Raw genomic sequence first — 72,089 nt, 5'->3', positions numbered from 1 at the left:
TGCAGAATCTCTTGTGCCTCTGAGTATTACACATCTCCGTTAATACCTGAGTAGCCAGGCAACCCCTTTGTTCCTCCTTTTCCTTCGTCTGGATAAGGAAATGGAAAAGAGAATTCCCAATGTTTCCTGTTGTGAATGACTGAGGGGGCAATAATATTGTACACACACAAAATGCCAGAGGAACTCAGCAGATCGGGCAGCATCTATGGAAATGAATAAACAGTCTACATTTCAGGACGAGACCCCTTTTCAGGATTGCTTAGCCTGTAGCATATAGTACCAAAAAAAGAATAAATAAATGAGTTGTAAACTTCTTCAAGTTCACTTCCACATAGAAACCTTGAATTACTTCTCACATGCACTCAGTGGCCATTTTATTAGGTACACCTGCACACCAGCTTATAATACATAATCAACCAATCATGTGGCAGCAACTCAATGCACAAAAGTATGCAGACATGGTCAAGAGGTTCAGCTGTTGTTCGGACCAAACATCAGAATGAGAGAAAATATGATCTAAGTGACTTTGATAGCGAAATGGTTGTTGGTGCCAGTCAGGGTGGTTTGATAATCTCCGAAACTGCTGAACTCCTGGGATTTTAACACACAATAGTCTCTACAAAATATTGCAAAAAAAAAACCCAAAAAGCATCCAGTGAATGGCAGTTTTATGGACGAAAACGCCTTGTTAATGAGAGAGGTCAAAGGAGAATGGTCAGACTGGTTCAAGCTGACAGGAAGGTGACAGTAACTCAAATAACCATGTGTTGCAACAGTGGTGTGCAGAAGGACATCTCTGAACGCACAAAACTTCAAACCTTGACGTGGATGGGCTACAGCAGCAAAAGTCCACAGTCATACACTGAAAGGACACTTTAGTGGGTACAGGTGGTATCTAATAATGTGGCCACTGTGTGCATGCAGGCTGGGATTCTGTTGAAATACTATTATTTATAGGCTGAACTTCAATGCCTCTCTCGACACAAGATCTCAGGTTAAAGAAGGAAACAAAGCTGTTGCTATTGCATATTCAGCCATTGATTTATCTGATGCCACTTTATTAGAGATGAGACATCTCCTCATCCTGAGAATGAATGATTGAATTGTACATTATATTTATTTATTTTACTTATTTATTGAGAAGCAGGCCCTGAAGAAGGGTCTCGGCCCAAAATATCGACGGTTTACTCTTTTCCATACACGCTGCTTGGCCTGCTGAGTTCCTCCAGTATTTTGTGTGTGTTGCTTATTTATTTATTTAGTTATTTATTGGTTTATTGAGATACACCGTCAAGTAGGCCCTTCGGGGCCTTCGCACTGCGCCACCCAGCAACCTCTGATTTAACCCAAGCCGAATCACAGGACCATTTACAATGGTCAATTAACCCGAGAACCAGTTTGTCTTTGGACTGTGGGAGGAAACCGGAGCACTTGGAGGAAACTCATGTAGTCAGAGGGAAAATGTTCACACTCTTTACAAGCAGCAGTGGTCGCTGATACTGTAAAGTGTTGTTCTAACCACTATGCAACCGTTGCAGCTTTAAAAACACTGGTTAGCCGACATCTGGATAATTGCATTCACTTCTAGTATCCCCCTTCCAGGAAGGACATGGAGTCATTGGAGAGTCTCCAAAGTATGGAAGAGGGTTACCAGGACACTGGCTGGATTAGAGAGTGTGTAGTATAAAGGCAGACTGAGGAAATTGTGCGTTGCTTTATCTCTGGAGTGGCAGAGACGGAGCGGATACCTCATAAAATTTTATATGATTACAAGTAACGTAGAGGATACAGCTGGTACCTTTTTTGCTGGGATGGAACTGTCTAACACAAGAGGCCATTCAATTAGGGTGAGAGGGGGAATCTTCAAAGGAGATGCATGGAGCATCTTTTTTTTTAATACAGGAAGTAGTGGGGGCACAGAATGAGCCCGGAGCTGGTCTGAGGCTCCTGTACCTCCTTCCTGAAAGCAACAGCAAGAACAGAGCCCGGACTGGATGGTCTTGATGATGGATGCTGCTTTCCTACGACAGCACTCCTTGTTGATGTGCTCAGTGGTGGGGAGGGATTTATCCATGATATACTGGGCTGTATCGGCTACTTTTTGTGGGCTTTTCTGTACAAGGGCATTGATGTTTCCACACCAGACTGTGATGCAACCAGTCAGTATACTCTCCGCAGTACTTCCATAGAAGTTTGTCAAAGTTTTAGATGACATGAGGAATCTTGGAAAACTACACTGCCTTGTTTTCTTTATAATTGCATTAACGTACTGGACCCAGGACGGATCAACTGAAATGATAACACCAAGTAGCTTAAAGTTGTTGACCTTCTCTGCCTTTGATACTCTGATGAGGACCAGCTGATGAACCTCTAGTTTCCTCCCCCTGAAGTCAATAATCATCTCCTTGGTCTTACTGACATTCTGTGAGGAGATGTTATTGTGGCACCACTCAGCCGGCATTTCAATCTCACTTTTGTATGCTGACCTGTCACTATCTTTGATTTGGCCAATGACCATGGTTTCATCAGCAAACTTGAATATAGCATTGTAGTTGTATTAGCCTCACAGTCATAAGTAATAGACAATAGGTGCAGGAGTAGGTCATTCGGCCCTTCAAGCCAGCACCTCCATTCACTGTGATCATGGCTGATCATCCACAATCAGTATCCAGTTCCTGCCTTATCCCCATAACCTTTGATTCCACTATCTTTAAGAGCTCTATCTTGAAAGCATCCAGAAACTTGGCCTCCACTGCCTTCTGGGGCAGAGCATTCCACATATCCACCACTCTCTGGGTGAAAAAGCTTTTCCTCAGCTCTGTTCTAAATGGCCTACCCCTTATTCTTAAACTGTGGCCTCTGGTTCTGGACTCACCCATCAGCGGGAACATGCTTCCTGCCTCCAGCATGTCCAATCCCTTAATAATCTTACATGTTTCAATCAGATCCCCTCTCAGCCTTCTGAATTCCAGTGTATACAAACGCAGTCACTCCAATCTTTCAACATATGACATTCCCGCCATCCCAGGAATTAACCTCATGAACCTATGCTGCACTCCCTCAATAGCAAGAATGTCCTTCCTCAAATTTGGAGACCTAAACTGCACACAATACTCCAGGTGTGGTCTCACCAGGGCCCTGTACAACTGCAGAAGGACCTCTTTGCTCCTATACTCAATTCCCCTTGTTATGAAGGCCAGCATGCCATTAGCTTTCTTCACTGCCTGCTGTACCTGCATGCTTGTATAAAGGGAGTAGAGCAGGGGGCTAAGCACACAGCCTTGTGGTGCACCTGTGTTGATGGAGATTGTGGAGGAGATATTCCTGCCAATCTGAACTGACTGGGATCAGCAAGTGGGGGAATTGAGGGTCCAGTTTCACAAGGAGGTATTGAGGCCTAGGTCTTGAACCTTATTGATTAGTTTTGAGGGGGTGATACTACTGAATGCCGAGCTGCAGTCAATGAAGGTCACCCTGATGCATGCACCTTCTCTATCCAGATGTTCCAGGGTTGAGTGCAGAGCTAATGAAGTGGCATTTGCTGTTGACCTGTTGTGACAAATTAGAGTTGATCCAAGTTGCATCTCAGGCAGGAGTTGATATATCTCATCACCATCCCTTCAAAGCACTTCGCCACAGTACGTGTATGTGCTACTGGTCGATAATCATTGAAGCAGGTTACACGCCCTCCTTGGGAACTGGTATAACTGAAGCTTGCTCGAAGCAGGCAGGTGCCTCAGACAGCCAAAACGTGAGGTTAAAGATGTCAGTGAACAGGCCAGCCAGTTGATCAACACAGTTCTTCAGTACTCAGCCTGGTGTCCCGTCTGGACCAGATGCTTTCCGTGGGTTCACCTTCCTTAAGGCTGTTATAGACAGCGGGTGGTAATGGGGACAAGCTCCCACTACCTATTAAATGCTCCCAATGGTGTGTGCCTCTAATAGCCTCTGACAACCAAGTCCACCTCTTGGCCTTCACTTCTGGCCTAGCAACTAAGCCCGGTGGAACTGTTTCTACCGACAGGAATGGGGCAAAGGCAGGTTACTGCTGGCTTAAAATCAGTCACTTTGGGCAGATGGGGCTCAATAGTCATGGTTGGCAGCTCATCGAAGAGAAGGAAAACTCTGATCTCAAACCTCTGCTGCCTGTGGCTATACCCACTCATGGGGAAGGCTTCAAGAGTGAACCCCAAGGGAAACTTCGGAGTCAGCATCTCTAAGGCAGTCCTAGGTTGAGTTCAATGCTGACTGGCCACTCCTGAAACACTGCTGGTACCAAACTGTATCAGTCTCTGCCGTTCCTTTGGTTTCATCAGATGTGTAGAGAGGGGGAGCCTGAGACATGGGCAACAGATTGCTCTCCATATTGTACTGCTTTGGCTTTGCGTATCTAGGCAGTTAGGATGCAATATCCATGGTCGACCCTGACCAACGGAGGCCTCAGAGATCCTTCTGATCGCACGTCGACCTCAGAGACTGAACTCACAGGGTCACTGGGGGCTGTGGGTGTTTGTGGAGGTGCTTCCATTGCTTTTGTGGTTTGATTGTCAAGGTGAGCGTAAAAGGGATTGATCTCATCTTTGAGTGAAACCTTGTTGTCACATATTTTGCGTGTTTTTACTTTGTTGGAGGTGATGTCCTGCCACAAGTGTTGATCAACCTTCCAGTTTGGTCTGGAATTGTCACTTCGCATGTGAGAAGGCTTTCTGAAGGTCATACCTAGACCTTCTGCATTCTACTTGGTTGCCACACCTGAATGCCACTGACTTGGCCCTCAGCAGTTTATGGATCTCTTGGTTCACCCAAGGCTTCTGTTTAGGGAAGACTCTAAATAATATTGTGGGGACACATCCATCCACAACTGACTCTATAAAATCTGTGACAACTGTGGTGTATTTGGTCAGGTCCTCTAATAAGTCCATAAATGTGGCCCAGTTCACAGACTCAAAGCAATCCCACGGGCGCTCCTCTGCTTCCCAGGATCACCTCTTCATTGTCCTGATTTCTGGAGCCTTTCTCTTTAGCTTCTGCTTGTATGAAAGTAGGAGGAGGACAGCCAAGTGATCAGATTTCCCAAAATGCAGACTACGAGTAAAATGGTAGGCATTCCTTATGTCGTATAGCAGTGGTCGAGTGTGTTGGGACCCCTGGCACTGCAAATGATGTGTTGATGATAATTGTGCAGAGATTTCTTCACAACTTGATTGAAGTCTCTGACTATGATTTAAGAGGCATCGGGGTAGACAGCTTCTTGTTTTCTCATAGCAGCACTCAATAAATTGAGGGTATGGCTAACCTTGGCCTTTGGCAGTATGTAAACTGTGGTCACGATCATGAAGGAGAACTCTTTTAACTATCTTGGTAAATAGCATTGGTGGCACCTAATCATTAGATGGTGTAGGTCAGGAGAACAAGAGTGCGATGAGGCCGCTACGCCCAAGCACCACAAAGACTTCATCATGAAACACAGACCCCGCACCTTTTGCCCTCTTTGAATCAGCAGTGCAGTTTATCTGGCAGATCGAGAAGCCCTTGAGTCTGACCGCCATGTCTCTGTGAAACAGAGAACATGGCAATCACTCATTTCCCACTGATACAGCAATCTTGCCCTTTCGTCCTCAGTCTTGTTTTCCAGAGACTGTACATTTTCTAACAAGATACTGGGTAGAGGAAGCTTTACCTCTGATGTTTTAAGAGCCTTAGGTAGAGTCTTAGAGTTTGAATGTGCAGACAATGGAGAGTTATGGATATTGTGTAGGCAGAAGAGATTAGATTAGTGAGGCATTTAATTACTAGTTTTTAAAAAAGATTAGATTAGCTTTATTTGTCACACATACATCAAAGCATTGAAACATAGAGTGAATTGCATCATTTGCATGAACGATCAACACAGACCAAAGATTGTGGCGGGGAGTAGCCCATAAGTGTTTATATGCTTCCAGCGCCAACCTAGCATGTCCACAATCTTTACTAATCCTAACCTGTACGTCTTTGGCATGGTGGGGGGAAGCCAGAGCACTCAGAGGAAGCCCATGCGGTCCTGGGGAGAACGTACAAACTCCTTACAGACAGTGGCCGGAATTGAACCCTCATCGCTAATCGCTGGCGCTATGAAGCATTGCGCTAATCGCTATACCACCATGCTCCCCATGTTATCTTAATTAGTTTGGCACCAGGGCTTGTTCCTATGTTGTGTGCAATATCTGCTTTGCCCTAGACATAATTCCATCCCCGAGCATCATCATCTTGTCGTGGTGGAGGGGTTTGTGAGTTCCCGAGATCCCTAGACCAGTGCCGTCTGGAGTTTAGCCATCTGGCACTTAGCTCCTGGTAGGGTCACCCATGGCGGTAAGGTCAAAGAGGAGGTTCCAGCCAAAGAGCGACCCAATGGCGCAGCCGGTGGAAAATGACGCCACATTACAGTGGCAGTGAAGGCAGAGGACGGCTGCAGCTGTGAAGGGCCCCCAGACATCTTGCGTTCCACGCCACTGGACCCCAACCCCAGTCTGTCAAGAACTGTCTGGTGGCTGCCTGTGCATCAGCCTCCCAATCATCGCTTGTGAGATGACCAGTCCAACGCAGCTGAGAAGCTGTGATGAGCGATTCTACGCTGACTGTCCCAGCACGTTTGAGCACCTCCACATCTGGTACCCTCTCTTGCCACTTGATGTGTAATATTTGGCGTAAATGCCTGAGTTGTGTCTTGGTCAGTTTCTTGATGTGCTTCCGATACAATGTCATCGTTTCAGTTGAATAAAGCAGAGATGGTAAAACAGCTGTGTTATACACTTTGACTTTGGTTGCCAGTTTAATGTCGTGGCGAGACCAAAGTCGCTTCTGCAAAGCACCAAAGAATTTTGTAGCTGATTGAATTCTCCTCTAAACTTCCAGATCTGATGAGTTGGTGTCGGTCAACCTCCACACATTAAACAAAGTCATGCACAGGTATTCTCTGTTAGGGGGATCCACCCCAGCAGAATGTGTAGATATTGGATCAGCCTCTACACCAACTTGAGGACCCACCAATAGATAACCCCTCAGGAGATCATCATTGTCGACTCAAGTAGTCACACTACTAATACATAAGATCCAGCTCCATTTCAATGTGGATGACTCTTACATGCCCAATCAAATGAGTTACCAGGTTACACCCCATGAGTAAATCAGTAAGGTGCCCTTTACTTCAGTTACTATAGAGTTACAGAGTGCAGAGCTGTTTATATTAGGACTTTAAGGCAACTTATCTTTCAATAGTAACCATCCCGTAATATCTAAACTTTTCTCTTCCGTGAAGATTCAGGTTGTTTCCAGGTAGTTACACGTTATAGATTTACATATTGAATTGGAACAGTCATAATTAGAACAGTTTAAGAAACCTGGCCACACTGAAATGCCAAATCAACAATTTAAAAACCTACAGATTATATGTAATGTGAAATATCTAATAGAATATACACCTAACCATATAAGGAACTTCCTAGAAATGACTCATGGCTTGCTTCGATTGTGAGATAATTTTCACAGAACATTGTTCTGTAAACTATTTCCTTCCTGTGTTAAATCTGTATCATCAATAATGCGCCTTAATCAAATTAGACAGAAGAATAAAACATTGGATTACATAGCACTGTTTTCTAAGTGTCATGCTACTGAACGTCGGTCGAACAGAAGGTGAATCATTTACTCATATGTAAACTCTCATGTTTGCCAGAGTTTCCGGGTCAGCACATGCTGATCAGGAGAACTGGAATTTCTGCAGTGTTATGGGGACTTGGACCAAGTATTGTAGTCATTGGATGACCATTATTAGACAAACCGAGTTAAATTCCCGGACCTGATCTGGTGCAGTTCTGTGGGGTAGGGGAGGGTCTGTGATGTCTTTGTATATAGATGGGAAGAAGAAGACAGAGAAAACTGAAAGACATCCATATCTTAATTACGGTTATTAAACTCTTGAACGGAGCTCATATAATAAGATAGCTTCTTGGCCTCACAATTTACCATGTTATAATCTTGAACTTTTTTATTTGCCTGCGTAGCACTTTCACAGTAGATTTTATGCTTTATTCTGCTTTGTTATTGTTCTACCTCAATGCACTGTGTAATGTATTGATCTGTGTGAACAGTATGCAGGAAAAGCTATTCGCTGTATCTCAGTGCCTGTTACAATAATAAACCAATTCCAATTCCAATTCCTATTCCATAGGATCTTTATCTCTATCCTGATTGGCTGCATCATGGCGTAATGTTGAAACACCAATGCCCAGCGATGAAAAAGTCGAGAGAAAATGGCGGCTACAGCTCAGTGTCTCACAAGCAAAGCCCTCTTCACCATTGAGCACATTTCCGTGGAAGTAAATGAAACCACATCCAAGACAAGCTCTTCATTTTTCTTGGTAAATGGAACAATAGTAAACCAATCATGAGGACATTGTGTTAGCACCACGCTTCACAGTACCAGTGACCCAGGTTCAGTTCCTGCCCCTGCCTGTAAGGAATTTGTATGTTCTCCCCATGAATGTGAGGGTTTCCTACGGGTGCTCAGGTTTCTTCCCACAGTCCAAACACTGTGACAGTCGGTAGGCTGATTGGGCATCACAAATTGTCCCGTGATTAGGCTAGGATTAAAGTGGGGGATTGCTGTGTGGTGGAAGTGCCTGAGGGGCCACCAGGCTTCATCCTCATTGGTCTTTGTCCACAGCACTTGCCAGCACGCTATCTGTCCACGTTGCTGGTCCTTGAAAGAAAGCTCCCGTATTGTCCTTTGAATTCTGGCCACTGCAGTAAATAAATATGTAAACCTCCCCATCTTTATCCATCTCCCAAACTTCGTCTATTCCAAGCACCTTTCCCAGTATGTGTCAAGAGCACACCTTGTCACCAAGGGCAAATCTACAGAAGTCGTTCCCTGCCTGAGCGAGCGCAAAGACGAACATCGATGCCGTTGTTGTACACTCATGGCCTGTTCTGTGCAGCTTGCCAAACCGAGACAGAGGACTGCTGCCAACATTAGTATTGCTGCACACTTGGGCTGACTCCAATCAAAACAAAGAAAGGCTTTTTTTGCTCATTTTGGGGACGACTCAGGCAAGCTGCAGGCTCTTCTTGTCAATGAGCAACAGTCTTGTAAACTGCTTTTTCTGTGTGCTCATGTCACTGGCAGATGACTATGCTGTGCTGGCATTAGTTAGTGCAGATCTACATTCGAGCGCCTCACTGCCTATCATCTCATTAATTTTAACTGAAGCATTTAACGTCTGTTATACTTGATATTACATTAAAAATACATTTTTTAGTTTTTAAATTTTATTCAGAGATACAGCGCAGAACAAGCCTTTGTGACACTTTGAGTCTTGCTGCTCAGTAACCCATTGATTTAATGCCAGCCTAATCATGGGACAGTTTACAATGACCAATTAACCTATTAACTAGTACGTTTTTGGACTGTGGGAGGAAACTGGAGCACCCGGAGGAAACCCATGAACACATGGGATGGAATGTTACAAACTTGCTTACAGAATTGAACTCCAAACTCCGATGCTCCGAACTGTGGCACTACCATGGCACCCTATTATATAAAGGGATGGTGTCTTTGCCATTATTTATATCTTTAGGAACCGTAGCCTATAAAGCAGGAAAGTAGATAATAAACTGCCAATCTATCCTGCTATTCTTTCCTCATTTCAAATCCATAAATAGTTTTGTTTGAAATGGTGCAAACATGATATCCCACTTGAAAAAGAAAGCGCGCACACACACACACACACACACACACACACACACACACAGGAATTTTAAGTATCATACAAAAACTTTGTCAGCATAAAACTATCTTACTTAAAAATAAATCTAACTAAACACCTTATCCACTTTGTACACTACAGTATTTCCCAACTGTGTGAAATTCAAAAGGAGGAAATGTTATTTCCAACAAAAATAACAGCTTCCTCATTTTGAAACATAGACGCTTATGGGGTTTTATGCATGATGTTTTGAAGTGTGACATAAAAGTCCACCTAGAAGGTTGGAATGATGAGTACGATTAAATCCAGTCAGCACCTGCAAGAGAACTGGGGAGTTCCATGCAGATGAGCCATGTACATAAACTCAATGGCTGCTTTATTAGGTATGGGGGTACCTAATAAAGCGGTCACTAGTGTATTTCTGTGTATTTGTGGTCTTCTGCAACTATAGCCCATCCACTTCAAGGATCAACGTGTTGTGTGTTCAGAGATGCTCTTCTGCATACCACGCTTGTGGCACATAGTTATCTGAGTTACAGTTGCCTTCCTGTCAGCTTCAGCCAGTCTGGCCACTCTCCTCTGATCTCTCTGATTGACAAGGTGTTTTCACCCACAGAGCTGCAGCTCACTGGATGATTTTATTTTTTGCACCATTCTCCGTAAACTGTAGAGACTGTTGGGCATGAAAACCCCAGGAGATCAGCAGTTTCTGAGATACTCAAAACACCCCATCTGGCACCAATAATCTTTCCATGGTTGAAGTCACTTAGATCAGATTTCATCCCCATTCCGACGTTTGGCCTGGATAACAACTGAACCGACTGACCATGTCTGCATGCTTTGATGCATTGAGTTGCTGCCACATGATTGGCTGATTAGATGTCAGTATTAACAGGCAGGTGTGCAGGTAAATGTCAGAAATCGGTGGAGAAATGCATCCAAGATTAAAATAATTTTAATAAATAATGTACTGAGTCCACAATAGCATTGCTACACTGCATTTTTCAGCAATATTACTTGGAAATGGTGCATCATTATCAAACAATTACATTCATAGTGAAGGAAGCTTTTCCGTGCACTGCAGTCTCAAGCATTCCAGCGGTGGAGGAGAAATGTATACCTAGATATTCCAGAGCATCGCGAAGGGTGGGTTAGAATGGTGAAGATACTTTGAAACAGGAACCATCTTGGTTGCTGTTCAACTGCATCAAAATCCAATTCCTGCCCATTTCCAAGGTCTTGATTCCAAGTTATTGAGCATTTCATATTTTGTGATCAGAAATGCACTGATAATCCTCTCCTCCCAACGCTGAGTCCGGTGACTGCAGCACTGCTTTGTTTTTGTGGCCCGGTTGTGGTCAGGGGTGGGGTTGCCACTGCCTGTCTGTTGGAGGTGGTGGAGTTCCTCTATCATTTTCAGTGTTCCTCAAGGTTGATAATTGTCTAGCGTTCTTGTGGGGCCTTTGCTCCACGTCACAGGACTGCAAAAATTATTTCATTAAATACAAGAAGATTCCTCAGATGCTGGGAATCCAGAGTAACACGCGCACACACAGAGAAAATGCTGGAGGAAGTCAGCGTCAGGCAGCAACTCTGGAAAAGACAACAGTCGAGGTTTTTGGGCCGAGACCCTTCATCACGACTGGAAAGGAAGGGGGGAAGAAGCCAAATAAGAAGGAGGGGGGAGGGGAAGGAGTACAAGCTGGAAAGGTGATAGATGAAGCCAGGTGAGGGAAAAGGTAGGTGTGTTGGGGTGAAGGGGGATGAAGTGAGAAGCTGGGAGGTGATAGTTGGAAAAGTTATAAGGCTGGAAAATCTTTAAATAAAAATGATTTCAGCCTTTCCGAAGATGACTGGCACTTCATAATCTGTATAAACGTGGTATGAAAATGAAATATAGTTTTACACCATGCTCATCAAAGACTCTTGAAATGCTTTGCAATATGCAAGGTACAATACAAATCTAAGGACTTTTCAAAGGCAATCAATATCTGCAAAGACAGGTTAACATCACGGCTGCATTAACTTCCCTTTTCTCTTTACAGATCCAATGTAAATTTGCTCCAATTTACACTTCTATCCTTTCATAAATTGGTTCTGTCAGCTTTTTTTGTTACCTTTTACCTTTCTTTGCAAAGCTGAATGTTGACATTTTTATCGCTTTAGTGATTCATTGAAAATATGCACTCAGTGGCCACTTTATTAGGTACAGAAGTGGAAACCAGCATGGTCTTCTGCTGCTGTAGCCCATCCACTTCAAGGTTCAACAAGTCATGTAATCAGAGATGCTCTCCTGCACACCACTGTTGTAACGTGTGGTTATTTGAAATACTGTCACCTTCCTGTCAGCTGGAAACAGTCTTCTGGCCATTCTCCTCTGAAATTTCTCATTGACAAGGCGTTTTCACCCACAGAGCTGCCACTCACGGGATGTTTTCTATTTATCGTACCATTCTCAGTCAACTCTATAGACCGTTGTGCATGAAAACCCAGGAGATCAGCAGTTTCTGATATACTCCTATTTGGCACCAGCACTCATTCCACAATCAAAGTCATTCAGATCATATTTCTTTCCTGTTCTGACGTTTGGTCTGAACAACAACTGAACCTCTTGACCGTGTCTACGTGCTTTGATGCACTGAGTTGCTGCCACGTGATTGGCTGATTAGATATTTCTATTAACAAGCAAGTGTACAGATGTACCTAATAAAGTGGCCACTGAATGTATTTTAGTACAGTGTTAATATACAATATCCCAATCTATTAGATAATTTGGACAACTGCATTTTTAAGCCGTGATAAGTCAAAAATATGAGTACAGAATGAATAATCAGAATATTGTGAAAATCATGAATAAATTGGAAAGCCTCAAAAGGATGACTGAATGTGGATTGGGAACAAAAAAACAGACCTAATAATTAAATCAAAACCAATAATGCCAATTACTATGTCGAATCTACAGAGCAAGGTTAATCTTCACTGGAGAGTTAGCCATTCTCTATTGGATCAAATGAACCTCCTGATTCTCTGGAAATTAGTGACGTGTCTGGTTTCTAAAGTTAAACGTAAACCCTGTGGTATTTCATAAACACAAACACAAGAGGTACAGCAGATGCTGGGAATCTAAAGCAACGCACACAATGTGCTGGAAGAGCTCAGCAAGCACTTGTGGATGGGAATAAACAGTCAATGTTTCGGCTGAGACCCATCGTCAGTGCTGACGAAGGCTCCCTGCTCAAAATGTTGGCTGTTTATTCTGATTCATAATTGCAGCCTGGCCTGCTGAGCTCCTCCAGCATATTGTGTGCTTTGCTGATATTTCATAATAAGGATTCATGGAAAACCAAGTATTGCCTTCGTCCTTTTACATTATAGTTTTAAAAAATTACACCATCCTGCACAAAGGAAGTAGGCTGTCCAGCTAAAAACTGGATGGAGGGTACCCTGGCAGTGAGATATAATCATTTAAAACTCTTGTAACTGTATGCATTTCCAGTCATCTTTCCCCATTGAAAATTCTTACATCCTTTATTTAACTGTCACTCATTCTTTGGCACTCTCCTCTGATTTTGTGGATGGTTGCGAAGAAAAAGCCTTTCAGGATGTATTTTGTATACATTTCTCTGACATTAAATGTATGTTTGAAACCTTTGAATTGGTCTCGTGCTGCACGATCTCAATACTTACCAAGGTTAGAATGCAGGAACAAATTCTTTAATTCATTGGTGATTCCAGTTGTCATTTTCCCAAGCATTTGCTTCCAGATTCCACATTTGTATCACCCAGAGTTCTCCAAGACATTGGACTAAAATGGCTCCATTACAGAGCATGAATAGAACAGTACAGTAGAGTACAGACCCTTTGGATCACAATGTTGTGCCAACCCTTTAACCTACTCCAAGATCAATTCTGCTGATAACTTCAAAGTTCAAGAGATATTGCTATCAGAGTACCTATATGTCTCCATATACTATCACTGTCCTGAGATTCATTTTCTTGCAGGCATCCACAGTAAAACAAAGAAATACAATAAAATCAATGAAAATCTACATACAAACAGACTGATAAATAACCAATGTGCAAAAGAAGACAGACCATCCAAATATCAGATAAATAATAATAAATAAATAAATGATATTGAGAACATGAGTTGTACAGTCCTTGAAATGAGTCCACAGGTTGTGGAATCATTGTTGAGATCAGTGAAGATGTCCACACTGGTTTAGGAACCTGATGGTTGAAGGGTCATTACTGTTCCTGAACCTGTTGGTGTGAGAGCTAAGGCTTCTGTACCTCCTGCCAAATGGCATCAGTGATAAGGGAGCATGGACTGGATGGCCGGGGTGCAGGTAATTACCCTACGAGTCCTTATGATTTCTCTTGCTTTCACAATCGTCCTTTATGAGTTTTAACTTTTCTTTTCTTCCAACCTACCACATCCCTCCACCTCTCCATTGTTGTCAAAGGAGAACGGAATGCCAGTGATGTGCCTTAAGAAAGATAATCAAACGTGCCTTCAGCACACCTAGAATGCTATATTGTACCAACTTTGTTGAACAGGGAATCGAATGAGCTGCAAGTCAATAGTGAACTAGCTAATGTGGGATAAGCATCAGAAATAATTTTCATCAGCACGATGGGCACTCACAGATTGCCCTATCACTTTTGCTAGCTCCTCTTACTTCTGACAATAAGACCATAATAAGACTTTGGCACCTTGGCCTTAGAGGAACGTTGTTTTGTTTGCCTTTGTTCATGTATAGCCGAATGTCAATTAAACTCAAATTTAAACATGAGCAAAAACACGTAAGGCATAGGAGCAGAATTTGGCCATATGGCCCAGGAAGTCTGCTCCACTATTCCATCATGGATCACTTATTATCCCTCTCAACTCCAATTTCCTGCCTTCTCCCCACAACCTTCGATGACCTTAGTAATTAACAGCTTATCAACCTCTGCTTTAAATAAACCTGTAGACTTGGCCTGCACACTGTCGGAGGCAATAAATTTAGCAGATTCACCACCCTCTAGCTAAAGAAATTCTTTTCCTCCTCAGCTCTGTTCTAAAGGGACATTCTTCTATTTTGAGGCTGGCCCTAACCCCCCCCCCCCCCCGCCAACTACAGGAAACATCGTCTCTATCTAGTCCTTTCAATATTCAATAGGTTTCAACAAGATCCCCCCACCACTCATTCCTCTGAACTGTAGTGAGTACAGGCCCAGAGCCATCAAACGTTCCTCATATATTAACTCTTTCATTCCTGGGATCATTTTTGTGAACCTCCTGTGGACCCTCTCTAACACCAGCACTTCCTTTCTTAGATAAGGGGCCAAAAAACTGCTCACAATACTCCATAGTGCATCTGACCAATGCCTTATAATGCCTCAGCATTACATCATTGCTTTTACATTCCAGTCCTCTTGAAATGAATGCTAACATTACATTTGCCTTCCTTACCGCTGGCTCAATCTGCAACTAAACCTTTAGGGAATCCTGCATGGGAGCTCCCAAGTCCTGTTGCACCTCTGATTTCTGAGTTTTCTCCCCACTTCAGAAATAACCAAAAACTTTACTCATTCAACCAAAGTGCATGACAATACACTTCCCTATACTATTTTCCATCTGCCACTTTTCTGCCCATTCTCCTAATCTGTCTAAATCCTTCTGCAGACTCCCTGCTTCTGTAATAATGTTGGTGTGGAAAATCAGTTCCATGCTTTCCAGTTAGACATCTTCACATCTCTTTGGATGGTTTCCAATCTTATGGATGATTGCAGTTGGTGTTTGGCCTGTGGGTTTACTTGGCTTGCTCTTCGCATATCTCTGGACCTTTCATGCTTACTTGCAAAATCATTAAGTTCACCTAATCTTGCTTTCCATAGTCTCATGTTGCCAGTGTAGCTTTGTGTATCTGTGTGGCTGAGAAACCGAACAGACCTGGGAGGTCTGGTAAAAGCGTATCTTTTTATTCCAACTCACAAATGCAAGGGTTGCTGGAAATCTTGAGTAGCACACACAAAGTACTGGAGGAACTCAACAAGTTAGACAGTAGGTCCTGGTGAAGGGTCTCGGCCCAAAATGGCGACTCTTTTTCGTGGGTGCTGCCTGACCTGCTGAGTTCCTCCGGCATTTTGTGTATGTTGCTCAGCGTCTATGAAGCAGAATTTCCTGGTTGCCACCCACTTCAATTCACCTTCCCATTCCCATTCTGTTCTGGATGTCCATGATCTTCTCTACCGCCATGATATTTACTGGCTGCACTAAGGTTGGAGGAGCCTGAAACCCAGTAATTTCCCCCCCCACCCCTTCTCTCTTTGTCCATTCCCCATTCTGGCTCCCTTCTTACCCCTTCTCTTCTCCTCACCTTCACGTCACCTCTCTCTGGTGCACCTTCTCCTTCCCTTTCTTCCATTGTTCATTGTCTTCTCATATCAGATTCCCTCTTCAGTCCTTCACCTTCTCCACCTATCCCCTCCGTCACCTACCCACCTTCCCCCTCACCTATCACTTGCCAGCTTGCACACATTCCCCTCCCTCCAGCTTCTTCCCCTTTCCTTTCCGTTCCTGATGATGGCTCTCTGCCCAAAACATTGACTGTTTATCCACCTCCGTGGATGCTGTCTGACTTTTTAATTCCAAGAGTCTCAACAAACTGGTTGAGCAAGTCTTCCCAGACATTTGCTGCAAAGTAGATCACATGACTCTGTCCTTAATGAGTAAGCACAAATTTCAAAGTTCAAAGTAAATTCATTGTCAAAGTACATATACGTCACAATATACAACCTTGAGATTCATGTTCTTGCAGGCATACTCTATAAATCTATAATAAATAATAACCATAATTGAATCAATGAAAGACCACGCCGGTTTGGGCATTCAAGAGACAACAAACTGTGCAATTACAAAAAGAAAGAAATAACAACAAAAAAAATAAACAATGAGAACATGAAATGAAGAGTCCTTGAAGGTGAGTCCATAGGTTGTGGGAACCTTTCAATGATGGGGCAAGTGAAGTTGAGCAAAGTTTCAATAGGCACATTTAATATCAAAGAAATGTATACAATATACATCCTGAAATTCTTTTTCTTCACAAACATCCACGAAAACAGAGGAGTGCCCCAAAGAGTGAATGACAGTTAAATGTTAGAAACCCAAAGGCACCCCCAGCTGACCCTTCCCACGTACAAGCAGCAGCAAAGCAGCGACCCCCCTCCCCACCAGCAAAAAAAGCATTGGCACCCCCACCGAGCACTCAAGTGTGCAGCAAAGCATCAATAAAGAGACAGACTTGCGGTACCTCAAAGACAACGCTTTCACCCAGTAATTCGACGTTCCGCAGGCGCTCTCGCTCCCTAATAAGGGAAAAAGTGGTGTCCCGTCTCACAGTGAGAGGGGAGACATGACAAGACAACTCGCCGACAACTCGGGCGCTTTTTCCAAGCTCTGTGCCCAAAGAACTCGGGTCTCTGGGCACACAGTCAGCAGCCAGCTCGCTGCTTTTGATCTTCCGTCTCCCACGACACACCAGGCGGCGGCACCAACCTCAAGTCCACCTGTCTCCAGAGCCATGAAAATCCGGCACTCCGAAGGTGCGCTAGTCTTCCAGGCTGCGTCCTTGGCATATCGAAAAGCGGCCAGTCGTGAGAACCCGAGAGTGGGTCCCATTTCCACGAAGATTCGAAGTCAACGTGTAACTCTAGGTTAGGGTGTTCAAAAGAACTCTGGAAAGGAAAAGGGGAGATATTAAAGGTAGAACTCGAGCTGTTTCCGAAGATGCTAGCAAAGGAGTCACCGTTAGGTGCCATCAGCCTCCTAAGCTCCACCCAAGTTATCCCCTTTGGTTCAAGAGCCTGATGGTTGAGGGGTAATAACTGTTCCTGACCATGATGGTGTGAGTCCTGAGGCTCTGGTACCTTCTTGCTGAAGGCAGTGAGGGTCCCTAATGATGGCTGCTGCTTTCCTACTACCGTGTTTCAGGTGGATGTGCTCAATGGTGGGGAGGGCCTTACCTGTGATGGACTGGGCCGGTCACACTCCTTGTTGTAGGAATTTCCATTGAAGGCCATTGGTCTTTCCATACCAGGCTATGAAACAACCAGTAAATACACTCTCCACAACACATCTATGGAAGTTTGTCGAAGTTTTTGACGTCATGCCAAATCTTCACCAGAGGCGCCTTCATAACTGCACTTACATGCTGGGCCCAGAATAGGTCCTCTGAAATAACACTGAGGAATTTGATGACCCTCTCCACCTCTGGTCCTCTGATGAGATTGACCTCTGGTTTCCTCATCCTGAAGTCAATAATCAGCTCCTTGGTCTTGCTGACATTGAATAAAAGCTGCTGTTATGGTACCATTCATCCAGAATTTTAATGTCCCTCCTATATGCTAATTTGGCACCACCTTTGATTAGGCCTATGACAGTGGTGTCAGCAAACTTGCATATGGCGTTGGGGCTGTGCTTAGCCCCACAGTCGTAAGTGTAAAGCGAGTAGGGCAGGGGACGAAGCGGACAGTCTTGTGGCGCACCTGGGTTGATGGAGGTTGTGGAGAAGGTGTTGTTGCTGATCCAAACCGACTGGGGTCTGCAAATGAGGAAATTGGGGATCCAATTGCATAAGTAGCTTTTGCGGCCGAGGTCTTGAAGCTTATTGATTAGTTTTGAGGGGATGATGGTGTTGAATGTCGAGTTGCATTTGATAAAGAGCATCCTGATGTATGAATCCTTGCTGTCCAGATGTTCCAGGGTTAAGTGAAGAGGTGGCACCTGCTGAGGACTTGTTGTTTCAGCAGGCAAACTGAAGCGGATCTAAGTCATTTCTCAGGCAGGAGTTGATAGGTTTCATCACCAACCTCTCAAACCACTTCATCACCATAGATCTAATTGCTTCTGAACAACAGTCACTGAGGCAGGTTACCACGTTCTTCTTAGGCACCGGTGTAATTAAAGTCTGCATGAAGCAGTTGGGTACCTCAGACTGCTGAAGCGAGAGGTTAAGGATATCAGTGAACACTCCAGCCAGTTAATCAGCACAGGTCTTTAATGCTTGGCCAGGTACGCCATCTGCGCCAGATGGCTTCTGTGGGTTCATCCTACTGAAGGCTGCTCACATGTTGGCCTCAGAAATTGCAGGATCATCGGGGGCTCTTGGATTTTGTGATGGTTCCTCCATGTGAAAGTGAGCATAGAAGGCACTGAGCTCATCTAAAAGCGAACTCCCGTTGTCGCCTATGTCGCTTGATTTCACTTCATATGAGGTGATAGTATTCAGGGCCTGCTGCACCCGTCGAGCATCCTTTGTTGATTCAAGTTTAGTCTGGAATTGCCACTTTGCCTGTGAGATGGCTTTTTGGAGATGGCATCTGGACCTCTTGTAACTTTTATGATCGCCAGACTTGAATGTCTTTAATCTGGCCCTTTGCAGATTGTGGATCTCATGGCCCATGCAGAGTTTCTGGATGGGAAAAACTCTGAATTTATTGTGTGGGGACACACTTGTCTACAACTGTTTTAATAAAGTCTGTTACAACCATGGCGTATTCATTCAGATCCACAGACAAGTCCTTGAACATGGCCCAGTCCACCGACTCGTAACCTTAAAACTACAATCACACTTTGACACCTAGTATTAAATACATTGCTGAATAGATCTCACAAATTCTAAAAACCCTGTAGGCATTTTCCATGTAAATTCAAAGCGAATTATTTGGTAAGAGAAGGTAGCTTCCTCAGCAAGCTCATTGAGTTTTTAGAACAAAGGTGCCTTTTGCATATTAATATGGCAAGAAAGATGTGACAAGTTTAACCTTCATATCATGGAGGCAGAAAAGGTTATAGATACTGGAATCTGGAGGAACCAAATCTGCTGGAGGATCTCAACAATGGAGCAGTATCTTTGAGGAGAGACGGCCAGTTGATGTTTCGGGTTGAGATCGGAATGGAGAGTCCCTTTTCAGAGCTTTGACCCAAAATATCGACAATTTGTTGAAGAAGTAGTGGGTACAGCCTAGTCCATCACAGCAAAAGCCCTTCCCATCCCCGAGGGGCACTGCCACAAGAAAGCAGCAACCTTCATCGAGGACATCCACCATCAACACATGCTCTCTTTTCGCTACTGCCATTGGGAAGGGGCTACAGGAGCCTTGGGTCCCACACCAGCACATTCAGGAACAGTTATCACCCTTTAATTATTAAACTCTTAAACCAGCATGGATAACTTCACTCATCTCAACACTGAACTGATTCCAGAATCTATGGACTCACTTTCAAGGACCCTACAACTTATGTTCATTTATTTTTTTGTATTTGCACAGTTAGTCTTCTTTTGCATATTGGTTGTTTGTGTATAGTTTTTTTATTGATTCTGTTGTATTTCTTTGTTCTATTGTAAATGCCTCAAGAAAATTAATCTCAGGATATTGTAGTATATGGTGACATATGCATACTTTGATAATAAACTTTAATTTGAAATTTCAACTTTGAATTTTGATGCCTTTCCTCCCACAGATGTCTCCAAACCAGGGGTTCCCAAACCTATTTACATCATGGACCAATGCCATTATGAAAGGGGTCCTTGGATCCTAGGTTGGGAACCCCTGCTCCAGACCCACTGAGTTTTCCCAGAACCTGGTTTGTTGCTCCAGTTTTCTGTCATGATTCTTTTTTTATTGTTAGCCAGATCTTGACATTAAAGAACACCATTATTCTACTATAGATAGACTCTACTCTGTTCCTAAAGCAACTTGTAAAGGGCTGGAGGAACTCTGCAGCGCACCTGTGGAGGGAAATGGACTATCGATGTTTCAGGAATGGGATCCTCACCTGGACTGAAATCAACAGAGGAGTATTAAAAGGTGGAGGGACGAGGGAAGGGCCACAACAGCTCACGGGAGACAGGTGGATCCAGGTGAGGAAAATGAAGACTTGGCAGGTCAGGCAGCATCTACAGAGGGAAATGGACAGTCTACATTGTGAGTGTTGACCCTTCATTGAGACAAGAGAAACACACAACTTGCTGGAGGGGCTCGGCAGGTTAGGCAGCATCTGTGGAGGGGAATAAACAGTTGATGTTTTGGGCAGGGACCCTTCACCAGAACTGAAAAGGAAGGGGGAAGAAGTCAGGAAAAAAAATGTCTGGGTGGGAGAAAGAGTACAAGCATGATAAGTTTGCCATCAAAAACCGGATGTCAGTTCTCAGACCAGCTGCCGGAGTCCTGATAAAGGGCCTTGACCTGAAACATCTCTCTCTATTGATGCTGAGTTCCTCCAGCTCCTTTGTGCATTGCTCCAATAAACTCATCTTGGGAACTAATGCGTGTTTGAAAAGGTTTCCTGCTGAATAAGTTGATGGTGAAGAGGAAGTAAATGGTCTGACACTGCAGTGTCACAGGCAATCAAAGCGTTCAGAAAACAGAGGCTTGGAACTGCCTGCTAACCTCATTGCCAGCCAAGTACCAGATGTCAGCCATGCTTAAACTGCTGCCAGCCTTGGACTTACAAAAACCAGCAGTCAGCCACACAGCAGCAACCAAGCAGAAGCAAGAGGCTGAGAGGGGAAGTCTGGCTCCCTGGCTTGTCGGCACAGTAACCACAGGATCATCGTCGGGATCAAAAGCAAAGTAGGAGACACAGAATACTGTGCAGGACTGGCAGTGGCAGCTTGGAAGAATTAATAGTACGAAACTTATGGATGGTTCTTAAACCCAAGTTGGGTGATGGGATGGAGGTGTGTTTCTACCAATAGGAGGTGTAAGGCTCCCCTTCCCTCCGCTAGCCTGCAGGTCACCCTTGGGCAAGGTGTAGCACCTGCTTAGCCCCCCCCCCGATCAGGGTCACATGAAGCCATGGGAGCAGGTCGCAGAGCAGCTGGTACATCTCTCAAATCCTGGTGATGCGACGACTGACGCCAGGCAGACAATTTCTGAGGAGTATTGATAATGGCTGGGGTCATCCGTCTTGTAAAGACGCTGCCCAGAAGAAGGCAATGGCAAACCACTTTTGTAGAAAAATTTGCCAAGAGCTATCATGGTCACGGAAAGACCTTAATTATACAACATGGCACGTAATGATGATGATAAACCCAAGAAATTACCTCATTATTCCTTATATTGTGCACAAATTATTTAAAGTCATCGAGTCATGGAACACTATAGCACAGAAAAGGCCCTTCAGCTCATCTAGTCCATGCTGAACTACTAATCCTCCTAGTCCCATCGCCCTGCACCCGGACAACAGACCTTCACACCCCTCCTATCCATGTACCCATCCAACTTTCAGAAGAAGACCAGAAGACATGGGAGCAGAATCCGGCCCTTTGGCCCATCTCTGCCATTCCATCATGGCTGATTTATTATCAAATGGCTCATTTTGGAGACGCAGAGGAAGTCTCGGACCTGTTCTTCTCTCTCCACAGATGCTTCCTGACCTGCTGACTGTTTCCAGCAGGTTTCCTGTTTTGCATTATCTTACGTGAGAGCTGCCCTTATCGGGATTCCTTCATGAATCAGTCCAACAAGGACATTATTACATTTGTCATCGCCTATTCATTCTGGACAGGAGCGAAACAGCTGGCAGTGAGTCAGTGGCGAGATTGCCAGCTGAGGAACGACAGACCGCGGTGTGCTGGGTACTTAAACTGCATGTCTTCACCGACAGAATTTGACTTCCATCGCTCACAATTAGTCACAGAAGCTCCTTACTAATAGCCCATCCCTATGTGCATGTTCTTGGATAAAACAACCCTTTTATTCATCACCAGACCTATGACAGAATTCTAAAACGTGAGCAATCTTCAGTTGAACATCTCAGCAATATATTCCCCGGACCGCCCTCTTCTGAGTAATAGTGGAGTTATGTTTTTCCTCTATAACGTTAGTACATTTTGTTCATGCTTTTAAATCGGAACAGCCCACAACCAGCGCGGCTACATTACCGAAAGCGCCCTGTGTTCTTATATGCCTGTTTGTTTTTAGGGATGAACTTTGTATATTGTTTTTAATTTTTTTGGGATGAGTTTAGAAGGTCCGCAGCGGTCGAAGGCAAACTGGGGAATGACTTAACAATGTGGAAAATGTCCCTGAGTAAGCCAACACTGCCAGGAAAAGAAACGCCTATTCTCACTAAATCCTCCCTCCCCAAAGCGCCGACATGAAAATGACAGTAACTGTGAGTCACGCAGAACATTGTGTTATCAAACTCTTGAGGTTTTGCGCTGTTTTGAGATGGTCAACTAAGCGTGCATGCATTATTCCGTTTCCTTGTTTAAATATGCAATACAAATGAGGGTCAATCCAATAACATTTATTCGCGCATTTGCTACACTCTGAAGTTAGACATTGATTATTACGGTCGCCAAGTAAGGAGTGTTGACGTAAAATCATTTCCGCATTCAATTTAGCATAGAATACTTGGTATGTTTGAGGAACAGATTGAATACGTTAGTTTTTTTTCAGTAACCGGAATTACAAGACAGAAAATATTTACACAAATACTATAATAATTGGGATCAGTTTTCTTCGGGAAATGTTTAATCTGTGACGTCCTTGGTAAAGGCAAACATGGTACAAGAAGTGCGTTAGTAATGCCCCAGGTGTGATTGATATTCAGCAGAAACTGTTTGTTATGACACCAACTCACCACGCAATCGCGTAACTATGCTGTTTACCGAGAGTGCGAAGCACCCAGAGCGGCACCAAGCACCAGCCGGCAAAGCGCTAGTTCCCCCCACCCCCCCTGCTCCAATTATACAGGAGCCAAAAGTATCCGATTCTGCTTGGTGGAGTAGGGACCGTAGTCTCTAGAAGACATTTTTAGGTCGGCGGCGGCTCGAACGGTGATTCATTGACAGTCCTTCCTGCTGATGATGTCAGCGGGGTTTTAAGGCTCCGCCTTAGACTGATCTCTGTCGAGTAGACCCTGCATTTCAACCTCCCACCACACCCGGTTACCGGCGTCATATAACTACTCCTTAAATACCAACACCAGTCTTGAGTCGAAGGCTTAAAGCAGCAACTTCTGAAAGACAGTCTTCTGCCTGTCTGAGCTTAAAGGATTTTACAATTTGAACCTTAACTGAAGGAACTCACTTTCGAAGTGAAGACATTACTAAGAATAAAGGCGATTTAATTAAAACTGGTAAGCAATTAATTTGACAAGATGAACTGTCTTGTGGAACATTAATTAGGTTAATAGCGAAGGTTTCTACAAGATTACGAGAAATGAGAAAAGTTGTGCAGTACAAGAGTAAATGATTCTAATGCTATTGATACTGCAAGCACATTACACAGATAAGCTTTATATACGTGTGCGTATTATATACACACACGCTCGGTGTGTTAGAAAGAGAGAGAGCTGCTATGTATTATTGTTGAGCTTTAACAAGTAGTCCAATTGAGTGAATTTTATTCAATGACTAATGTTTTGACAGTACCCTATTTTCTGAATGGGCTTCAGTTTAATTATATTGCTACCTTTAACTCGGCGCTCTTTCGCTTGTTGGGATCAGTAGACAGATGCTATTTCCAGCGCGAAATTTAAGTAAAATTAAGAGGATTGTCATTTGATTAAATGCTCATATATAGTCAGTCGTGGTTAGGTTATGTGAAGCAGTACTACAATTTATCAGGAGGGAGCGCTGTTGCTCGTGTACGAGAGTTGGAGATCTTTGCTGTGGGAGATATTTCTGTTAGACCATCCCCCACAACCGGGTGTTACAATGATAATGCAAACGAAACCCGGCTTTCTTTATGTGCGAGTTAATAATCACAACACGTCAGTAAATACTAAAACATTTATGTTGCTTTAATCCAAACGAATAATTGGAATGTAATCACTGAAGTCTAACTGGGAGCATTCCTTTTTTTTAATAGTTAACTAGAGTTGTGAGATTGTATCTAAATGAAACACTTTCAAACTAAGTCAGCTAAAACATACCAGCTGCATATGAAGCAAAGCTATTGTTTGTTCGCAAAATATTGCGATCGGTTGCAAGTTTTGGAAGCATTCCTGAAATCGCACAACTAATAATTGAAGGACGAAAATGTTTTGCTTGCATTTGCAAACATTGTCAATCATTTCAAAAAAAAATTCGTGTTTCCTTTGTCGAAGCCTGCTTACTTTTGAGGATCTGGTGCAGACACGTTTGATTAATTCACTCGCACAAAGCGTTGGCTATTTGATGTCGAGGTTAAATATTTAAATAAAAACCCAAGATTTTCGGCAATCAATTCCGATTTCAGCCTCTCTCACCTGTGAGGGAGGTGGACATGTGAATAGTGCTAGTTCTTTAATGAAATGCTTTTGCAGAGTTCCAAAAAGGATTTAACAAACGTTTGCCCCTCGCAGAACATCGGGTTGACCCTTTGTTTCTCCTGATTCATTGCGTTTTTCAATTCAGGTACACGGCGTGTGGAGGGAGGGGGGCAGGGCGGGTAGGATTTGGGGAGGAACTCGGCTGTTGTCACGTGGCAGGCGTCGCAGTCTTTTTTGAATGGTTGAAACTGACGAGTGGACGTCCAGCTCTGAGTGAGACGTCACAATGGAGTGGCGGCTGATTGGTTTGTGGCGAGGAACAGGTGGATACTTTTGCGAAGGTTGAGGCGTCGCGGAAGCGCTGATTGGCTGACGCTGTGTTTTCTTTGTTGCAGACGTTCTATGAGGATTATTCTCCGGGGGATCGCGGCAGAACGAGCCAGAGTTAGGCTCGTAGGCAGTCAGCAGGGTTGAGAGAAGCACGGCTTCGAGCTCTGGGCAAACCACTTGTGTTTTTTTTTGTTAACCCTGTCTGCGAGATCATTCGAAGACAAAAGAAAACCTCACAAGGAGAAACCCAAATACATATACCGCACACTTTCGCCGGTAACTATTTCAGCAGAGAGCGCCGGGATTTGTTTCCATAATATTTAGGCTCCATAACATTGCATGATTCCTTTAAGTGTCTAAGGGACTTTCTTTTGTGACTCGAAGACCGATCAAAGGTAATCTAATGGACCATACAAGCACCAGGAGCTGCTCCCGAGCCCCAACTTGCGAGGCCCATCAAAACGAGCCTTCAATGCGTGTAGTCATCAATACGACGACCGGAGCCCAGTATGATCTTTCTGTACCAGTAGACGAAACGGTAGAAGGACTCAAACGGAGATTGTCACAGCGCTTGAAGGTTGCCAAGGAGCGTCTTGTCCTCTTGCACAAAGAAACGTACGTACATCCCTTTGTTCTGAGCGAGGCCACGAAACCCCAATCGGAGTTTCTGTGATAGGTTTCTACCGCAAGCAGTAGCCATTCAGAACTGAGTTTACTTTTCTAACAGTAAGCCATATAAACTTTATGTTCGGGTGTACTATCGAGCTCATTTGTCAAGCTTGTGTGCGATTAACTGTATTGATATGATTGAAGGGTCATTATATGGAGGTGCGTTCCCGGTTCGGGATTATAACCCGTGATTTTTAATGTTTGTTATAGGCGATTAAATTCGGGAAAGCTGCAGGACCACGGGATTACAGAAGGAAGCAAATTAACCCTTGTACCCACTGTAGAGGCTGGACTCATGGTAAGATCGACGCCTGACCTCGTGCATAGAATATCGATGCATTTTGTGTACGTTAGCACAGATCAGGGGAAAATGAACGCGGCTCTCGTTAATCCTGTTTTTCTCCTTCTCTCAAAGTCTCAAGCTTCACGGCCGGAGCAATCAGTAATGCAAGCTTTGGAAAGCTTAACAGAAACTCAGGTAAAAAAAATATTAAAGCCTTAAAGCACCGCGCATGCAACCCAGAGATGGGCGGTACGCGTGGCCCATTCATTGATATTTCGTAGATGTAATTCTGAATGTAATACTTTCCAATTGTTCTTGGTGCTGGTGCTGCATATTTTTTTTAAAAACCCAGATTGCGAAAAGCGACTTTATGCATCAAAGTCCACTTCAAATTTAATAATTATATAGGCATTAGTTAAAATAATGTGGGCTGAATATTATTTTGCGGGCTAGTTTATTATTTTGCACTGTTAAAGTAATGACGCTCAATTTGACCTGAATACTTCATATCTAATTTAAATGTGGGATTCGGCATTGCCGACCTTAAGTGTTTTGCAAATCTGGTTTCCAAAGCCTCCGCAGCCCAGACTCTGTCCCTTTGTATTATTCGTACTATGCGTGTTTTATGCAACATTTGGGAGTTCCTTGGCGACAGGCTTGGTGTTTAATCTACACAGAGAATATTGTTCAGAGCCAACTCCTCCCCCTAGTGACGACATTCAGACCTCCTACTGAAGCATGACCCCATACTGAAAAGCCTCTCCTTTTGAACGCGGTTTCCTGAACCGTGCAATTCACCTTTCACCCCCTAAATTCACGGGCTCCGTACATTTTTATCCTAATTACTGCAATTGTTCTCCTTGATCTCCTTTTTGTGAAGTTACAACCGGCCTTGCTAGGACTGCTTAAATAACTCGCTTAGCCTTGGTTACCATTGTGTGTGACATTGTTTTTCTTCGCTTCTGCTGGCTCTCGGTGGTTAACGAGCCTATAGGTTGCGCGGTGCCTTTCACCAAAGCGTGACGGAGTCTTTAAACTTGATCATATACAGCGGTAGTGGGCATAATGCGCCGCCAACCTTTTTAACTCCTTTTAGGACTTCCTGCTTCGCCCGAGTGCTGCCCAAGCGCTTTCTTTTGAAACCGTGCCTGGTTTAAATGGTCAGAGCTGAGGGGGTGTTTGTGACGGAGGCAAACGACAGACAGAAAGCGTCATAAACATTGCTGACGGCTGTCGTTGACCCTCCTGTTTCGCGGGGGTTGAGGAGGCCCATGCACTGGGAGCAGGTACATAATACAACTTTGGCTGAAGTTGTATTGACCTGTCAGCCAACGTTATTTAAAGCAAATGAAATGGCTGTAGACCAGCTTCTGTGTTGGGGGATGGTGGGGGGGCGGTAACAATTGAGATTTCTTGGCCTCGGTGCAAGTTTCTCAGCTGACAGAAACAGTGCCCTAGGAAGCAGTCCTTCATTAATAAGATACATGGGAGCTTCGGATTGCTGGATAGTTCTGGTTCTGTTGAACAATAGTCTTGTCGTAGGGGCTTCTAGAATGCTTTAGTGCTGGGGTTCACAATCTTTTTAAATGTTACGGACCAATACCATTAAGTAAGGAGTCTGTGGAACCCCTACTTTAGTAGGACGTAGCAACGGATTTGAGAGCTGTCTGTAGATCTGTAAACTGCTAGACTTTGAATGTAATATGTCAAATCAGATCGAGAGTTCCACAGAATTATTAGCACCCTTTAAAGTCTCTTGTAATATTTTATTTAGTGTTTAATGAGGGCCAACTGATTAACAATATACAAGATTAAGTAAGTTTATGTTTTAAAAAAAACTATTGAATGTTTCCAGTTATCTGTAACCAGATAAATGAATGTAGTCTCTAAAGGGTAGGTCTGCACTGGCTGAAGAGGCTGTGTTAAGCACAAAATCATTCTGAACCTGGCTATATTCATTCGAAAATACAATTTTAAATAGTTCCATTGATCATTCAGTCAATGAATCAGTTCCTCTTGAATGGTCTGGCATTGTAGATAAGCATATTTCCTGGACTTCCTGGGGAGTGTTATTTTTAAACCGGAAATCCTCTTCTCTACACAATCTGATGGGGGAAAAGGTGCAGAAAATGTCTCTTGTCATCAAACAGTAAAAAAAAACTATGACACATGGTTTTTAAGGTTTCTGGAGTGTGCTTTAAGACACAGGAACAGAATTAGGCCACTTGGCCCATTGAGTCTGCCATTCCTTGGCTGACTTATTAAACCTCTCAACCCCCTTCTCTTGACTTCTTGCCATAACCTTTGATGCCCTTGCTGATCGAGTATCTTTGAACCTCCGCTTTAAACATGCCCAATGACTTGGCCTCCGTCTGTGGCAATGAATTCCACAGATTCACCACCCTCTGGCTAAAGAAATTCCTGCTCATCTCTGTCATGCCTTTTGTTAGACTTGTATAAGGGCCCTATTATTCCACCTTGCTCACAATGAACATTTCGTAAAATTCCTGCGTCTGTAGTAGCTACACCACAACCAGCCAATCTAGATTTGCAGCATGTTCTGTATAATGGATTTGAGTCAAAGGAACATTAAATTCCATTTGAAATTCCTTTATCACAAGCTGACAATGATTCCTCCCCCTCCTCCTCCTCCTTCTCCCTCAGGGAAGAACAGACGCTGTGGAAATTCATAATCCGGAATAGCAGAGGCATTATAGTGACGTAGGCTGTAGCTGCATCATTCTTGATGAAAGAGAAGCACACGCACTGCACTGTTGTCAAACATATTAGTCTTATAAGGCAACGAATGCTTTTAAACTGAATAGGACCATGATTGCCAGAAAGCATTGGTTAATGTATTTTTTTAAAAACATTTCCGGACTTGAATACAGGATGACTTTTCTATATCACTGATATAGTTGGTTCCAAGCACTGGAATGGCCAAAGCATTTCCTTGATATGTCTGTCTTATGGCACAGGATGTTTTGCTGTGATCTGCAGTGCATCGCTCTTAATGAACATTGCTGAAAGCATCACACTTGACGGGCTAAATGGCCTAATTCTGCTCCTATATCTTATCTCTTGTACATCACCATGATGAAATAAAGAGTCTGACTGTCCTTAATCAAGGTGAAAGAGCCAGTTCAGTTACAAATGGAATTGAATTAGCTGAGTCAAAAAGTTAGGTGATCAGGTATACAGATCTGGTTACATTTCAAAATGTATGACGAGTGGGTTCATGGTTTTAAAGTACTTATTTATATCTGTGCTTCAGTATAAATGGTTTGACGTACAAAAGTACCCAATTACACATAATTATGTTCATCTATTTTTTCTTTTTTGCAAGTGCAGAGGGCCGGTTCGTTTAAGCTAGTCCTTGAAATGAGGCATGTGGCTGGGCTGGGGCAGCTGCATTGTGAGCAGATCTTCCTGCATGGCTGAATAGACCCCTTCCTGCTATCAGTGCAGTTGTTTACTTTTTCCACTTACTTCCCTTCCTGTAAAGGCAGTGTTCCCACTTTGACCGGAAGATCCCAAGAGGTGGTTTATTTTGAAAGCTGGTCAAGCAAGCCCACTGGCTGCCCTGCCTGCAGCTGCCTGGGCCTCAAAAGTCCAGTGTGCCAAGTAACAGCCCAAAGTGTTAACCTCAGGTTATAGGGGAGAAGTTTGTCTTGTACTCTTGTGAAAATGCACAAGCAGTAGAGCAGAACTATGGTGGTTAGTAAGTCTGATCTGTGCTTCCGATTCAGTGGCCACTTTTTTAAAAAAAAATGTGTAAGGCAACACCAGTAACACAAGTGAAGTGAGTAATACTTTAAAATCCATTTTATGCACTGTTCATGGAATTACTTTAAGAACATCATCCCTACTGGGGCACAGGCTACTGACAGCAGCTCACCAGAATCCTCTGCCCTGGGTCAGTCTCCTCAAGTCCTCCCCAGGTGTAGCCCATCTTCTCCTTCCTCTCCTACGGATGAGGTCTTTGGAGTTTCTGTTGGCATTTCTGTAGAACTGGGTGTTTTTTTAGCCCCATACCTGACCCTCTTCCTTTCACAGCTGGACTTAGGACTGTCCATGGCAAAGTTGTTCATGGAATTAGACTAAAGAATGATTTCTTATCCACCCTCTGTGGCCTTTTTTTAAATGTTTTTTTTGTCATTGGTCTTTTTGTGTACATGATGAAGGCTGTAGCAATGCAGAAAGAATGTTTTTTCAATTGAAACTTGTAGTTCTTAAAAACTTTTAAATATTTTTATTGAAACAACATTTTCTATTTTAGGACAATTTCATGTAGTGCAGATTGTCGATAAGAGGCCCTTCAGCCCCTCTAGATGGCACCCCTTCTCAATTTTTGATAATTTCTGCTCTGCATCTTGGTCCCACTTTAAACATCCTGAATGTATTTCCTTAAACCACTGTGGTCTGGTACTATTTGTTCAGAATTTGAAAGGCATGACACGGCCCCTTAGCATGGTATTTCCAATCTTTATAAATTGGATATGGTTGACTGCATCTTCCTCTTCAAATATGGCACATTGTGCATTGGATGGAACTAGCCCATCTCCTTCATTTCTACAGCCCTTCTAAGGTGATTTAAAACTCTCGGGCTCAGTTCCAGCATTTGGGCTCCAATCACGAGGTCTCTAACTCCATTTCTTCTTCTATTGTCCCTTCTTTGCTAATTGTTTTCTTTAAAGCCCCCCCGTCCTAATGTTTTCTTAAATGGCTCAATATCAAATTTAGCTTCATAATGCTAATGTGAAGTATTTTGAGACACTCTGCTCTATTTAAAGATTTAACATGCACGTAGCAACTCTGGTGTTTATTGGAGACACTATTTTGAACAGGTTAAGATTATTCCCTTTTAAGACAAAAACTTGATTTAAGGCATTATTGAGGATGGGATTAAACAGTTGTGAAATCAAAGGAACCTTTGTATGCACTAATTCATGGAATTAGACTTGAGAATGATTCCATTTCCACATGCTGTGGCCTTTTCAAAATAGCAGGTTTTTTTTGTCTTCACTCTTTGTGTGTCCGTGGTGAGGAGTTATTTTTAGCAGCTATCGTATGAATGAAAAATGAGTCTGTGCCTTTTTTTTTATTTGTATATATGTGGGCTGCTGTCTCTTCAGTTAATGACGACCAGGGAATAGAACACTCAAACTAAATCATGGCAATTAAAAATAGAGGCTGTGTTCTTTTTTAAATTGCTCACTGAAATGCAGAATTAAAATGCACATAGACACACTCCACATGAGCTAGACACGCACACACATACATCATGGGTGTCTGTGTATATGTATATATTCTGAACAGATGATTGTTAGGGAAACTAGCAACAAAATCTGAACTATTCATTAATAATTCTTTATATGATGCTTGAATACAAACATTATCTTAAATGAACTATTGAAGCCCCTGACCTGGTTTAAATAGTCAAACTGAAACAGCAGGAGCAAGGGCCTGCTGTGCCGGACCCCATTTTCACTTGATCCTCCGATTTAGAGAGTAGGTTTTCAGAAGGGCTACCTTTGTCTTACTGCTAATTAGTATGTATTGTAGAGCAGAGCTAAAATCTGAATGTCCTTTTGTTCTTTGGGTATTGGTGCTCTGCTGCTCATGTAAGCTATGTGCATTTTAATGCATGAGGGATGCTATAAATTTTAATTGAATAATTATCAAGTAAATTCCCCTCCCCAAAAAAATAAAATTCACTAAAAAAAAATTTTTGCAGAAGCCATTGAAGTGTTGGTATTGTATCCCTACAGCTTTTGTAGCAACTCTTTTTTAGATCTCTTCAAGGTATCTATATATGGCTGTGCAAGAGGTGCATGTGAAACCTCTTTTGTTTTTGTGCGGGGGCGAGGTCTACAATGCCTGATGGCTTTACATCTGAGGCGGACGGAGAATCTGCAGTCGTGACGTCTGAAAGTTTGATGCTGCGCTTTTTTTTAATGAGTGAAGTGGGTTCAGTCGTGACTGACTAGGTTGCAAGGGACCACCTTCGAGATACAATGAACTCTTGGCTGTGGTTTTTATACAAATGCGGTTGGAAAGAACGAGTGGGCTTGCTGAATGAATTCCAAGAAGGTCGTAGGAAATGAGAGCAGCTACCTGCTTCGTTAGAGTTAAAAGCCTCAGAAACATTGGCATTTTATTTATTTTAGTTTTCTAAGTCTTGCGTAAGTACCAAGATAGGTTTAGTTCTGTATTGTGGCACAGTAAGACCATAAGGGCCATAAATTGGGCCATTCAGTCCATCGAGTTGACTTCACCATTCCATCACGGCTGATTTATTATCCCTCTGCTGCTTTCTTCTCGTGATCTTTGCTACCTTGACTAATTCAGAACCTATCTACCTCTGCTTTAAAGTGTTAGTCTTTATTATGGCATAGTGTTACAATGTGCATGGCATCCAATTTTTGGCTCTCATTCAGCATGCTTTGGGGGGGTGGGGGGAGAGAAACTAATATGATTTGTAAATTGATAGTGTACTGAAGGAAGATAGGTTTAAGACTTGAGATGGCCTTGTGTGTTGGGGAGTTGCATACTGATGAATATTGCAGTACACGGCTGTAAATGGGTTTCTGTGAACTGTAGGGACCTCTATAAATGGATCTGTCAGCACTGAATTTTCTGAGTGTGCAGTTTAGCAAGCTTGTCATTTTGTGACTGCAAGTGTGTCTTTCAGCTTTTTTCAATTTGATCATCTTTTTGAAGCAATTTGCAGTTAAAGTCGATGAAATCTGGACTGCAGTATAGGTTCAACCAACAGAGAAAGTTGGCCAAGGCAGGAAAAAATCTGTTTCAAATGTGTAGTTGCTATTTTGGAATTGACTGTGATAAGTGCACTTTGCTGTTTCCTATATTTAAAAAAAACCTGCTATTCATTCATTCACTATCAGTACTAGAGTAGATGTTACTATGGGTGGAAACAATGTTCCTTACTTGCATATTATAGTGTGGAGCCAGGCAAAGGATTTACGGTAGCGATCCATTATTTAAACAAAAATTCTTCTGTTAGATTTTTTTTTCTAAACTTCCAGATATGTGCTTGAATCAGGAAAAGAAGCTTTAGTTCAGGCCTGCTACCAATTTTTTAAAAATTGATTGTAGTCCTTACTGACTTGTTAGATGATTACTGCAATTGCATATGGTGGATATGTGTGTGTGAGACTGCAAAGCTTCTTTAAAAAGGAAAGGTCCAGGAGGGTCAGAGTCTACATCTTAAGCTTCAAAGAGACTACAGTTAGTCCTTGGCAGCTGGTAGGTTGAAAAAGGCAAGATGGCTTTTCAGAGATGCAGGGGGGAGGTTGGGCTCTGTTTCTTATCAGCTTGCATTATGTGAGTCTGGGATTTGTATAGTTCTGGTACATAATCAATACATCCCAGCGGGCTTAAGTTTAGCACCAAGCTCAGAATTCTAAGTGGGCTTTTTACCCCTACTAGGAGTCGAGGGGTGGGGTATTGAGCGGATAAGGGGGGTGGGGCAGGGGAAAGGGTTGCAATTCCATAGAGCAGATGGTATTAGATTTATGATCTGCTTGTAGAGCGGGTTTGAGTGAGATGTAGGCCATTGAGTTTCGTCAAAGTTGGGTCACTTGGGTTCTGCAAACCTTCACAAACTTAGAAATAAAAATTGTATAATCTGACTAACGACGCACACATCGGTCAGTGCTTACTTTAGTAGTGAGGGGTTCAGTTTTACTGTGGTCCTAAAATAGTTGGAAAGCTGAGCTCTAATCCCAAGAGTAATATTCTACATTGATTTTTAAAATGCCTACAAATCTCCCAGGCTATTTCTAGATAGTATACATCTCCCAAAACCCTTTAAAGCAAGGAAATGAAGGGTATCCCTGTATCTGTCCTGAAAGGAATGAGTACATTTCATATCCCAGCACCATAGCAAGATCACATTAGTGGTGCTGCTCCCAAAGCATTTTTCATTTCTGGTTCTAGCGATCAGTGTAACACCTGTCAGTTTGGTTAATGTGATTTCTTTTCTCTCTGTCTCTGTCTCTCTCTTTCTGATAAACTCGGCACAGTTGTGTGATTGCACAGGGTCGTCAGTAGGTGGTGAGCCAGTTTAAACTGTCTGACTGAAGTGAAATTTCAACATTTTCTGATGACCTTTGGTCCTGTCATCATGCTTCCATTTGCTTTGTCTCTTTTGCTCATTAGGTGTCTGAAATTTGATCATATAATCTGTCGTGATGCGAGGCTAGCTTTTTGTAGGGGTTAATGATTTTGTAGGAGAGTGATGTGTGTTTTCCATATATTTAGGCTGAAGGCACTCTTTAAAATGTTCTCACCCCACCTCCTTGAGACGTCACTGCATAAACTTTTTCTTTGATCTTTTGGGTGGAGGAGGAGTTAAATTGTGTGGGATTGGGGGAGGGGGGGAAGATGAACTTCAAAATCTTAATATGAATAAACAAAAAACACGTTGTTTCGTACCTTTTGGTCTTTTAACTGCTCTGTGAAGATTTAAACCCAGTCCCACCTCTAAATCCTAAGCATTTTTGGACATTTAGCCAACCATTCTTTCAGTTCTCGGGGATAGTGATATTTGAAATGATCTTCCCTATTCTGCTGAACCCACATACAAGCAGATCTCTCCTATTATGAGGTGTTCACCAAAACCATTAAAATCCTAGCTTTCACTTTCATTTAGCTGTTTTGAAGTTCAAGACAGACTAGCACAGATGTTAAGTAGGATTTTGGATTCAATTTCACTGGCATCCCGTTGTGAGTTAATAAGAGTTCCTATTTTTTTAACATTTTATTTTCTTTGAAGGCCTTTAGATCCTCTTGTATTACTCCACACCTGGCCTTTTAACAACTTCAGACACACCTGAACTTCATTGGTGGATTTCAGAGTTAGAAGAGGATCAGTTTCCCTGTCTGGCCTCTTAGTGTTCAGTACATCAACAGTGATTTTTGTCTTGTCTGGTCTTATTCTCGTCTTTAAATATCCAAAATTGGTCATTGTCTTGAAAATAGTAAGGGTAGCAATTTCCAAAATTTCACCACCTCTATGGGTTAAAGGCTTCTTTCTCATGGTAGTCCTGAATGCCGAGTCCTTATTTGGTGACTTTGATTCCTGATTTCACACACTCTGACCTTGAGGACCGTCCTGAATTTGTCTTATTGCTCCCCATAAGAATTCTGTATGGTTCAATGAAGTTGCCTCTCTTTCTCATAAATCCTAGTAAATATAGACAGATTTTGCATAACCTTTCCTTGGGTGTGTATTCCCCACTCCGAGTCATTCAGTATATCCAGACAGTCTCACCAGGGATCCACGTAATTGTAAAGCCATTCATGAATTTAATACCACAGTTAAGTGCCAAAGTTGCATGCAGATTTGAATATTTTTATTTTTTGCATATCTTTGAAAAATCCCTTTTAATAAAAATGTGATTTTTTAAAAAAATTATATAAATATGTGCTTATTAGACAGTCTGGATATTTTAAAAATATCACCCAGTTGTCAACAGTTGTATAATTTAATACAAAGCCAAATGTTCAGCTCTATTTTAGTGGAACTGTTTAAAACAACAGTTATTTATTGGCCACAAACTAATTGTATTTTGAACTATTTTTCTGATGCTGGAAAACCAAAGGCCAAAAATAACAATTTAAAACAAAACCTAATTAATTGAGTTCAAGACTCAATTAGTTTGGGGATCAACAAACTAAATTTTGATTTACTTGTCAAATGTTGGATAGAACTTGCATTTCTCTTTTTGGAAGTTCATTGTGAACTCTGGCTTTGAGATGTAGGCGCATATTTTGATGGATTCACTGCAAAGGACCCGGGAGTACAAAAATATCTAACCCCAGGGTCAAGTTCCCATTGTTTAGAGTGTTGGGAGAAGAGAAATTACTCTTTTTACTGGAACTGCATAACCTTGAAACATGGGTGTAATTACTTTCTGATCCATTGCTTGCAATGCATGAAGATAGGATTTTGTTTGCTTAGAGATGGCTAGGGATATTTCTCTTTTTCCCCCCATTGGTAAGAGTTACTGCAGTATGTTTTAGTGACGTGGAACTGTGAGTATCAAAGTAGAATTGTCGGAGAAAGTCCATTGGAGTGGCTGTGAGCCCTGTGTTAAGTCCTGTATTAATTTGATTATAACTTTACAATCTAATGGATATGAGGAACAAAATAGGAAAAGCAAAATCTAGCAAAACCAGATGGAATGCCAAGATTAGAGCAGTAAGGTTTATTAGACTGTTCAGAGCCTGCCTTCTAAAACAGACATTAAATGTAAAATATAAACATGAGATTCTGCGGACGCTGGAAATCCAGAGCAACACACAAAGTGCAGTGCCTCTGCCGGCTTCTCCCACCTCCCACCTCCCATCTCCCCCCACTCCCTTGGTCTGAAATGTTGACTGTTCGCTCCTGCTGCCTGACTTGCTGAGTTCCTCCAGCGTTTTGTGTGTGTGTTGCTTTTAAATCTAAAATATCCTTTCATACAGCTTCATCCCTTCCAATAAACTTGGTATTTTCAGAATGAATACAGGCTTTCAATTGGCACAGGCTCCGTGCACAAAGGATGCTAGGAATGCACTTTGAAATTTTGCTCCCCCTCTGAAGGTTGGGTGTGTCTGCATTGGGCCTCATCTCCGTGGATGACTGACAAACATTGAAAGTTTACTATGTCCAAGCAGATTATATTTCTCTTATTTTTTTTTTGCCCATCTGTTTCCCCTAACAATCGGGTGACTGGTCTCAGAAGGTGGCGATGAGTGGCCATCAGACAGTGAAATTCCTTAGATTATCTGCCAGCTCCATAGACATTGTAATGACACTGGAGTTCAGCTGTTGGATGTGGTGCAGTTTATAGAAGGTTTGGTGTTGTGGAGGGTGAGGTACAGTCACATTGAGGAAGATTTGTATGCACAGAAATGGGGCAGCCTGTAGTGTAGTGGTTAGCACAAAGCTGCTGCCTGTAAAGGAGTTTGTATGTTCTCCCTGTGGCCATGTGGGTTTCCTCCAGGTGCTCTGGTTTCCTACCAGTTGATAGGTTAATTGGTCATTGTAAATTGTCCCGTGATTAGGCTTGGGTTAAAATGGGGGTTTGGGAGGGGTGGTGTTGCTGGGCAACACAGCTCGAAGGCCCTGTCTCACGCTGTATCTCAATAAATGAGAAAAGCCATTTGACATTATGTCTTGAGACTGGATCTTTATAAAGCTTCTTGGGTGCACAAACTGAACCAAAACTAGACTACTCAACCTCTTTTTCTGCTCTTTCTCCCCATTTCCACCTCCCCCCCCCCCCCCCCCCACCGGTCCACACTATGCATCTCTTGACTACTCATGATTATAATTCCAAGTCAGAAATGTAAATGTACTCAGGACCCTCTTGACCATGTCTGCATGCTTTTATGTACTGAGTTGCTTTTACACGATTGGCTGATCAGGTGTACCTAATCAAGTGCCCAATGTGTCGATGCCAATCCGCTGTAAATGAGCGGCGACACGACTGGATATGAAAGCTGAACATGCACGTTATCCGAATTGCTGTCAATTCAGCACTAAGCTGTTGCAAGCTGACTGCAGCCAGGCATTGGGTGATTTAAGTAGACATGCAGTGCAGATGTATAAAAGAGCTATGCATGCCTTTTGAGTCCCTGGAGTATGGGCTCTATAGGCTTAGGCGACAGCACGCAAGCGATTTTTTTTTTTCTCTTCCTTTTTTTGATATGAAAGTATACAGAATTAATTGCAGTCATGAATATTAGACTGGGCTGAAGAATGAAAGCCTTGGATGCAAATTTTTATGTCTGTTTCCCTGGAGCAGAAAACTAAATGAAGATTAGAAGGCACCCTTTGTTACCAGGCTGATGTTTGTAGAGATTTGGTCTCAGCAGTTCTGATTTTCTCAAAATGCATTACTCAGCTAATTGCTAATTTTTTTTAAAATATATATAACTTGTGCTGTTGGACTTTGGGGTTAACTGCTCTGTCTGGCTGGAGTGTGAGAGGAGGGAAGCACCAACTCTTGGTTGTTCAGTGATCCTTAAAAGAAAGCTGCTTTGACAGAGAGGGCATAAGGAAGGGAAGTGGGTCATATGGCAGTCTGAGCTGGCTTTGCTATTGAGTTGAGATCCCAGCTGATCTGATTGTGCTCTCTGCTCCATTTTCATGCCTGGCCCCTGTGACCCTTGCCCCCCCCCACCATAGATAAAAGATCATTCTGTCTTGGCCTTGAATAATCGATGACTCTGCTTTCGCCATTCTCTGGGGAGAGGATTGTGATTGGTGGGCATTTAAGTAATCCTACCTTGTGTGTTCTTAAAAGCAAACTCAAAACTATTTATTTAGAAATACAACATGGAACAGGCCCAATGAGCGACGTCGCCTAGCAACCCACCTATTTAACCCTAGTCTAATCGCAGGACAATTCACAGTGACCATTTAACTTAACGGTTACGTCTTTGCACTGTGGGAGGAAATTGAGGTACCCAGAGGAAACGAGCAGCGAGAACATACAAACTCCTTACAGGTGGTGCCAGAATCGAACTCTGGACTCCTGTGCCACAATAGTGTTGCGCTAACTGCTTCGCCACAGTGATGCCCAGTGTTCCCTGATGCTAGATCTCCCCCGGGGGGTGGGGGGAGTCCTCAACTAACATCCAGACACAGTGGGAGGGGTGCAGAGCTCAGGTGTAATGCCTTTGTTCTATGCTCCAAAATCAAGTGGTTGCCTTCAAAACAGAAAACTAATTTTAACGCCTCCAATTAAAAACTGTTGTTATTCATTTGATCACTGCAAGTAGCCCTTGTGTCAGCTGTAGACAAATCTGCATTCAGCAGTTGGAAAACTTTTCTGCAATGTGCATAGATTCTTACGTTGGTATGAAGAACCGGGAAGAAAAGCTCCCTGAATATTAAATGTGTAGAATCTGGAGTTTTGCATGATCTGCATCAGAAATTGGAAGTGGCAAAGAAGGCATGTACAAATTTAAAATTTAACCTGTAGTTTTTGACAGTTACCAAAATCAGATTGCAAAATAATTACTTTATTGCAATGAACCTTGAGCTCTATTGATTGCTTCCCAGCAAAGTAAAAGATTGCCACTCTAAAGTAGCCTTTACACTCCTTTGTAAATGTGGCAGTTGAATTCTTGTCCTGGTGACCCATCACTGATAGTATACTAGTACATTGTGGTGTAGCTGTCTTTTTTTTTGAGTGAATTTCCACATTTTTATTTTTCTACAATCTCCTCAGAGAATTTAGAAGACTACTTTTGTGTTTTTTGCTTAAAATACCAGCTCTACTTAGACTGGGTGGCTACTTTATCAGATATCTCTTGTACTTAATTAAGTAGCCACTGAGTGTATGTTCATGGTCTTTACCTAACTGAGGCCCATCCGCTTCAAGGTTTGACTTGTGTCAAAGAGATGCTCTTTTGCACACCACTGTTGTAACATGTGGCTATTTGAGTTAATATCACTTTCTGTCAGCTTGAACAAGTCCGGCCATTCTCCTCTGACCTCTCTCATTAACAAGGCTTTTTTAAAAAAAAATTCTACACCATTCTCTGTAAACTCTACAGGCTGTTGTGTGTGAAATCCTAGATCAGCAGTTTGAGAGACTTGAACCAACCCTGTCTGTCACCAATAATTGTTGCAAGGTCAAAGTCAGTTAGCTCACATTTCTTCCCCATTCTGATGTTTGGTCTAAACAACAACAGGACCTCTTGACCATGTCTGCATGCTTTTCTGCATTGAGCTGATGCCACATGATTGGCTGATTTAAATATTTGCATTAATGAGCATATGTAAAGTGACCGCTGAGTAAATAATTAGTTTAAACACATAATTTGACAAGCTTGTTCAAATCTGGTCTCCCAATAAGTTATCTGCAAACTTGACTAAAAGTCTACCTTTCCAAAGCAGTTTAATTTCCTCCCCAATAGGGTTAATCTGAGAGAATCAGAGCTTGAATGAAATAATGAATTTTGCATGAATTAGTGCAAGAAATTGAAGGTTCTGTTCAACTTGTTCCATTTCCTTTCAGGGAATTCACTTTACAACAAATGAATACTTCTGGAATATCATGGCCTTTTAATTAATGGAGTACTAAATTGGGGGTCAGTCTCCTTTCCCTTGCTTTAAGCATATCACCCCTACTGGGGCATAGACCACTGACAGCACCTCTATCCTGGACCAGTCTTTCAAATTGTCCCCAGGTGTAACCCATCTTGTGTCTTCTCAGCGAAGGTCCTTCCTCTCCCAGGAGTGAGGTCGTAAGAGCTTCAATTGGCATTTCTGTCGTGCTGTGTTTTTTTTATATAGGAAGAGGTTGGCAACTTCATGTGCATCCTCCTCCTTTCACATCTGGGGGCTTGGGACCATCCATGGTCTCCTTTGATGTGCAGTACGTTTTGTAATGACTGGAATATTCGTCGCAGTCACTGAGTGGTAAATGTATTGGCCAGGGTGCTTGGGGAAGTTCTGCTGTTCTTGAAGGACTTTGTTTCACAAGGTTAGAAGAAAGCAGATGCTGCTTATTTAAGCTGCTTCAAAAGTTCTAAGTCCTTTTGGTTTTTCCATTCCAGGTCAATGACTTTCTGTCTGGACGGTCACCTTTGACACTTGCCCTGCGGGTTGGAGATCACATGATGTTTGTTCAGCTCCAGTTGGCGGCTCAGCAGGCTGGCAGCCAGCTCCAGCACCGGCACGTGATAGCCAGCCGGGAGAGCAGCGGAGGGGCGGCCGCCCCCAGCTTTGCCAGTACTCAAGGACTTCATCGGCAAGCGGTGGGAGCCTCGGGCTGTAACCACATAGCGGCCTGCCAGCAAGCAATGGCTGCCAGCCCTGCCCCTGCGGCAGCGACCACCTGCTTCAGCACAGCTCGCCCGCCCTCGGTCACCGCCGGGTCGTTTAGGTCACACGGGGCCAGCGCGTCAACCGCCAGCCATAACATTGCTGCTTCGTCTTGTACTGAGGTAGGGTGAACCAAACTTGAGTTGATGCTAAAACTGTCTGAAATGGTCTTGCATTGTCTACAGCCAGGCGAATCGTAAACTTGGCTATCCTTTTGTTTTAGAATATTTGTGCATGATCCAAAATCATGACTAGACCATAGAATATAGGACCAGATTTAGGTCATTAAGCCAACTGAGTCTGCTCAGTCATTCAATTGTGGCTGTTTTTTTTTAAAAACCCTTTTTCCTGTCTTCTCCTTGTAACTCTTAATCCCCTCACCAGTCAAAAACCTGTAAATCTCTACCTTTAATATGCCCAATGACTTGACCTTCCTAGCCCTCTGTGGCAAATTCCAAAGATTCACCGCCTTCTGGCTGGAGAAATGTCACCTCTTAGTTCTGAAGGGACATCCCTTAGTTCTGAGGCTTTGCCCTAAGATCCTAGCCCCTCCTGCTGATGGAAGCATCTTCTCCATGTCCGGGCCTTTCTGTATTTGAATATTCAGTGTCCTCACTGAGACTGGTCATTTACCTTCAGGTAAAAGGAATCAAGGTGCTCAGATTGGATGGTTGCATGGTATCGTAGCAGCTAGACTAACGCTTTCAAGTGCTGCTGATCAGGGTTCAATTCCAGGGACTGTCTGTAAGGAGTTGGTACGTTCTTCCAGTGACTGTGTGGGTTTCCTCTGGGTGCTCTGATTTCCTCCCACAGTCCAAAAAGACATGCAGGTTAGGGTAGCAGGTTGTGGGCACACTCTAGGTGCCAGAATAGAATCATGGCAACACTTGCTGGCTGCCCAGCACAATCCTCGGACTGCGTTGGTCATTGAAACATACGATGAAATGTATCATTTGTATCAATGTACAAGCGACAAATAAAGCTAACCTTTTTGAAAACCATGGAAGAGAGGAATTTCTCACTTGCCAGTCCTCCATTCCAGCTAGTGGGGTCAAAAGGTCATACAGCAACCACTGCCTTGTGGTGGCAGAGGCCCTAATTCAATCTGACTTTGCAGGACCAAGGGGTATCTTTGGAAACACAACCTCCAGTGTGTATTAACGGTTTTTTGGCACGCTGTTGGAGGTTGGGGGGGGGAGGGGCTGGAAGAATTGGGGACACTTGATAAAAGGGGACTTTTCTCAAGTTCAAAAGTAAATTTATTGTCAAAAGTATGTAATTGTCACCCTGAGATTTTTTTTGCAGGCGCTCACAGTAGAACAAAGAAATGCAACAGATTGAAAGAAAAGTTATACACAAAAACCACTGTGCAAATACAAAAAAAAAGTAAATACTGTCATACTAAGAACATGAATTTTAGGGTCCTTGAAAGTAAGAGGACTTGGTAATCTATCAGAAAACCAGAAGGGAAATCCAGCAACATTTTAAATTTATAAAACATAATCTGCCTACTCCCATCTCTCCTTTTTAAATGCATTTAGCATATTTTAACATTCTGCATAGTGGCTGATACTAACATTGGACCTGTTCTGTTGATAAATATTATAGTTTACTTTTTTAATGGACTAATCTTGAAAGGAAATGCAAGGAACAATTCTGACTTTATTTGAGATTATAAAAGTAATAGAAAACTGTTTTATTGATATCTTTTGCTGATAGCCATGTTCTTGGCCGTGGTATCTGTTGGGAATTGTCAGCTGCCTATTTGCTGTGCCTGCCAAAAGCCTTAACTGAGTTGAAATTAAGGTAATTTATTATAGAGCTTAGCTGTCCCTGATTAGCTATAATGGCCAGCTCAGATGGGTCTATGAGAGAAAGGAATTGCTTTAACTGGTGATATATAGTTTGCATTAGTGTAGGCTTGCCCTGTTAATCGGTCTAATTAACCATTGAATACATGGGACAGTCCAAAGCCGCTGAGAGGCAAAGACGCCAGATTAGGTGCAGTAGTACAAATGCCCGCATTGTCGCCAGGCGAGGAAGTGCTCTCTTAGGCAGGAAGGGCCACATACCATCAGTCATCTTATCTGTGAGTCTTGTGTTCTCCCGGCTTCCTGCCTTGCATTCTATTAAGAGGCTCAATCTCTGGCGGTGAAAACCATTTATATATTTTTAAAAAATCAGATGGGAGGGGAGTCAAGAGACTGGTATCTGTACATGAAAACTGGTTCAGACTGATTTTTCTCCGTAATAGGCATGATACGTCAATGCTGGTTCATTTTTTCTTCCAGCACGTTCCGTAAATGCAGGTGTTTATAGCAATTTTATAGTGTTGTACTAGATGGTTACAAGACAATAAAGCAGGGATTTCCAAGCTTTTTTAAAGCCATAGACCCCTATCATGAAGCGAGGGATCTGTAGACCCCAAGTTAGCAGCTTCTGCAATAAAGAGGGACAATACATGGGGCAATGCTAAAAGATAAAGCTGGCCTTTTAAAATCCTTTGTCAAATGTACATCGAAACTTGCAGTGAAATACGTTGTCCTGCATCAGCGACCAACACAGTATGAGATGTACCGGGGTCACTACCCTTCTGGTGCCAACATAACATGCCCACGACTCACTTAACCCTATCCTGTGCGTCGTTGGAAGCCGGAGCACCCGGAGAAGCCCATGTGATCACGGATAGTGTATAAACTCCTTACAGGCATCGGCGGGAATTGAACCTTGGTCAATGAGTTCATTATGCCAACTGTTTCTCACGATCACACTGCTATATGCTTTTATTTTTGATATTTGGGCGGTGCTGACATTAAACAATTTCTTTCCCAGGGTGACTGCAGTACAAGAAACACTAGTCCAACTGCTTCAGGCAAGTCTCGGAAACCAGGTGCCATTATCGAGAGCTTTGTTAACCATGCCCCTGGAGTTTTCTCCGGAACCTTCTCAGGTAATTCAAAGCCTTCGGCTTTTGTTCAAACCCTTTCCAGCTGTGAAAGTGTATTAAAGTTGTCAAAATGGGTGGAGGATGTTTGGGAGTAGGTACTGTTTGAAGAAAATCAGATTTTCAGTTCTTTTAAGCAGTTATGACTTTAGGCACAAGAGATTCTACAGATGCTGGAAATCCAGAGCAACAGAGAGAGAGAGACACAGACAGACGCGTGCGCACACTCACTCATGCAATGCTGGAGGAACTGAAGTTAGGCAGCATCTATGAAGGGGAACAAACAGTTGATATTTTGGGCTGAGATCCTTCATCAGGACTGTGACATTAGCCATCCCTGTTAGTATTGCTTTTTATGAAATTTTGTTTCTTCATATAGTCCTTCCACACGGAAAGAGCCCATAAGGCCCAATCCATCGATGTTGCTTTCCTCACTGAGCTAGTCCCATCTGCCTGCACTTGGCCTGCAGCTCTGCAGCCCTCTTATCCAAGTACCTACCTAAATGACTTTTACATTTTGCTGATTTATAGATCTTCCTGAATTCTGTTGTGTTTTATTTTCATGGAAATGCCACCAAGAAAATGAATCTCAGGGTACTATACGGTGACATATACTGTACATACTTTGAAAATAAATTTACTTTCAAGTAATGTGCCTGACCCAACCGCTTGCTGGCGGCTCCTTCCAAGGATGCTGCCCCTGATGTCCATTTTGAACTGGGAATTTACTTTTCAGCCATTAAAGCAGGGACTGATTCCGAGCCTGGGGTCTGCAGCCCCCTTGGTTAGTGCAAGTGGTCCATGGCATTTTATAAAAAAAAAAGGGTTAGGAGCCCCTGTATTAAAATGGATTGTGTAGTTTTCCATTCCCCACATGGAATCCTCTCCAAATCCTACATTGTCTTTGATGGCTAAAAGAATCTAGTTTTTTGCTCCCAGCAGTTTTTGGGTTATGGCAATATTATGGTGGGCATCACAAGCTAGTTTATTATCTCTGACTCTGACACATGTCATAAATTTTTGTGTTTTGTGGCAGCAGTACAGTGCAATACATATTTTTATTATTATTTAGAATTTTTTTTAAATAGAAAGGGGGGGGGAAATAGTGAGGTAGTGTTCATGGGTTCATTGTCCATTTAGAAATTTGGTGGTGGAGAGGAAGAAGCTGTTTCTAACATGAGTGTATGTTTTCGTGCTCCTGTACCTCCAGTCTGATGGTAGTAATGAGAAGAGGGCAAGTTTTTTGTGTCATTGCCTCCATAAAGTGTTCTTGATGGTTAAGTCTTCCTGTTTGTGGTATTTGCCATTAATTTACTTTTTGCTTTTTCTTCTTTCCCAAATTAGGCACTTTGCACCCAAACTGCCAAGACAGCACTGGAAGACCTCGCCGCGACATCACCACCATCTTGCAGATCCTCAACGACCTGCTGAGCGCGACCCGCCACTACCAGGGGATGCCACACTCCCTGGCACAGCTGCGTTGTCAGACACAGTGCGCGCCCAGCCCGCCGTCCCCTTCGCCACCTTCTCCAGGCTGCTCAAACAAAACTACCTCCGAAGACACAGCCCAGCAACCACTGCATTCCCTCGTCCAGTGCCAGAGCCAGATCAGGATGTGCAAGTCTAATGGTGAGTCATCTGCAGCACAGATTACTGGACCATCAAGGGGCTTCCTCAAAACCAATGATCCTGTGAATCAATTCGCGCGTGTTGCCTTGCGTCTGTTCATTTGCTTGGAGAGAAACTGTGAAATGACTGTTTGATCACTTCATAGCTTCGCTCCAAGCTATGACCTTAATATCTCAACACACCAGGTATATATGCTTGTGTGGTGTAGTCATTTTACAGTGGAGAACAGGTAGGCCACTTTTGCATCTAGCACATTATTGGATTCTGATCATGGATCTTTCAAAAGTCTGGAGCGAGGCCCAAAACTTGTTGCTTTTATTAAAGTTCAAAGTAAATTTATTATCAAAGTACACATGTCACCGTATACAACCCTGAAATTCATTTTCTTGTGGACATAATAAATCTATAGAATCAACGAAAGATTGCCCAACCAGGGTGTTCAACCAGAGTGCAGAAGATGACAAACTGCAAATATAAAAAGAAAGAAATAATGAATATTGAGGAGCCTGATAGTTGAGGGGTAGTAACTGTTCCTGAACCTGGTGGTTCATCTGTTAATAGAACAAAGAATACTGAAAACAGACGGTAGCAGAATCAGAGGCTAGGAGGAGAAGGAAGAGAGAAGCAAAAAAAGTTGCTCCACTAAGTGGCTTTTTATACCCATAGATAAGAAACATTCCATTCAAATTTGCAGACAAGTCTCAGCCGTTCAGATGTCCCCATTCAAAGAATGCACCACCAGAAAAGCTTCCAGAGCTTTCCAGGGTCATACAGACGTAATCACGAGGGGATACACTGAACAACTGCATATTCAGTACATACTGTGGCCACTAGGAAACATAATAAGCAGTTACATGCATATAAGTAGTTATTAAAAAAATACTAGTAGGTAAATTGTTGAGATGCAAAGGAAATGATAATTAAACAATACAATCCAAAAGCATTAGGTAGTCTTTCAATACTCATTACTTTCCGTGCCCTGTTCTTTAATGCTGAGTTGTTTTATTTTGATGCATTTTACTTGCGTATCTGTGTAACCGTTATTAAGTGAGCTGGTCTTGGTGGTGAGCGTTTTCCCCAAGTTTGTGTATGATTTGGAGATTAGATTTATTTGTCACGTGTACCTCAATGTACAGTGAAATGTGTCATTTGCATCAAGGACAAGAGAGAATGTGCTGGGGATGGGGAGGGTGGGGTTGCAGTCTGCAAGTGCCACCATGATTCCAGTGCTAACAAAGTGTGACCAGAACTTCCTAGCATTAACCCTAACAGTATTTCTTTGGAGTATGAGAAGAAACCAGAGCTCCTGGATGAAATCCACGGGGAGAACGTACAAACTCCTCAGACAGCGGTGGGAATTGAGCCTTGATCACTGGTGCTGTAAGGCACTGTGCAGCCTAATGGTAGAAGGTAGAGCCAACTTTGAGTAGCTTACTATTGAACCACATGGCATTGCACTGCATTCTCAAGAAACCAAGTACAAATGAACTTCCAGCAGGAATCGAGGGACAAATCAAGTTCACGATAGTGAGGGGCATCCTCTCCTTCCTGATTGTGAGCTGATGAGAAGTTAACAGTTTTTGTGAAAGAAATGATTCTTTTGCCTCTCACCCTGGCCTGGCATTGGTGAGGAAGGGTTTGGCACTCTGGGCACTAATTCATCTGGGGGGTGTCCTGAGATTGGAAAGTTTGAAGCCCAATGTAATTGGAGGGGGAATGGATTGCAACCATTAGAGGGTTTAAAAGAGCAGGCAAATAACAAAGTGTAATTATATTACAAGAATTGTTTTGCCCTAGTTTATGCCATATGCATTGTGGAGCAAGTAGAACTGGCTATAAATAGCTTCCCAATTGGGCATTGACCCACATTGAGAGGGATTTACGCTGCAGCCTGTGCTAGGCACCTGGTTTTGAAAATCTCTGCCTCCCTCGTGATCGGGCTATGAAAGTTGGCCAGCAGCTAAGTTTCTGATAGTTATGCTGGTGTCTGCTGGAGCTGTTTCTGCACACAAAGTGAGAGGAAATGTCAGTCCCTATAGTTCAGTAGTTGCCAATACGCATTCTGAAGATGGAGAGAAGGTTGTAGACTGTAGAAAGCTCTTCGGCATGGTGTGGCTAGAGGACAGTTGACTAGGTCAGGGGTGGATTGTTGGCAGTGAATGTAGACAGACAATAACATTAAATGTGAAACTGGCTCAAATGGGCCTTAATGCATTTCAGAGCAGGGTGTTCATTTAAATGTTGTCTGCTTGATGCTGTTTTTCTTTCTCAGCGTATCCTTCCCAGAGGCTGTGTTAAGCAGGGCGTGCTAGCCAATAGTGGTAGCGTGTGCTTTTCTTGTGCTAGAGCAGCTGCTGATAAAGTCAAACCGGATAGAACAGCCGTCACTTGGGAGCTGGAGGAATTAACAGGGATTGGTACCTCGGGAATGCTGCGCATTACTGCAGCCATAAATGGGGCCTGTCTGTACCTGGACTGCCTTTTTTTTTAATATAAAGGCGTCAGCAGCTTGAGAAGGCTCCGCTGCAGCGTGGCTGTAATTATCAGCTTTCCAAAACATCTGTCACCTGAACTGAGGGGTGGGCCTCTTAATGTGTGTCGCTGACTTCATGCTGAAAGTGTCAGCTCATACCATACAGAGAAATTTATGAAGGGGAATTTGTTGGATTTTTTTTCTCTCCTTTGAGGAGTCTTTTGTATCTTTCCTCTTGCTATTTAAAGACCCAAACAAGGCGCACACTATTCAGGCAAATGTGGAGACAGCCGACATTGTAGTCGATGAGGTCAGCTTCTTGGAACAGAATGAGGAAATGGCAGGAGAGGCCATTGACTGCTGCACACACAGCCATGAATAATTTAAATCCTCTTGAAATAGTTGACAATGATGCTTTTGCACTCAAAAGCAGCAGCACAGTGACAGCCATCCACTCCCCCTACCCCTTTATTTATAGAAAGAATTCCGAACTTAATTATTTCTTGGTATCAAAGAGTATTCATTGGATTTTCTCCGCTGTAGCTTAAATTTAAAATCGGGTCACGCTCTGACCACCTCCTCGTTTTCTGTTCGTGCCGAGTCTTGGGCGTTGTGTTTTTTCTGAGTAGTTTTGTATATTGGCTAGCTGAAGGCATTTCGTGGTATTATTTCGTGATTTTTGTTGATTGCTCCCCCATTTCTTGTGGGTTTTTTGTTTATTGGCTTCTCCATTTCTGATTTTGAGTGGAAATCTGTTTTTAGTCACTACTACAGCTACCTCAAAAGTCAAATGTCTGCCTGCTGCCTTTTCACCACCCCTTCCCCAGCTAGAGAGTTCCATATTGCCCAAGAATTGAGTTTTCTGCTATATCTGAGGAAGATATTTTGCCTGAATTCCTCATTCTTGTCTACTAAATACAAATAAATTTCAAGTTTCCTCCCCCACTACCTTCCAACAATATTTAACTCAAACCTAATCCACTATTTTGCACACTTTTTTTGTGACCTCAAAGCTCCTGAACATCTTACCGAACTCGGAGCTTCTGTAATCTTTGTGTATTTCAGAAAGTACCTCTGTGTGACCTAACCCTAAGAGATACAGCTGATGCTGGAAATCCAGAGCAATGCATGCAAAATGCTACAGGAACTCAGCAGTCCTGATGAAGGGTTTTGGCCTGAAACATCGACTGTTTATTCCTCCCCATAGATGCTGCCTGACTTGCTGATTTCCTCCAGCATTTTGTGTGCATTTCCCTTGTGTGACCTAAGCAACACTTCCTCTCTGTCAGTATTCTCCAGCTGCAATTGGTAGAGACTTCTTTGGACCCTGCTCTCTACAAGGAAGTTTTTGTTTGTGTCTGCCTGGATCTTAAGCAGTTGGTGAGGGGTGAACCATAGGACAAAATCCATTGTAGTAACCCATGATGGTACCAGATTGCATATCCTAAAGGCACATAAATGAATCACCTCCAATAAACTTGATTGTGTCTCTCTTTGTTGTTGCAATTGGTAGCAAAACTTGCAATTACAAGAATAGTCAGGTCATTACACCCAGTGATAAGGAAGCAGAGTGCAATTCCCAACTTGTGAAACGTCATTTGTACCAACTGCCTCTGATAGTAGACCTCGAGGCAATGTTTGCAGATTAAGAAATGGCAGATGGCTGTGATTTTTTTTCCCGAATGCAGTGACAAAAGCCGTGTGCCCATGTCAGTGGCATTTTGTTTATAGATATCACAGACCTATGCTGACTTGAGAGAAGTCCAAGAGAATCAGAGTCAGATTTAATATCACTGGCATATGTCGTGAAATTAGTTTTGTGGCAGCAGTACATTGCAATACATAATAAAAAATTTTATAAACTACAATAAGTATATATTTAGAAAATTAAATTTAGTGCAAAAAGAGCAAGAACAAGTATTGATGTAGTCTTCATGAGTTCATTGTCCATTCAGAAATCTGACGGCAGAGGGGAAGAAGCTATTCCTGAAGTGCTACATGAAGGTGAATTATCTGCTCCAGTGAAAAGTTACAAGGGTTAGAGTTTGGGAGAGAGATTCTTAGATGTAAGGTCCCTTTAACAATTAGGTTCTGACTGCCCCAGAGTTAAGCAAATTGTACTGCCACTGTTTGGAAATTGGAAGTACTTTATCATTGCACACACTTGAAGAATTTCAGAAATAGAATAAGGAAGAGAAAGTAGGGTCTTTGCAAGAGGGAGAGAATTGCTTGTTTACCTGAAATGTGCCCCATAGAAAAGTTAAATTGCCCATGTTTTAAAATGCAACCAATCTAGTTTGCATTTCACATGCCAGCAAAGGGTTTTTTTGCCTGTGCTGAAATGGTGAAAGGAATTGAATGGTCAGAGAAGTGCAGGTTGGTGGGGGGGGGTGGGTGGAGAAAGAGGAGACAATGAAACACTTTTCATCAGCTTTGTCTGACAGATGTGGAGAGCCTGCAGGGAATAGGTTTATCAGCATTTGCATTCTTGCCGCCCACACAGCAGGCAGTTGCGTGGAAGGAAGGTAGTGCACACAGGGGTGGGGTGTGGGGGAGGAGGAGGTCGTGGGCGGTTTGTGACAGGAAGATGTAGGCCTTTGCATATGGTTTAGCTGTGCTATACCTTGTGGTTTCCACCCTGTGCTTGTTCCAGGTATCTGCTCTACTGCCATAGTGCCTTAACATTAACACCTGTCAACTTTAACCAGTTTTTGAGCTCTCACTCTGTACAGAAACTCCTTGGTTACTTGTTTTGAGGCTGGAGTGCACTTGGCAGAGGACAAAAGCGTAATTGCAGGTGATAACTTCCTTTCCACTCCCCCCTGCACCACCACCATTCATATATTCATCGGCACACACATTGGGTCTTGTCCTAAACGCATTGACTTTTGCACATTAATCGCATGGACTTTTTACATTGCACGTCTGAAGGATGTGAAGTCACTAAGGATTGTTTGAACTGCTGCTAATAATTAAGCAGTGTTGAGGAATATTTCAGTCCTTGCATTGCTGATCATGAACTTTTTGTCGCCACTGTCAGGTGTTCAAAAGTTTGAAGTAATTTTATTATCTAAGTACATATTTTCTATGGTGGGAGAGTCTAAGACCAGAGGGCATGGCCTCAGAATAGAGGGGCATTCTTTTAGAATGGAGATGAGCAATTGCGTTAGCCAGAGAGTGGTGGATCTGTGGAATTCGTTGCTGCAGGTGGCTGTGGAGTCATTGGGTGTATTTAAGATTCTTGATTAACTAATTAAACTAAGGCTGACAGCCTATGTGCAAAAGGAGACAAATTGTGAAAATATACAAAAAAAAACTAAGTCTATAGCTTGTGGATTTGGTTTGGCATTGAGCTGAGTGAAGTTATCCACTCTAGTTCAGGAGCCTAATGGTTTCAGGGTAATAACTATTCCTGAACCTGGTGGTGGTGTGGGACCCAAGGCTCCTGTATTTCCTGCCGAGTATTAGTAGTGAGAGGAGAGCATGGCCTGGATGATAGTTTATAAAGATGTTAGTGTCAATTGTGCTTTATCAAATACCATCAGGTATTTTTTTTCAACCTGTGTGGCTTAAAAAGGAAATCTTTTTTTAAGCAAGTTTAATTGATGCTGAATGGAGCAGGCACGGTCTGCATCTGGAGGAAACTCATTGTATATAATTTTAGAATGACTATTTCGTCTAAATCAAAAGTTTCAACACCTGAAGTTTCACTGTTTTGAGTTTTATTTTGGTGATCTTGGCTGAACACAGTGTTCATCTAGTTTTACCATGAAATTGAAACCCATAGTTCATGAATTTGGGATATTTAAATCAATATCTTGCCAGTCTTCTAGACTGGATGCAAGAGATTTTGTGAAATATGAGGTATCTCACCACTTAAAGCAATCAGATGAAATTGTCTGGTCTGGCTCTTGTTCATTCAGTTACTTATGGTATTTATGAAAATGGCAGCATCTCAAAAATGATTTGAAATAAAACCAGAGAATACAAGTCAGGTTGCATCTTTGGAAAGAGAAATGGTTGATATTTCTGGTCTGGGACTCCTCGCCAGCACCTGAAAAGTTAACAATTTCTTTCTGAGACGTGGGATTCTGCAGATGCTGGAAATCCAGAGTAACACACACAAAATGCTGGAGGAACTCAGTAGGCCACATCAAAGGAGAGAAATGAACAGTTAACATTTTGTACCGAGACCCTTCATCGGACCTGATGATGGATGCTGCCTGCCCTGCGGAATTCCTCCAGCATTTTGTGTGTGCTTATTGGAATACACTTTAATTTTAGCTGCACTTAAATATAAGGGAGCAACACCTTGTCTCCCGAAAATGGTGCTTGACTCCTTTGGGATCTGGTCCACAAGTGACAATCTCCTTCACTATCTTGACTGGCTTATAAATTGGCTTGACTGGTTATTATAATAATTGTTGGTTAGTCTCGGGGCTAGGCTTGACACTGGTCTTGTGTAATCGTTACACCTGCTGCTTTTTAGAAGCAGACTGTGGTTCCAAGATTCAAGTTTATCCTTTTGTGTACACCAAAACATGCAGTGGAATGCATCTTTGGTGTTATCAACCAGCTCACCTGGGGGTGTGCTGGGGACGGCCTGCACGCATCCTGGTGTCAACATAGGGTGCCCACAATGCTCGGCAGAACAAACAACAAAACAACAGCAAAACAATTTCCGTCCCTCCCACCCACGCACCTACAGTTCTCCAGCTCCAAGACAGGCCTCATTGGCCTCCAGAGTACTCGGGCTCATAGACGTCGTGTTTTTTTTTACTTCCCCAGTGGATACGCTGACCAAGAACAGGAGAAATTGTCCTTCCTTTCTCTTACACTGGTGTAGCAACCAATTTGCAGGATCCCAAAGCTGTCCCAGCTGCAAGCTGCTAGCCATAAGCCTTTGATTTTTATTTTGACTTCCACCTGGGCTATGTTGGGCTTCTGTGGACGAGTGAAGAAACCAGCTGAGTCACTGCAGAAAACGAGTGTTGGACTATTAGCTCAGGATAATTCTACAGAACAGCCCAAGCATTGTCCGTAAAAGCTTTCCTAAATGTCAAATTAGTTGCTTAATTAATTCCTGGTTCAAAGATAATGGAAAACTAATGCAATATTTCTAAAAGATAACATTTGTGCATTAGTGGGGGGGGGGGAGGGAATGTCTAGGCAATTGGAAGTTGGTATTAACACATCCCCACATCCTTTCAAATTGAAAGTGGATCTAGTGTTGAGGTGTTGCGGCATGTTGAGGCTTATTTTTGAATTTTCATTAACTTGTGCATTCTGTCAAAGATCTGTAGGAGCTATAGGAATAACCTTTAGCTCTCTGTTCCCATGGTAATGAATGAATGAATGCACTACACTGATATTTAATCAATACAATTCCCATGAGCTTCTAATGGAGGATTGAACTTCACTAATGTACTGGTTTTATTTAATTCCATTCAGTGGGGTGTAGCAAGATCTTTGAAATGGTTTTCTATTACTAATGTACCCTCATTGACAGTTGGGCTTTTAACCCCTTTGGAGCTAGTTAGGTCCAATATATTCCATCGAGGTTAAAGGCCAATACTGGAAAAGCAACCCGGTCGATAAAGGCAAGTCGGTAGAACGGGGCACTGCAATTGCAGCTCGGGGCGTCTGAATTCAGAGTTAAATTTTTGGCGTCCTCTGTAAGAAAGCTTGTATGTTCTCCCGGTGAGCATGTAGGTTTCCTCCCACCTTAAAAGCTGTACAAGTTGAGGCGAGTAAATTGTGGGCATGCTCTGTTGGTGCTGGAAGCGTGGGGATGCTTGCAGGCTGCACGCAGTGCATTTTGGTCTGTGTTGGTGGTTGACGCAAACAGTGCATTTCGTAGAAGTTTGAACATTATAGCACAGTGCTGCTCCTTTACCTCATAATGTTGTGTTGACGTTCTAACCTACGCTAAGCTAACTTAACCCTTTCCCTCCTTCATAACCTCCCATTTTTCTATCATCCATGCGCCTGTCTCTGAGATTCTTAAATGCCCCTAATGTATCTGTCTCTACCACCACCCCGACAGGGCACTCTGTATAGAACTGGCATCCCCCTTCACTTTCCTCCAATCACCTTAAAATTATGCCCCCTTGTATTGGCCATTTCTGTTTTTACACACGTACATGTGGCAAGTAAAACTAACCTATTGCTTTAGAAGCAACCCTGGTAATCCCAACACTTCATCAGCCAGCCCTAAGTGTCCTTGGGAAGTGGTTGTGTGTCACCTTGCACCGTCGCTGACCCTCTGCTGAAGGCATTCTCACAGCACTGTTGCATTAAAAGCTGCAGGATTTAAACCCAGTGACAACAGAGGAGGGGCCGTGCGTTGACGAGCTGGGGCACGTACAACTTCGAGTATGATTTGCAAGTGTTGACGTTGCCACGTAATATTTGCCCATGCTCTTCTCTGTCAGAGGCTGCACGGTTGGGAGCTATCATCAAACTAGCCTTGACAATTAACTGGAGTACACTGTGCATGTACTATATGTCAGCATCTAAAACAGAGGCATGGTGTAATAATAATTTAAAAAATAATGTATTTAGACTTTATATAAAATGTAATTGTGACTAACAGATGCATTTCAACTGCAGAAGACAATTGACTAATTCCAATGTATAAGGCTATTTGGTGGTCATTATGATTTATTTAAAACTATCTTTGTATCTGAATTCAAACCCACTTCATTGTCATATAACGGGGACACAGGCCCTTCAGCCTGACTTGTCCGTGCTGACCAAGATCTCCATTTGGCCCATGTCCCTCTAAAGCTCTCCCATCCATGTATCTGCCTCAGCACTTCCTCTGGGTAAGGGGAAATAGTTGCCTCTCTTTTTCACTCGTCTGAAGTTAATGCCCGTGTTTCTTAATTTCTCAAACCTTGGGTGTGTTGAGATTCATCCTATCTATACCCCTCATGATTTGAATATTATCACAACTCGCAGCTATGAAACGATGTTCCTATCTTGTATACTAAAAAGGGCAGCATTTCTGATTAGCTGTTTTACCAATTTCACCTTTTATTTCAGGCGATCGACTGAGACAGACGGAAAACCGTGCTACGCGTTGCAAAGTGGAGCGCCTCCAGCTGCTGATGCAACAGAAGCGAATGCGTAGGAAGGCTCGGCGAGACGCCAGGGCACCGTACCAGTGGCTGCCCAACCGCAAGTCCAGCCGGTCCAACAGCAACAGCAGCGTATCAAGTGACGGCAGCCTAGACTTGGACTTTGAGGACTCTGTATGGAAGCCTGAAGTCAAAGCTGATATCAAGTCTGAATTTGTTGTGGCATAGACCTACCTGGCAAGGGGCATATATATTAAAAATAAAAGCAGGACTTCACTTCCGATTTCAGTGACCAAATGTACTCTGCGCAGACGTCTCACGGTTGCACGTGGAATATTACAGAAGATGGGGAGAGAGTTTAAAATGTGGTCTCTTGAAATCAGGACAGAACACCTGGAAAAATAAACATTTAGTTCCCACTAAACACGAACGCTGTCTGCAGTTCAGGGTGGAGAAAGTCACACGATTACGTGGATCTAACAAACAGTAGTTGGCGCGCCTGCAGTGGCAACAAACGGCTGCCTTACAAAATGGTCAATTATGACGGATACCGGAGAAGACTTGGCATGTACGGACATGAGAATGCATTTACTCTTGATGAAAAAAGCTGCACAGTAAAGCTGCTTGTTGCCATGGTTGCACTGTTTTTTTTCCACGCAAAGGTAGCAGGAGCATTGCAATTTCAAAAATGCTTCCTTTGCCTCATTGAGGAGGGTGGTCTATACTTCTATCAAAAATAAATGAAGTTTTTTTTTAAAAAACCATAAATAATACTGTATGTAGCATTGTTCACCAACACTCTGAAAGCATTTAGTTACTGAAATTTTGCACAATTATGAACAGCGTGATGACAGGTAGCTTTCATTCGAGTGAGTTTGGCCAGTGGTGACTGCATGTGTCCATGGCGACGGGTGTCTGACCCTGTGGAAGCTGTTGCCTTTGGAGATGAGAACAGTGGGTAGAGCGCTTCATCCTATTGGTTGGTGGCCAGTGTCAGGCAGGGAAGGGTTAAATTGCGGACATGAGCAGAACTGTTCCAGTGAGAGTGTGACGTTAAACTCGGTCACCTTCACCCTGCTGTTTTGGGAAGGGGGCTGCGACTCTCTACACGGCGAGGCAGAATAAACACCTTGGTATTTTTTTCCCCTACACATCTGAGCCAGATCATTTAGAGGTACACTTGTGATACAGTACAAGCTAATATAGACTAGATAACTTGCAAGATCCATTATTCAACTTCTCTTATTGCTTTGGGCAAGCCACATCCTGGATTTAACCAGCGGATGGAAGCTTTGTCGCTGTTGAGTGCAGTCCAAATGATGGGGGTTGATTTGGGCCTGGGAAGAAAGGTTTTGGGTATAAAGCAGGCCTTGGAGTTGGCATACAAGTTCCTACTTTGCTCGACCCAATGTGAGTGCTATGATTTAGTCCAATGGTACAAGTTTTAACTTTCCAAGATAATAGTCAGAAATCCCCATCTATCTTTTCTTTAAATAACATGTTACATTTTGGTGTGTGTGCACAGATAGAGTGAGTGTGTGTGTGTGTGGTGTGGGAGGGGTGGAGTGTTTAAATCCAAACTTGTTGTGTAAGCATGCATAAACCCCTCTTGAAATCCAGTACCTGGCTGTTCAGACTGCAAAGGTTAGCTTAGTGCCCTGTGGTGGGGGTCCAGTTAGAAATGAAGTCTGAATGCGTGCCATTTGTTGACCACAGTGCAAAATGCAGAGTGTGAGGTGTGTTCTTTCTTTTAAATATGCTTTAGAAACAATTGGCTCTGTACTTATCTGACAAGGTTGCCAAGACGACAAGTTAAAATCGTCTGAAGTTGCCCAAGGTCATGCTGTTACAATACTGTGATGTCACAACCCAGTCTCTTCCTCATCAGTGTCAGGAACACAAGTGCCTTTTTGATCCCAAGTCTGCTTCGATGTCCTCGGCCTCAGCTGGGAGAATTCCCCCCATCCCACCTACGCTCTTACTTACAGTCTATGAAAAGGCCAGTGCTACATCCTTGTCCCCCGCACCTCCCTTCCACATGTTTTTTTTTGGTCTTCCTATTGTCGATGTGTTTCCCCCGTCTTTGTCATTGAATTGAATTGTTTTTGCTTGCTACTGTACAAAGAATGTTATAACACTTCAACTCCAAGCTTCATAAGTTGACTGTGCCTCCATTGAAGACCCTGCAAGGCCATTGTAGTGTATCAGGATGCACCATCTGGACCTGTCTTGTCCTGTACCTTTGTGACTGCACACGTTACGACATCCCACTTCTGTTTGTGATCTTCCTGCTCGTATTTACCGTAGGTTTTTTATATATATAAACATATATATTTAACTGACTTCGTACTGTGTGCTTTCCATTGTGCCCCTATCCTGGTTTAAAAAAAACGTAAAGAAGCATTAATTCACCAATTTGTTGGTGAGGATTAACTGTCTGAACACCTCATTTAAATATTCTGTATTCTTGTAGCCAATTTAAAAAAAAATGCAATGTTCTAGCTAGGCTGGTGTAGCACAACTGTGACTGTATTAATTTATAAACCAAAATGGTGACTGTGAACTAGGTATTTATTTGTGCTTTTGAAAGTCTGGGGGGGGGAAAGTGACGTCACAGTTTGAACACGGCCAGGGTTGATGCAATCTCCTCGTGGAATCTGCGCCAGTTTCCATAATTCTAAGCAATACATTTCATTGTGACATGGAATAGGTCTTGTAGTTCACTTGGGTTTGGGGGTTGGTTAAATGTAACCAAAATATTATTGTCACTCGGGATTTTGCATTTACCTCTGCCATATACACTTGGCAAGACGAGAGGGTTGATGGATTGTCATCCTAAGCATTGGAATGAAGCAGAAAAACAGTAAATTATGTATTGGTATGTAGATAACTTTACATGCATGTATCATTAGGACTTGACAATGGTTTGTGGGACATACAGTAATTGGTTGTTATGTGGTAATCTGAACATGTACAAACTTGTATTAGGTTTTTGTATAGCATTGGAGAGAAAAAAAAACAACTCCACAGGTATAAATAATAATAAAAGACCAAATGTTGGTGATAAACATATTTTTCATGTTTGTGTGTTGCTTTATTATCAGACACCATCTATTCTTTGGTTATTTTTATTAATTCTGTCAACAAGATTACTTTCCAAACTCTCTGTTAATATTTTCAGTCAAACGCATCATCTCTTCTCACTTAATTACTTACTATCCATTACACCGCTGGTGTTTAGGGCAGCAATGAAGGTCCTCCACCTGTAGTGGTGTTCAGGACTTCCTTCATCGTGTCAGCAGCTTCCTTTTGGTTTTCAATACTGTCAGTCATGCAAGTCTCAGCTGGAGACGCAGGAATACCATCGCACTCAGATGTAGAAGGATTCTTCATTGCTGTTCCCATAACAATTTTTGCTTTACCAGTCCAGGGCTGTTGTCCCTGAGCTGAACCCCTGAACCCAGAGGACTGGTGGCCTGTTTGGCATGGGTGACCCTACCAAGAGCCAAAGCTTAAAGCCCTGACTCCAACCAACATAGATCTCTAGGTCATTGAGGCTCACAAGCCTCCAAACCCAATGACAAGGTTCTGATGCTCATGGAGGATTATCTCTTCTGGTACAAGGTATTTCTCCTGTGTTTTCACTTAGATACACAAAGACAAAAGTGACAGCTTGGTTTTTCATTGTTTGATGTATTTGCCATGTGATGCCTATTACCCAAGTTTTTATATACAAGCAATTAAATCACAGGAACGTGGACACAATAAATGCAGGAGAAATTTGACTGATCAGCAAACAGTCAATGTTTTGGACCTACAAGCCTTTAGACCCAAAATGTAGAGCATCTCTCTTTGTCCTGCTGAGTTCTCCTTGTGATTTGTTTCCGACTTTCACAAACTGCAGGCTTTTTTGATAATGATAGTGATAATTATATTTGGAGAGATATTAAACCCACAGAAATAATTCATCACAAAAGGGAGGAGCAAAGTCAAGATTGCGCTAAACAGCAACTCTTTTGCTTGCATCTTTGAAACAGCTCTATTTCTATCTTTGACATCTTTTATTACCTTTTCAAAGTTCTTTTGAAGACTTTGACCTAGAGTTACACTCTGACTTCAGTTCTTTGTGGGAATGGGACCCACTGTCAGGGCTTCATGACAGGCTGCTTTTTGACATGCCAAGGACCTGGCCTGAAAGATTTGGGTGCCTTCAGGGTGCCAGATTTTTGTTGCTCTGGAGACTGGCTGATTCAAGGCCAGTGCCCCAGACTGAGGCATCATGGGAGAACACAGAACAGCAGGAGCTGTGTGTCCAGAGACCTGAGCCTTTCCAGTGCCAATTTTCTGGACTCAGAGCTTGGAAAAAGCAACACAACAGACTTTTAACATCATAACTCAGCTAGTTGTTTATTGCCTCCCCTGTCACTGTGAAATGGGAAAACCTCTTATTCACTTATTAGGGGAGTTGTGAGAGAGAGAGCCTGTGGTATGTTGAATTACTGGGTGAATGAGTAGTCTTTGGACTTCTGCAAAACTTTACTGATGCTTTGCTGCATGCTTGAGAGCTCAGTGGAGGGTGCTGATGCTTTTTTGGTGGTGGGAGGTGCGGAGCTGGGGGGAGCTTTGGGGCTCTGATGATTAACTGCCGTTCATTCTTTGGGGCACTCTTGTTTCCATGGATGTTTGCGAAGAAAAAGAATTTCAGGATGTATATTGTATACATTTCTCTGACATTAAATGTACCTATTGAAGTTATCAAAAAGAGAGGCCAGAAGTTCCTGAAAGTGAAGGCACTTCTAGTCAGCGGAACACTCTAATTTAATTTTAATCCCACCACTTGCTCCAGGTTTTTTTTTAATGATTTGATTGTGATCCTCAGCTCTTTAAGTAAAATTAGACAAATCATGAAATCTTTGCTCTCAAGAATATGGAAGAACAGCATCACTGCCTTAACTCGGAACATGCCAACATTATATGGGAGTGCACTGATGAGCAGGAAATGGGACAAACTAGATGGTTTGATCGAAATGTAATTTACACATGGACTTTATTTTGGAGATGATCTTTTCCCCATTAATGACGTGTTCAGGGCAAACAGTTAGGAGTTATTCCCTTTGTCCTTAAAGTACCTTGCAGAGGAGGCTTCAAACTTGGCTCTGCAAGGAATTTCAAGGACAAAGGGAAGAATCCTAGATGTTTGTCCTGGGCATGTTCTTGACGTAAAAAGATATTCCCCAAAACCAAGTCAGGGAATTTATCATATTTATGGATCCCCTGAAGAATCTCCTGTAATGTCTTCTTGGTTAAGATTTTGCGAAGAGGCAGAAGTAATGTGTTTTCAGCCACTTTTTTTTTAGTGGAGATGCAGTGTAGAGTAGGCCCTACCATACTTCGAGCTGTAGCACCCAGCAACCCCCAAATTAGCCCTATCCCAGTTACAGGACAACTTGCAATAACCAATGAACCTACCAACAGGTATGCCTTTGGACTGTGGGAGGAAATTCACACTTGGAGGAAACGCCGGTGGTCAATGGGAGAACGTACGATCTCCTTCCACCTAGCATTGGTGGGGGCACCTCTGTTACAAACCTGCAAATACTGGTCAACTGGAGTTTTAGAACATAGAGCTGTATAGCACAGGCCCTTCTGCCCATGATGTGCTGACCTTTCAACCTTCTCTAAGATCAATTTTAACTCTATAGTCAAGCAACACACATATAAGTTGCTGAAGGCCAGGCAGCATCTATAGGAAAAGGTACAGTCGATATTTCGGGCCGAGACCCTTCGTCAGGACTCACTGAAAGAAGAGCTAGTAAGAGACATTTTTAACTCTATAGTCCTTCACTTTTCTCTTATCCATGTGCCTATCTAAAATTTTTTAAAAGTTCTGACTGTTTCTACCTCTGCTACTTCATTTGGCCATGCGTTCCAAGCACGTGCCACTGTCTGTGTAAATATCTCTGACATTTCACACCCCCCCCCAAATATTTTCCTCCATTCACATTAAAATGATGCTGTTACGTATTATCCACTGCCATTCCGAGGGGGAAATGATGATGGCTGTCCACTCTATCTATGCTTTTTATCATTTTATGTATCTTCTCAAGACCGATCTCACCCTTCACTCCAAAAAGAGAACCCCTGACTCTTTGTGATGGAATATGCAGCCCTAACTCTGAGATGGGATTCAAACACCCCAGGTTATGTTACACTCCACTTTGCACCAAGTTGGACCAGTTGAAACTGCACTTTTTTTTTTGCAGCATGGAGTCATGGAAATGCACAACTTCCATTCATTGAACTGGAGCCAAAAAATCTCTCACAAGCAATTATGTCTTGCCGTTATCTGACCATTTTATGAAAGTTGTGATGATCTCAGTTTGTCTGATAAAGGTGGACGACTAATTATTACTCAACTATCACAGGCATGCTTCAAATTCCTGATTACTTGAGTCATGAATGCAATGATTTATTTTGGAATTCCAGTCTTTAAAAGTAAAAGTTGATCATCTTAGAGTCATAGAGCTCTACAGTGCAGAAACAGGCCATTCAGTCCGTCTAGTCCATGCCAAACTATTACTCTGCCTAGTCCCACTGAACTGCACCTGTACCATAGCCTTCCATACCCCTCTCATCTATGTACTTAGCTAAATTTCTCCTAACTGTTGAAATTGGATTCACACTCACCACTTCTGCTGACAACTGGTTCCATACACGCACCACCCTGACAAAGTTCTCCTTCATCTCATTGTCTTGCTATATAATATTTAAGTTAGTAATGTTTCCATTCCATAGCTCTGTTAATACAATAACTGATGTGTTAAGGACTTCTATTTTGCAACTTTCTTTAGGTGTATTATGTCATGTTGCAAAGGTTGGTTTACATTTATCTAGAAAAAGGGGTTTCCAGCCTGGGGTCCATGGACTCTTTGTCTAATGGCATAAAAAAGGTTGGGAAGGTTCTAGAAGATGGGCGACTATGGGAGCTTGGCTAGGGAAAGGCTAGGTAGGCTAGGATTTAAAGTTCTTCATAGTTCAAAGTAAATTGATTATCAAAGTATATTCCATGCCACCATACACTGCCTTGAGATTTGTTTTCTTGCAGGCATTTTTCAGGAAAGTAAAGAATTACAACAGAGTTTATGATAAACAACATAAAGATTGACAAACAACCAATGTGCAAATAATTAAAAATGTAAATAAATAATACTGAGTTGCAGGTCCTTGAAAGTGAGTCCGTAGGTTGTGGAATCAATTCAGCATTGATGTAAGCGACTTCTGGTCAAGATGGTGACAGTGAATGATGCTTTCTTGGGGGACATCTTCTAGATAGTCCACAAAACTCTATACTTCACTTCTTCTACATTTTTTTTACATCTTAAGTGTGTTTCTAGAACTGTTAAGAGCCTGCAATATAGAGTTTGGAGATCAATTGAGTGATCTAGCGCATTGCTGATTTCGAGAAACTTCCAGGAGGTGAGCGACCTCGAGGTGAAGAAGCTTAGAGATGGGGGTGTGAGCTCATGATTGACTCCATTTCTCACCCATTAAAGCGTAGAAGAATATTAAAACATTGCGGCAAATGTTCGGCACAAACTATCTGCCTCTTGCTCGCTACTGTGATGATCTCTTGTTTGCTGCTGACAGATACGGTGTCTGTCTGTGACGTATCGCTCGCTTGTTGCTCCTGAGGAAAGGCCCTCTGAGTGGTCTCTCTCTCTCCCTCAATTCTGTTGGAGGATGCTACTGAAGTTCTGCAATTTATGGATTAGGCTGTAGAGTGTCGTTCAAATTGGGCTCTCGGTTTTATGTTTTTTTCTGTGTTTTTGCCTGTTCTTTCATTTTCCCATTTCATGTGATTTGTTGTTTTTTATTGTGCTGGGGGAGATTTGGGGTCTGATGTTCTTGCTGTTTTCTCTGTTTGTTTACTGCATCGGGGGCGGTTGATGTTCTCTTGCCGTTAGTGCAGTTTTTTTCAGTGGAGGGCGGTTGAAGATCCTACTGCCGTTTGTGAGATTTGTTTTTTTTTGTGCGGGGGTGGACGATGTTTCTCGTTGAATGACTTTCGTAGCTTTCTTTGTTTGATGGCCATCAACTCAGAGTTGTATACTGCATACCTACTTTGATAATAAATGAACCTTCGAACCTTGGTGTGGTTATTCACACTGGTTCAGGAGCCTGACGGTTGATGGTAATATCTGTTTCTGAACAGTTGTTGGATTAGAAACATTAGGTGTGAAACTGCTTCCCAGCACATTGTACGAAGATCCTTCCCTAGATCAATGTAAACGTCTAGGATACGTCTGTCAAGGAGATGTATAAGGGAGAACGATTTTAAAAAATCATGTTGTGGGTAAGAAGCAATTTGAGTCAGAAGTTAGTAAAAGGGCGACATGGCAGCATCGTGGTTAGCGCAATGACCTCAGAGCGCCGGAGATGACCGATTGGGGTTCGATTCCCGCCGCTTCCTGTAAAGTTTGTACGTTTACCCTGTGATCACATGGGTTTCCTCTGGGTGGTCCGGTTTTCTCCCACATCCCAAAGATGTAGTGTTAGGGTCAATAAGTTGAGAGCACGTTACGTTGGCACCGGAAGTGTGGCGATGCTTACGGGCTGCCCTCAGCACGGTACCCGCTGATTTGAAGCAAACAATGCATTTCACTGCATATTTTGATGTACATGTGACAAATAAGGCTAATATTTATCTTCTTAAACAAAAAAAATCTTCCTTTCAGAGTATTTGGTAGAGGAAGTCATTTCTCTCAGGGCTTAGTCTAAGATAGTTCCTATACAGTGCGTGCATCAATTATTTGCATATGAAGTGTTGATACACAGATTTATATGAAAATAAGAGGTGTTGTATATAACTTTCAGGAAGCAGAATTCTAATTTACATTTCCATCAGAACCCACTTCTTAGAACAATTTAAATGCAAGGGATTCTACAGATGCAGAAAATCTCGAGCAGCACACAAAAATGCTGGATGAACTCAGCAAGTCAGGCAGCATCTAAGGACGGAACAAACAGTTGGTGTTTTGGGCTGGGAACCTTTGTCAGGACTGGAAAGGAAGGGGGAAGAAGCCAGAATAGGAAGGTTTGTTGGAGGGGGGGAGAGGAGGAGCAAAAGCTGTCAGGTGATAGGTGAAACAAGGTGAGGGGCAAGGCAGGTGGATGTATGGGGAAGGGGGGATGATAACTCATGCGCGATACCCATTAAGGCATTGAATTGAATTGAATTGACTTTATTTCTTACATCCTTCACATACATGAGCAGTAAAAATCTTCACGTTACATCTCCATCTCAATGTGCAATCATAGTAATTTATAATAATTTATAATAAATAGAACAGTCAATGTAATATAGAGTACACTCAAGTCAGCGTGAGTTCATCAGTCCGATGGCCTGGTGGAAGAAGCCTGTTGGTCCTGGCTTTTATGCTGCGGTACTGCTTCCCGGATGGTAGCAGATTGGAATAGATTGTGATTGGAATGACTTGAGTCCCCAATGATTCTACAGGCCCTTTTTACACACCTGTCCTTGTAAACGTCCTGAATCATTGGCAGTTCACAACTACAGATGCACTGGGCTGTCCACACCACTCTCTGCAGAGTCCTGCGATTAAGGGAGGTACAGTTCCCATACCAGGCAGTGATGTGTAGGAAGCTATCAAAATTCAGTTTTATTTTAATCCTAATTTCTTATACTTCCTGTTCCAAAGGTATTGTGATATTATTGGAATATTATTCCAAGGCTGTCAGCAATCTGCTATTGCTTGTGTGGCCATTGTTAATGGGAAAGCCTACAGGGAGACTCAGTAGTGTTTAATCATAGGCTTCAGAGCTGAGCCAGATTTTCATCTGACTAGATATTCATTTGTATTCTCTGCTATAATTGGATGTTGGACACATAGTCTGTTCTAAGGAGACATTCATGTACACTGAGGCTGTGCCCTTTGGCCCTGCCTGGACTAGAGGATCCATCTCCACCTCTCCACTCTATCTAGGCCTTTCAATATTTAGTAAGGTTCAATGAGAACCCCCCCCCCTCCATTCTTCTAAACTCTAGTAAGTACAGGTCCAGGGCCAAAATGCTCCTCATACATTAACTCTTTCATTACTTGGGCCATTCTTGTGAACCTCCTCTGGACCCTCAGGACAGTGGTGCTGATTAACAATATGTGGTGTTTTCCACCTTGAAATGAACGCTGATCCACCCCGCTCTTTGGGTAGATCAGTTGAATCACCTCGATGGCTCCAAGCCTGAGTCTTGCAATGAGAGGCACTATGGAAGCAAAACCTTTGAAGGATACATTTCTCTCTCTCTCTCTCTCTGTCTCTCTCCCTGTCTCTGTCTCCGTCTCTGTCTCTGTCTCTGTCTCTCTCTGTCTCACTCTCTCACTCTCTCTCTCACACAAGATCCTGCAGAATAACACACACAAACTGTCGGAGGAACTCATCAGGTCAGGCAGCATCAATGGAGAGGAATAAAGAGTCAACGTTTCAGGCTGAGACCCTTCACCAGGCCCTGATGATGGGTCTTGGCCTGGGGCATCGATTCTTTAAGTCGCTCTATGTGGTGGTTTGAACACTTATTGTGGTTCCCTCATTGCTACTGGGTCTAAACCATGGAACTTCCTACTCTGCTGTAAAGGGGAATTACTTTCACCACATAGACAGCAATTATTCAAAGTCAAAGCTCAATTTATTGTCATTTGCACAAGTACGTACGTATGTACACAGATGCAACAAAGTAAATTTACTTGCAGTACCATCACAGGCACATCATATCAGATTCAGAACAGTCACAAGAAAAACATAAATTGTACACATTTTTTACAAGAAAGAATACAATTAGAACAGATAAAAGAACATTGTTGTGCAAAGTGGTCATAATGTTGCTATACCAAGGTAGTGATAGAGTTGTCCATAAGGCCATAAAATATAGGAGCAAAATTAGGCCAATTGGCCGATCAAGTCTGCTCCCCCATTCCATCACGGCTGATTTGTTCAACTCATTCTCCTGCCTTCCCCCCGTAACCTTAAATGCACTTACTAATCAAGAACCCATCAACCTCTACTTTAAATATACCCAATGACTTGAATTCCACAACCATTTGCGGCAATGAATTCACCACCCTCTGGCTAAAGAAATTCCTTCTCATCTCTGTTCTAAAGAGATGGTCACGTATTTGGAGGCAGTGCCCTCTGGTTCTGGACCCCCCCACTATAGGATCCATCCCTCTTCGCTACCTAGGCCTTTCAATATTTAATAAGTTTCAATGAGAACCCCCCTCCCTCAATATTCTTCTAAACTCCAGTAAGTACAGACCCAGAGCCATCAAATGCTCCTCAGACATTAACTCTTTCATTCCCAGGGTTATTCTCATGATCTTCCTCTGGAGCCAGTTCAACGCCAGCACAATTGTCCAGGTTGGTTCAAGAACCAAATGGTTGAATGGAAGTAGCTGTGCTTGAACCTAGTGATGTAGGACTTCAGGCTCCTGTAGCTCCTGCCTGATTGCAGCTGAGAGAAGATGGCACGACCTGGATCTAGAAGGCTCACCACAATGGCAATAGGAGTTGGTCTTGCTTGTCAAGCCCATATAGTACAAGTAAGTCCAAGACCATTAGCAAACCAAAGACACAAGAGCAAAATTAGGCTAATTGACCCATCAAGTCTACTCTGTCATTCTATCATGGCAGATTTATTTTCCCCCTCAACCCCATCGTCCTGCCTTCTCCCCATAAACTTTGACATTCTCACTAATCAAAAACTTATCAGCCTCCAGTTTAAATATATCCAATGAAATGGCCTTCACATGCATCTGTGGCAATCACTTCCATAAACTCACTACCCTTTGGCCAAAGAAAAATTCCTCCTCATCTATTCTGAAGGGACATCCTTCTTATTCTGAGGCTATGCCCTCTAGTACTAAACTCTCCCAATAAAGGAGACATCCTCTCCACATCCACTCTATCTAGGGCTTTCAGTGTTTGGTAGGTTAACCAAAAGAACCCGTCGTACCTGTTAATACACAACGGCCAGAAACAAAAAGAAGAGAGGCAACTACAGAAGTGATTAATTGAATATTATGTCCTTGGAACAGGTGAGTGGTACTTCCTGGATCTGAACAGAAGTGAAACCAATAGTACTCACTTCTCCGTTCTGCCTCCAAGAAGCGGGCTACTTTTTTTTCTGAGAACTTTGCAATAACTGCTTTCCTAGCCAATTGCTAATATTTTTGCCATTAGAAGCCCATAGTGACAAATGATTATATGGAATTTGTCATTTAGCTCCTTGCTAGACAACTCTCCTCACACCAAACATTCTTAGCAACACTTCTAATTGCAGCCTGCAAGCTTCAGGGGTCAGGGGTCAAGGATCAAGGATCAACTTTATTTACAATATATATTTACATGTATTTGGGCCTTGTTGTAGTGTGTGGTCAGTGTGTGACATACAGCAATAAACAACAATATTCACCAATTGTAAAGAATTATGCTCTATAAAGAAATAAAGTTGGAGGTTAAAGTGCAGATATGAAATAAAATGTGCACAAATACATAAATACCAGCATGTACTTCCAAAGTAAACAGCATTATAAAAAGTGGTTTCAAGTGTTTACAGTGCAGTGATGGGGTTAATAGATAGAGGGGGGGGTGAATTAACTAGAATGATTGATCGGATTAACTGCCTGGGGAAAGAAACTTTTAAGATGATGTGAAGTTTTTGTTTTAATAGTCCAATAGCACTTTCCAGAAGGGAGCTCTTGGAAAAGGCAATTTTCAGGGTGGGGAGTGTCCACAATGATTTTTCCTGCCCACTTCTTTGTCTTGGAAACATACAAGTCCTGCAGTGATGGTGGACTGCAGCCAATGACCTTTTCAGATGACCTGACAGTTTGGTGTAGTATTTGTATACTGTGAGGGGACGCTGCACCAAACCAGACAGTAATGGCTGAGGTGAGGATGCTCCTTGTGATGGCAGTGTAGAATTGCACCAGGATGTTCTGGGGTAGATGCATTTTAGCAAACTGCCATTGGAGCCTGTGATTTACAGTTTGGAGATCGTTTGAGTGATCCAGTGCTTTGGCGACTCCGAGAAGATTCCGGGGAGTGAGCATGTACTTGGACGGCCGCGATGCAAAGAAACTTCGAGACGGGGTGCAGGCTGATGTTTGTCTCAACTTAAAGCGTCGAGAAAGATTGAGATATCGAGGCGAATGCAGAAGGTGAATAAGAGTTTCAGAGCTGACTACCTGCCTTTTGATCACTGCCAGAGAAGGAGACTGTGAGCAGCCTATCGCCGTGTGGCTCGCTGTGCAGGCAGATAGGCCTCTCTGCCTCATACTGTGTCCCTCTCTTTCGTTGAATGTCAGTGCTATCGTAGGAAGGTATCGTGGTACTGCGTGTATGGACCGAACTATTGCATTTATGGATTGCGGGCTTCTTTCAGACGTGAGCTTTTTATATTCTGTGTCTTTTTATCGCCCATTCCTTTTCCGTTTTGTTGTGCAAGGGGAGGGTGTTTGGGGATCGAAGTTCTGTTAGCTTTTTTGTGCTGGGAGGGTTTTTTTTTGGGGGGATGGATATTCCTGTTCTGTTTTGTGTGAGGGGAGTGGGGTTTTGGGGGCAGCAGGTTGATGATCGAGATGCTTTTCTTTTTTCTACGGGGGGGTGGGTTTGATGCTTCTCTCTGAACAACTTTCATGTTCTTTGTTTCGTGGCTATCTGGAGAATACAATTTTCAGAGTTGTATATGGATACATGCTTTGATAATAAATGTACCTTTGAACCTTTGAAGAAGTTTATCATCTTCCAAGCCTCATGGTTCAAGCTGAATTTCAAGTTAAAATTCAAGTTTAATTGACATTTAACCATATGCATGGTTGAAATACACAGCCAAATAAAACATCATTCCTTCACGTCCAAGATGGAAAACACAGCACACAGCACATAAAGTTATGATAGCACATAGTCACAGAGTAATATTTGCATAAGTCCCTTGAGTGGCATGGCCTGAAGATTGACAGTGTATGGGATGTTGTCCTGGAGCCACATTTCCGCAAGAACAAGCACATAGCAGTTCCTCATCTCACTCAGGATCAGCTACAGATGAAGGCAACTTGTCTTCGAGGGAGCGAACACTGGAGTGCAGCACTGACGGGAGATCTGGCCTGAAGGAGCCAGCTCACAACCCAGCCCAGATTCCAGCGCTCCTTCCGCGCCTCTCACTTCTCCCACACTGCATCTGGTGCTTCCACCCCTGGGTGGCCGTAACAGAGAATGCCGCGGAATGAGGGCCTGATCTGCACAGCTCCCCTGTCATCAGTCTTGCTGATGAACCTTACTGATATTACCAATGTCCACCACATCCCAGTGGCTAGAGGGGGCGGGGGGAGGCAGGTATCTGTAGCAGAATCCCATCAGAGTGATTGCACCCTTCCTGTTTTTGAGTTCTACCATAGGCTCAGTGGACGAATCCTCCATTATGCCCCTCTGAGCACAGCTGTGATATTCTCTCTGATTATTTAGTGTGACTCCCACAACTCTTTTATCTTCCTCTCTATCTTTTCTAAAACATTGAAACCCTGGAACATTAAGCACCTATTCCTGTCCCTGTCTCAACTACAGTAATTGTCTGTAATGGCCACAACTTTATAGTTCCGTGCTCTAGGTTCATCACCTCTACTCATAGTACTCCCAGCATTACAACACACACATTTCAAACTACCTGCCCCATCATATCTACTACTCTGCTCCTGCCTGTTTTTAACTGATGCTGACATCTACCTTCCTCTCCATCCCTCCACTTTCTGACCCGACACTCCTGGCTCCCATCCCACTGCCACACCATAAAACACTGATGGTGGGAAGCCGTAAACAGGTTATGTCTATGATTTGCACGAATGCTTTGAAGAGCTCCATACATTTTCCTGTCGACCCACAAAACTGGGGAGCGGTTTTTATCGGTGTAATTAACAATGCAGATCTGAATTGTCAGAAATAAATACGGAAACAAAGGGGTTGGTTTTTGTTTCCATTACAAGTCTTATTATTAGGTGTCACTGTAAACATTTTAAATGACATTTTATAATACTGTTTACATAGTAAATACATGCTAGTATTTATGTATTTATGTGCATTTTATTCCATATCCATACTTTAATCTCTGACTTATTTTTATATGATTTTTTATCCTTTAAAATTGTTCAATGTTGTTCATTTTTGTTTCATGCCCTGCCAACCCAACGCAGCAAGCTCCTAATACACGTAAATGTATATGGCGAATTAAGTTGATCTATAAAACTGTATGATTATCAGACATAGGAGCAGAATTAGGCCATTCAGTCCATCAAGTCTGCTCCACCATTCCAACATGGCTGATTTATTATACCTCTCAAACCCATTCTCCTGCCTTCTCTTGTAACCTTTGATGTCCTTACTAATCAAAAACCTATCAACCTCGACTTTAAGTATATCCAATGACTTAGCCTCCACAGCCATCTGTGGCAATGAATTCCACAGACTCACCATCTTCTGGCATAAGAAATTTCCGCTCATTTTTCTGCTAAAGGGACATCCTTCTATTCTGAGTCTGTGCCCTCTGATCCTAGATTCCCCCTCTATTCGAAGCACCCTCTCCACATTCACTCTGTCTAGTCCTTTCAATAGTTGATAGATTTCATGAGATTTCCCCCTCATTCTTCTAAACTCCATCAAACACTCCTTGTATATTAACCTTGACATCGCCCAGGATCATTCTCTTGAACTTCCTCTGGACCCTCTCCAACGCCAGAACATCCTTTCTAAGATAACATTCCAAAGCTGCTCACAACATACCAAGTGCCGTCTGACCAACGACTTAAAAACCCTCAACCTGACCCTTGATCATTCATTCTTGATTCTACTTGCTATAATTAGCTGCCAGAGTGAAAGGTAACTCACTACTATGGGGAGTCAGAAACCAGACAGGGTCTGCGTCTCCTCAAAGCGGAAGAAGTGAAAATATTGCAGATTGTGAGGCTAAGCACAGCTCCAATGCCATCTTTAAGTTTGCTGGCGACACCACTCTCATAGACCAAATCAAAGATGGTGAGGAATCGGTATATAGGAGGGAGATTGAAAATCTGGCTGAGTGATGCCATAACAACAACCTTTTACTCAATGTCAGCAAGACCAAGGAGATGATTATTGACTTCAGGAAGAGAAAACCAGAGGTCCATGAGCTAGTCCTCATCAGAGGATCAGCAACTTTAAGTTCATTGGTAATACTGTTTAGGAGAACCTGTCCTGAGCCCAACACGTAAGTGCAATTATGAAGAATGCAGAGCAGTGCCTCTAATTCATTAGGAGTTTGTGAAGATTCGGCATGACATCTAAAACTTTGACAGACTTCTGTAGATGTACGGTGGATACTATATTGACTGGCTGCATCACTGCCTAGTATGGAAACACCAATGCCCTTGAATGGAAAATCCTACAAAAGTGGATACTTTTGTAGCAGATATGGCCCAAGGGATGGGACAGGCTAGATGCAGGAAGATTTTTCCCGATGTTGGGGAAGTCCAGAACGAGGGGTCACAGTTTAATAATAAAGGGGAAGCCTTTTAGGACAGAGATGAGGAAATACTTCTTCACACAGAGAGTGGTGAATCTGTGGAATTCTCTGCCACAGGAAACAGTTGAGGCCAGTTCATTGGCTATATTTAAGAGGGAGTTAGATATGGCCCTTGTGGCTAAAGGGATCAGGGGGTATGGAGAGAAAGCAGGTACAGGGTTCTGAGTTGGATGATCAGCTATGATCATACTGAATGGCGGTGCAGGCTCAA

General features: G+C 42.8%; 1 protein-coding gene across 1 annotated transcript; it reads left to right on the top strand.

Moving 5' to 3' along the window:
* Nucleotides 1–23,702: 23,702 nt before the first annotated feature.
* Nucleotides 23,703–58,298, top strand: midn (midnolin). Its single transcript, XM_063032483.1, has 8 exons — nucleotides 23,703–23,880; nucleotides 25,392–25,941; nucleotides 26,206–26,293; nucleotides 26,411–26,473; nucleotides 40,862–41,251; nucleotides 43,962–44,079; nucleotides 45,418–45,702; nucleotides 55,223–58,298. Exons 2-8 carry the CDS (start codon nucleotides 25,730–25,732, stop codon nucleotides 55,483–55,485), a joined length of 1,419 nt encoding a protein of 472 aa, XP_062888553.1. The 5' UTR covers nucleotides 23,703–23,880; nucleotides 25,392–25,729; the 3' UTR covers nucleotides 55,486–58,298.
* The last annotated feature ends 13,791 nt before the right edge of the window (nucleotides 58,299–72,089 follow it).

Source organism: Mobula hypostoma, chromosome 24 (assembly GCF_963921235.1).
Source record: "Mobula hypostoma chromosome 24, sMobHyp1.1, whole genome shotgun sequence".
Taxonomy (NCBI): Eukaryota; Metazoa; Chordata; class Chondrichthyes; order Myliobatiformes; family Myliobatidae; genus Mobula; species Mobula hypostoma.
This window is presented reverse-complemented; position numbering and strand designations above follow the sequence as displayed.

Coding starts and splice junctions, on each gene's coding strand:
- midn (XM_063032483.1), top strand. CDS start 25,730: ATGGACCATACAAGCACCAGGAGCTGCTCCCGAGCCCCAACTTGCGAG. Junction 25,942..26,205: donor GTCCTCTTGCACAAAGAAAC/GTACGTACATCC, acceptor TGTTTGTTATAG/GCGATTAAATTCGGGAAAGC. Junction 26,474..40,861: donor AAAGCTTAACAGAAACTCAG/GTAAAAAAAATA, acceptor TTTCCATTCCAG/GTCAATGACTTTCTGTCTGG.